Source organism: Phaseolus vulgaris, chromosome 3, assembly GCF_051622355.1.
Source record: "Phaseolus vulgaris cultivar YP4 chromosome 3, ASM5162235v1, whole genome shotgun sequence".
Taxonomy (NCBI): domain Eukaryota; kingdom Viridiplantae; phylum Streptophyta; class Magnoliopsida; order Fabales; family Fabaceae; genus Phaseolus; species Phaseolus vulgaris.
This window is the reverse complement of record NC_143500.1, coordinates 2653995-2722905: the sequence shown is the minus strand read 5'-3', so window position 1 is coordinate 2722905 and position 68911 is coordinate 2653995. Positions and strand designations below refer to the sequence as shown.

The 68911-nt window shown below is 32.3% G+C and overlaps 9 protein-coding genes and 1 non-coding gene across 17 annotated transcripts; 6 read left to right on the top strand and 4 right to left on the bottom strand.

Moving 5' to 3' along the window:
- Positions 1-827: 827 nt before the first annotated feature.
- LOC137806022 (uncharacterized) lies at positions 828-2554 on the bottom strand. The gene is made up of 2 exons (XM_068605898.1): positions 2001-2554; positions 828-1342 (listed from the first exon to the last, which is right to left on the bottom strand). Exons 1-2 carry the CDS (start codon positions 2400-2402, stop codon positions 959-961), a joined length of 786 nt encoding a protein of 261 aa, XP_068461999.1. The 5' UTR covers positions 2403-2554; the 3' UTR covers positions 828-958.
- Positions 2555-11828: 9274 nt separating this feature from the next.
- LOC137806017 (C5orf35) lies at positions 11829-16007 on the top strand. Of its 5 annotated transcripts, none has more exons than XM_068605891.2 (5): positions 11829-11924; positions 13016-13131; positions 13795-13889; positions 14063-14325; positions 14922-16007. In XM_068605891.2, exons 2-5 carry the CDS (start codon positions 13102-13104, stop codon positions 15734-15736), a joined length of 1203 nt encoding a protein of 400 aa, XP_068461992.2. In that variant the 5' UTR covers positions 11829-11924; positions 13016-13101; the 3' UTR covers positions 15737-16007. The 5 variants fall into 5 exon arrangements, with proteins under 5 accessions (XP_068461992.2, XP_068461993.2, XP_090156309.1 ...); XM_068605892.2 differs by lacking the exon at positions 11829-11924 and adding an exon at positions 12726-12825; XM_090300183.1 differs by lacking the exon at positions 11829-11924 and having other exon boundaries at positions 14077-14325; positions 14903-16007.
- A 1583-nt stretch (positions 16008-17590) lies between these two features.
- Positions 17591-28233, top strand: CYP707A2 (cytochrome P450, family 707, subfamily A, polypeptide 2). Its single transcript, XM_068605897.2, has 8 exons — positions 17591-18099; positions 18884-19202; positions 20048-20197; positions 21199-21501; positions 22072-22161; positions 22576-22761; positions 23962-24080; positions 27855-28233. Exons 1-8 carry the CDS (start codon positions 17813-17815, stop codon positions 27958-27960), a joined length of 1560 nt encoding a protein of 519 aa, XP_068461998.1. The 5' UTR covers positions 17591-17812; the 3' UTR covers positions 27961-28233.
- Positions 28234-33120: 4887 nt separating this feature from the next.
- On the bottom strand, positions 33121-34029 carry LOC137805720 (uncharacterized). The gene has a single exon (XM_068605653.2). It carries the CDS (start codon positions 33968-33970, stop codon positions 33266-33268), a length of 705 nt encoding a protein of 234 aa, XP_068461754.1. The 5' UTR covers positions 33971-34029; the 3' UTR covers positions 33121-33265.
- Positions 34030-35869: 1840 nt separating this feature from the next.
- On the bottom strand, positions 35870-35943 carry TRNAK-CUU (transfer RNA lysine (anticodon CUU)). Its single transcript has one exon. It is a non-coding gene; the product is annotated as a tRNA-Lys (tRNA).
- Positions 35944-36069: 126 nt separating this feature from the next.
- On the top strand, positions 36070-43084 carry LOC137806018 (uncharacterized). Of its 3 annotated transcripts, XM_068605894.2 has the most exons (9): positions 36070-36646; positions 37099-37604; positions 38417-38619; positions 38732-38899; positions 39835-40149; positions 41020-41169; positions 41259-41408; positions 41492-41692; positions 41859-43084. In XM_068605894.2, the coding sequence occupies exons 1-9, from the start codon at positions 36262-36264 to the stop codon at positions 42709-42711; spliced, it is 2931 nt and encodes a 976-aa protein (XP_068461995.1). In that variant the 5' UTR covers positions 36070-36261; the 3' UTR covers positions 42712-43084. The 3 variants fall into 3 exon arrangements, with proteins under 3 accessions (XP_068461995.1, XP_090156536.1, XP_090156537.1); XM_090300410.1 differs by lacking the exons at positions 36070-36646; positions 37099-37604 and having other exon boundaries at positions 38479-38619; positions 38737-38899; XM_090300411.1 differs by lacking the exons at positions 36070-36646; positions 37099-37604; positions 38417-38619 and adding an exon at positions 39587-39664 and having other exon boundaries at positions 38854-38899.
- A 1451-nt stretch (positions 43085-44535) lies between these two features.
- LOC137806019 (nicotinamidase 2) lies at positions 44536-46444 on the bottom strand. Its single transcript, XM_068605895.2, has 2 exons — positions 46050-46444; positions 44536-45039 (listed from the first exon to the last, which is right to left on the bottom strand). Exons 1-2 carry the CDS (start codon positions 46382-46384, stop codon positions 44778-44780), a joined length of 597 nt encoding a protein of 198 aa, XP_068461996.1. The 5' UTR covers positions 46385-46444; the 3' UTR covers positions 44536-44777.
- An 886-nt stretch (positions 46445-47330) lies between these two features.
- LOC137806020 (DNAJ heat shock N-terminal domain-containing protein) lies at positions 47331-51027 on the top strand. The gene is made up of 4 exons (XM_068605896.2): positions 47331-47893; positions 49012-49268; positions 49959-50130; positions 50268-51027. The coding sequence occupies exons 1-4, from the start codon at positions 47399-47401 to the stop codon at positions 50877-50879; spliced, it is 1536 nt and encodes a 511-aa protein (XP_068461997.1). The 5' UTR covers positions 47331-47398; the 3' UTR covers positions 50880-51027.
- Positions 51028-51546: 519 nt separating this feature from the next.
- On the top strand, positions 51547-55733 carry LOC137806023 (transcription elongation factor SPT4 homolog 2). Of its 2 annotated transcripts, XM_068605899.2 has the most exons (6): positions 51547-51744; positions 52937-53052; positions 53131-53222; positions 53309-53364; positions 54341-54402; positions 55489-55733. In XM_068605899.2, exons 2-6 carry the CDS (start codon positions 52963-52965, stop codon positions 55537-55539), a joined length of 351 nt encoding a protein of 116 aa, XP_068462000.1. In that variant the 5' UTR covers positions 51547-51744; positions 52937-52962; the 3' UTR covers positions 55540-55733. The 2 variants fall into 2 exon arrangements, with proteins under 2 accessions (XP_068462000.1, XP_090156345.1); XM_090300219.1 differs by having other exon boundaries at positions 51604-51744; positions 52937-53222; positions 55489-55732.
- Positions 55734-57037: 1304 nt separating this feature from the next.
- On the top strand, positions 57038-58464 carry LOC137806025 (thioredoxin-like protein YLS8). The gene is made up of 3 exons (XM_068605902.2): positions 57038-57299; positions 57457-57779; positions 58261-58464. The coding sequence occupies exons 1-2, from the start codon at positions 57180-57182 to the stop codon at positions 57763-57765; spliced, it is 429 nt and encodes a 142-aa protein (XP_068462003.1). The 5' UTR covers positions 57038-57179; the 3' UTR covers positions 57766-57779; positions 58261-58464.
- Positions 58465-68911: the final 10447 nt, after the last annotated feature.

Genomic DNA, 68911 nt, shown 5'->3' with positions numbered 1-68911 from the left:
AATTAAATACAATAATGAAAATAATTGCATTTATTCATGGATAAATCTAACAAAAAATACCATTTCAAATCTTTGACTTTATTTTTATATTTATCCCATTTGCACATATTTTCAAGAACACGTTATTCACAAACGCCGCCGTGAAACCGGCAACGAACATTCCATTTGTTACAAACAAAATTTCGAGTATTCAAAGATAAAATCAAAATCAGTGTTGAAAACAAAAAAATAATATAAACTATATTATAATTTTTTATCTTCTTACTTTATTTTTTCTAATATTTTATTCTTCATATTTTTAAAATATGTATAATTATTTCCATTTAATTAATTAAATTATTCTTTTGTTTTATTTTAATTAATATTATTTATATTACCTTAAATGTCTTCGTTTAATTAAACGCGAGAAACTTAGATCTATGTAAATATTATGTTATTTTTCAATTATATTTAAACTTTCACCTTTATCCAATAAAACATTTAATTGAATAACATAAATAATATATACATATATATATAAGTAAATTATTTCTATTAGATATTCTTAAATTACATTTACCTTCTTTTTTTAATATTATAATTACCTCCTTTTTTTATAAAAGTGCACTGTTTAATGTAAAAAATGTACTGTTTTCTATATGTAATTTTTTAAAAATTATAATATTAATTTACTTAAGAAAATATCAATATAATTTATTATCGTAAAAAAATACGAATTAAAATTAAAAATTATACTAAAAGTGTAGATAGATATTCTAAAATTAAGAACTATGATCACAGAAGAAAAATAAGAAAAAATTGTTGTAATAGATCTTGTAGAAACCAGATTTTGAATTTAAAAAGAAATTTTATTTACATGAATTTTTTACAATTGTTTTATTTTTTTTTTCTTTTGATTTTGGTACTAATTAATGATAAGAGAAAATGTGAAAACGACAGCGTTGCAAGGTCTTCTTCTTCAAAGCACAGCTCTGTGATTTCTCCCAAGAAGACCCTTCATTATCACTTTCTTCTTGTACTCCTCCGAATCCAAATCCACGTCGTTGGACGGCGTCGTTTTGGGGTTTCCGTCGTCGTTTACGCCACCGGTTTTCCGAAAATGCGGAGCGCAGTAGAGCCACACCGAAGTGCAGAGAATAGCGCACAAACGGCCACAAAATATCATAATCACCAGTGTCACCGCCACCACCAACATGCCAACCACGCCGTTGTTTCGACCCTTCTTAAATGTCGTTTTCGCCGCCGTAGACGGCGGCCGCCGCGCCTGCAGTTTCGCCTGAGCTGGAGAACCTCTGCCCTGTTGACGCGTGTCCTCTGCGTTGTGCTTCATACCGTGTCTTGTCTGGAACATAGTTTAAGATTATAAGGAGTTAAGAACATCGAATTTATCGAAATTGGTAAAAATTATTGGAAAATAATAATTATTACTCCAATTCTCAGTTTATTTTAATGGAGGGAAATTAAATTTTTTAATATTGATAATGTATAATCATCAATAATTTTCTATATACTTATATTTGATATTATTAACAATTTCAAGTAATAATAATCATTTATTATCATAAAAAAATATTATTAAAAAATATAAAAAAAACCAAAATTCTTATGTTAATAAAAATTATTTATTAGACTATATTTATTTATAAAAAATTATAAAAACATAAAAAAAAAAATTATTATATCAATAAAATAATTCTTTATAAATAAATTTTAAATTAGTTAATTTATCATCACACATTCTTCACTCTTAATAATATTATTATTATTATTATTATTTAAATTTTACTATTCAAGTTTTTTTACGTATATTTCTCATTTTTTATGCATTTTACGAATCAAAAAATGTGTAATGTAAACAAAAATGAAAGAAATCCCATTTTATTATCAAGTTGTACAAAATTAGATTTTCTTGACACTTGTTAACACATATAATAAATTGAAAAATATGTAAAACAAAGGAAAATATAATGTAACAAAAACCCAATGATTAAAAGAAATACCTGTGTGGGGGTATAAAAGGGCGTGGCGGGGAGCACCGAAGCCGGCTGAGCCGGCGGCGGAGGAGTGGTGGTTGCCGGAGGTTGAGCCTTATGAGGAAGCGTTGACTTTGACTTTGTCTTGGAATCATGAGCATGATGATGAGAAGCAATCGAAGATTCAAACGGCACCGTTTTGTGAGATGATTTCTTGTTGAATCGAATCCTTAGCCACGAAAACCAACTTGTGAAAGCACTCTTCTTCTTCCTCTTCTTCTTCTTCTTCATCTTCATGTCTAAGATATGAACATCTTTGGTGGGTGATGAATCCAAGGCATGGGAAGAAGACCCAAAGCAACATAGAAAAAGAGAGGTTTTGGGTTTTGAAGGGTGTTGATGGGTGGATGAAACTTTGGATTTGGCCATGGAAGAGAGAGTGAGAAGCTTGGGTTTAATATGAGTGGAGGAAGAACATGGTTAGAATGAAGAAGGAGGGTTTTTGAGAATAGAAATATGGTTAGTGATGGTGTTGTAATTGAAAGCATGGTAATTAAAATAATGGTGGAAATGGTGTTGTTGAATGTGTGCATTTTTTTGTTTGATATATAATGTTAGGGTTTTGGATGGAAGACTTGGACTTTTAACGAGTCAAAATCTTCTTCACACGTTTACACCTTCCTCACGTTTCATCATAAGGTGTTTTTTACTTTACGTGCATGCACACACATGTGTAGTCATCACCCACACATGGGAGCCACACTCATGGTGAAAAACCATTAGAATGAAGTTAGTTAGAGTTGGTTGGACCTTGGAAAAGAATGGTGTAGGTAAATGTTGGTAATCATCAATGGAAACTAGTCAACTTGTTTTCTTTAAGAATGGAATGTAGGGTTCATCAAATGTGGTGGTTATGTACTTGTGTAACTTTTCAATTAGTTTCTAACTTCTTCTTTACTATTTGCAAAACTTATTTGATCTCATTATTTGAAAAACTTAATTGATTGATATTTTTCTATAGTACAATTTTTAACCATTATACTAATTAACATAATCAAAATATGTGTTTTTATAGGACTTAAAATAATTTAACATTTTCGATTTTTCGAACTTTCATATCTGTCTTGAGCTTTCGGCTACTTGATCCACGGTATTGGACTTGGGTTGGTTCTTTGATTACGGGATATGGGTTTTCACTTGTTGGGTTGGTCAAGTTCAATTCTCAACTCCTAGTTTTAGGATTGCTCTCGGGTAGGCGTGTGTATCTATTTGTAAGGGGTTCCGATGAAAAAGTCAGAATTAATTTGTTCAATTATCATATGAAATCACTTTAGTACAGGCTGAGCAAATCACCTAGTTATATAGTGCTCGTTGTTGGACTTTGATTTGATTTGACTTTTACTTTTCACATACTCCAATTATTTAACATATTTTAAGTGTTTTGAGTTTATTTGTTGGGTTTTGATACAATATTTCATCATTTTAATATCTATTTATTTTATTTTATCTTCTAGCACGTTGACGACCTCTCGACCTTTCGGCCACTCGATCTAGTTAGTACAATATGATATCTACGATTATATTTTATTTTATTTTAAATTTAATATAATATATAATTACAATTACTGTTTTTAATTAGTTTTTTTCATTTTCAACACTAAACTAACTCGCTAAAAACGAAAACAAAAATTACGTAAGTGTCATCGAACAAATAATTTTTCTTTACGAAATTAAAACTGAATATAGTTAATTTTACTCACTCTTTTATTATTCGTAAGTTCCTTTCATTAGGAAGAAAAAACAAGATCTCATTTATTATATATGTAATATCTAAATTTTTCATTTGTAATTTGATGCCACATTTATACATACAATTCTCGTTTTTAACTCCAAAACTAAGCAAAAAAATGAAGTGGGTCAGTGAGAATAACAAAAATAGAGATTAGATTATAAATTTCATGCACATCACAACATAGTTTTAAAATTTTTATTAAATGTTTCTCTATTATATTAATTGCAACATTTATTTTGTGTGTATGATAATGAAAGGTGAGTGAATTAGAAGAAGAATTTGGCTTGGTTAGTTATGAATAACACAATAAATTATTATAAAAACTTCTTAGTTTCAAACTTGTGGAGCAATCAAAGGTGAATAGCCTCCTTTAATTATAACGTAAAATAGAAGGTGAAAGAGACAGAAACAAAAATATATAAGAGAATATTATAAAGAAAATGACATAAGTTTTCAGAAAATCTTATTTTCAATATAGAATACGTATTATATATAATTTTTTTTCCTTGTCTTCATGCAAATTTCTATTTTGTCAAACCTTTAAAATCAGAACATTGTTTCCACCCAAAAGCTTGTTCTAAGTTGACATTTGATAACATCACTCACTACCTATGATCTTGATGGATTGTTCATCATAAATCCACATAAATTGTTCAGGTGGGAAATTGTTTTTTCTTTCTAATATGTGTTGGGTAAAATTTTTGGACTTATTGAAATTGTAGAAAATGAAATTTTGATAGTTAACACTGCAAGAAAAACCATTAAATAACAATCAAATTTAGAAACAAAAATAATTAGTCAGAATGTGAACTAAATTAGATACTAAAAAATTATTCGTATCTAAAGTGGTTTCTATTATTAATAAAAAATTATAAAATAGTATCTAAATTGATATCTAAATTAGTTACCTAAGTTTTAGTTACTAATATTTTAATTCTAAATTGGTCTCTAAAAGAGTAATATAGACTAATTTAGAATATAAAGTAGTAAGTAACTAAAACTTTGGTAGTAAGGATTAAATATCAATTTAGAAACCATTTTATAAATTTCTATTAATAATAGAAATTACTTTAGATACCAATAATTTGTTTAGTTTATAAAACGGTATCTAATTTAATCAAATGGTAACTAATTATTTTGGTCTCTAAAAATATTTTTTATTTGATTATTTTTTTTAGTCTAATTAAATATCAATTTAGAAACTATTTATCAATAATAAAAATTAATTTAAATATTAATATCTTTTTTGTCTTTAAAATAGTATCTAATTTATTTAATATAATAATTAATTATTTTTTATTTTTAAAATTAATTTATATTTAATAATTTTCTAGTATTGATGAATTTAGAGGTTTAGTGTATTTTGACCAGTTAACTATTTTTTTTTTCATATTTACCATTTAATTTTCTTCAATTTTATTGGATCTTTAAATTTCTAGTGATGATGATATGTCATGAAAAATAATTGTGGAAAGATAAAATAAAAGTCAAAACAATGTTAATTTTGTAAAAGTTGATGATGAAACAAAACCGATTTGGTTTTTGTATTTTTTGTTTTTGTTTTGGCATGTCATCATCGTTTTATTATATCTTTGACCGATTAGCAGAATGTGTGAAAATTAAAATGTTTGATGGTAAAATGTGTATAGGGAATTTATAAAATAATAATAATAATAATTAGATAATAAAATGTAAAATTTAATTTATTTGAATTGATATTTATTGAGTATTATTTGAATTGAGATGTGTTAAGTTGTTTATATAAGTTGTGAACTTAATATAGATTCCATCAATTTGATGTAGTTAGTGACCATATAATATTATTTAAAGTATACATCAAAAGAGAAATCAATGTATAGTATTATATACTTGAAGGCCATCTTACCATTGTGAATGACTTGAATAACAAATGTAGAATGAGACAAAATAATTTCATTTTGTATAAATATGTGTTGATTTTGGCTTAATCCCAAGTCCCACATCGGTGGGTTCATTGTTTGGGAAGGAGGTTTGGGGGTTATAAGTTAAACTCTTCTCCTTCACTGTTATATATCCCAATTTTGTAATATCTTCTCTCATAATAATAAAAGTGAGTTGTTTTTGCTGTGCTCGGAGATTAGGCTAAACATGCCGAACTCCGTTAACAATTTTCGGGTGTGTTTTTTCCTCTTTATCTCTTTTATTATTCTGTTTTATTTATTCAATATTATTTGTCGGGTAGCTCTGTTAGGGTTTTGTTTTAGTGGGAAAATTACCCGTTTTTCCCAACAAGTGGTATCAAGAGCCGAAGGTTCGCCTTGGGTTGTTTGAAATTATTTGTAATATTGAATATTATATTGTGAGTCTGTAATGGCAAATTCGGATCAAGAAGGGAAGGCTCTGCAAGATGCAAATGTTGCAGAAAGCAAAAGTGATGTGTTGATTGTCTCGCTTTCAGCATCATTGCATCCAGATGAGTGGATATTGGATTCAGGTTGTACCTATCATATGTGTCCCATTCGGGAATGGTTCTTTGATTTTCAAGAACTCGATGGCGGGGTTGTTTACATGGGTAATGATAATCCATGTAAGACAGTCGGGATAGGTTCAATCAAGTTGCAGAATCACGATGGATCCACCAGAATTTTGCGGGATGTACGGTACGTGCCAAAGTTGAAGAAGAATCTCATCTCATTGGGGGCTTTAGAATCTAAAGGCCTAGTTGTGACGATGCGAGATGGAATTCTTAAAACAACTTCAGGAGCACTGGTGATGTTGAAAGGCGTGAGGAAGAACAATTTGTATTACTACCAAGGTAGTACAGTGGTGGGGACAGTAGCGACAACAACTTCTAGCACTAAGAAGGATGCTGAGGCAACGAAGTTGTGGCATATGAGGTTGGGACATGCTGGAGAGAAATCCTTGCAAATTCTTACCAAGCAGGGACTGTTGAAAGGTACGAAGGCTTGCAAACTTGAATTTTGTGAGCATTGTGTTATGGGAAAACAACGAAGAGTGAAGTTTGGCACTGCAATTCACAATACCAAGGGTATTCTGGATTATGTGCATTCAGATGTGTGGGGACCTGCCAAGACTTCATCAATCGGAGGTAGGCATTATTTTGTCACTTTTGTTGATGATTTTTCCAGGAGAGTTTGGGTGTTTACTATGAAGAACAAAAATGATGTGCTTGAAATTTTCCTTAAGTGGAAAGCTCAAGTTGAAAACCAGACAGGAAGAAAGATTAAGGTTCTCCGAACAGACAATGGAGGAGAATACAAGAGTGATCTGTTCCTGAAGGTATGCCAAGATTGTGGCATAGTTCGACACTTCACTGTTAGAAAAACACCACAGCAGAATGGGGTTTCAGAGCGTATGAACAAGACACTTGTGGAGAAAGTTCGTTGTATGTTGTCTAATGCTGAGTTAGGCAAAGAGTTTTGGGCTGAGGCTGTGACATACGCTTAACATCTTGTCAATCGTTTGCCATCATCTGCTATAGATGGCAAAACCCCGTGAGGTATGGTCTGGAAAACCTGCAACTGATTATGATTCTTTGCATGTTTTTGGTTCTATTGCATATTATCATGTGATTGAATCAAAGTTGGATCCACGAGCAAAGAAAGCTCTTTACATGGGTTTTAGTCCTGGAGTGAAGGGATACCGTTTATGGTGTCTAGAGGCAAAGAAGACGATTATCAGCAGGGATGTTACCTTTGATGAATCTGCCATGTTAAAGAAGGTAAATCCAGAAGGAGCTGATAGTATTCCACAACAGGTGGAGTGTGTTCGGAAGCAGGTGGAGTTTGAGCAGACAGTGATGATCCCAACACGAGATACTACAAGTGACTCTCCTATGGAAGAAGAAGAGTCAGATGAGGAAGAGGTTCCTACCCAAGAATCTCAACAGCAATCAGCGCCAATTGCAGTTAGAAGACAGAGACGAGATATTCAGAAGCCTGCTCGTTTCATGGATATGGTTGCCTACGCACTTCCAGTTGTTGATGACATTCCATCCACTTACCCAGAAGCCATTTTGAGTTCAGAGAGTGGTAATTGGGCAGGTGCGATGGAAGAAGAGATGCAATCTTTGAATAAGAACAAGACGTGGAAGCTGGCACAATTACCAAAAGGTAAAAAGGCAATTGGGTGCAAATGGGTATTTGCAAAGAAAGAAGGATTTCCTAATAAAGAAGATGTTCGCTACAAGGCAAGGTTGGTTGCTAAAGGCTTTGCTCAGAGGGAGGGAATTGATTATAATGAGGTATTTTCTCTAGTTGTAAAACATTCCTCCATTCGAATTTTGTTGGCCTTGGTAGCACAGTTGAATTTGGAGCTTGCTCAACTTGATGTAAAGACCGCGTTCCTACACGGTGATTTGGAGGAGGAAATCTATATGACTCAACCAGAAGGATACAAGGTTGATGGTAAAGAAGATTGGGTTTGTAAACTTAGCAAATCGTTGTACGAACTAAAACAATCTCCGAGACAGTGGTACAAACGATTTGATAAGTTCATGAAGGATCAGAAGTACAAGAGAAGCAAATATGATCACTGTGTGTATTTGCACAGACTTGAAGATGGTTCCTACATTTACTTACTCTTATATGTTGATGATATGCTGATTGCAGCAAAGAGCCAAGTTGAGATTGACAGGTTAAAGGCTCAGTTGAGTAAAGAGTTCGAGATGAAGGATTTGGGGGAAGCCAAGAAGATTCTCGGCATGGAGATAAACAGGGACAGAGAGAGGGGAAAACTTTGGCTGTCACAGAAGCAGTATTTGCAGAAGGTACTACAACGTTTTGGTATACACGAAGATACAAAACCTGTAAGTACCCCACTTGCTCCTCATTTGAAATTGAGTAGTCGTTTATCTCCGACGACTGATGAAGAACGAGAATACATGGCGAAAGTCCCATATGCAAATGCAGTTGGAAGCTTGATGTATGCAATGGTGTGTACAAGACCGGATATTTCGCAGGCTGTGAGTGTTGTTAGCAGGTACATGCATAATCCGGGCAAGGGTCATTGGCAAGCTGTGAGATGGATTCTACGGTACCTCCAAAGTACCTTAGATGTTGGATTGACATTTGAGCAAGATGAATCACTTGGTCAATGCATAGTTGGATATTGTGATTCTGATTATGCAGGTGATTTGGATAAGCGACGGTCAACAACTGGCTATTTGTTCACTTTAGCAAAAGCGCCAGTCAGTTGGAAGTCTACCTTGCAGTCTACGGTGGCTTTGTCTACGACAGAGGCAGAGTATATGGCGATTACAGAGGCTGTGAAGGAAGCAATTTGGCTTCATGGGTTGCTTAAAGACTTGGGAGTTGGTCAGAAACAACTTGAGTTATATTCTGACAGTCATAGTGCTATTCATTTAGCAAAGAATCAAGTCTTTCATGCACGGACGAAGCACATTGATGTTCGCTATCACTTTGTGCGTGAGATTCTCGAAGAAGAGGAGATTGTTCTCCAGAAGATTCACACTACGGAGAATCCTGCAGATATGCTCACCAAGGTGGTTACAAGGACCAAGTTTGAACACTGTTTAGACTTGGTTAATATCTTGCACATTTGAAGTTGGCGCCCGGAGGCGCAAATTTGAAGCACTGTAATTAAGATTTGTTTTAGGTGGGACTTGAAATTAAGCCAAGGTGGAGATTTGTTGATTTTGGCTTAATCCCAAGTCCTACATTGGTGGGTTCATTGTTTGGGAAGGAGGTTTGGGGGTTATAAATTAAACTCTTCTCCTTCACTGTTATATATCCCAATTTGTAATATCTTCTCTCATAATAATAAAAGTGAGTTGTTTTTGTTGTGCTCGGAGATTAGGCTAAACAGGCCGAACTCCGTTAACAATTTTCGGGTGTGTTTTTTCCTCTTTATCTCTTTTATTATTCCGCTTTATTTATTCAATATTATTTGTCGGGTAGCTCTGTTAGGGTTTTGTTTTAGTGGGAAAATTACCCGTTTTTCCCAACAATATGGTCACATATTTCAGTTTCTCTCACATTATGCACTATTAAATGTATAATGCTCTTAAAAATTCATTTATAAATCTATCATCCGTAACTGTTACATATGGATTTAAAATCTATATGTAATTACATACGAACATATCCGTATATAATTTTCTGATGTAATTAGATACGAAACTTATATCAGAAAGTTACATACGAAAATATCCTACATTGAAACAAGATTTAAAACCAAAAAGTTTAAGATCCTACATTGAAACAAGACTCTTAATATTTGAATAACTTCCTTGTATTACTTTGACTTTCTACATATCCATAAAAAATTTGTTATTAATTTTTTAAAAAGTATAACATGTTGGAGATAAATATGCTCATTTATCATGTGGTTGCAACGCCAACTAATATGAAGTATATCTTACAAATATTTACACTATATATCATTAATTTTTCCTATAATGTTCAACAACATGTCAATATTTAACACTTCTCAAGTTAGCAATATGGTATAGTCAAATGTACATCTAGAATATAAGATAACTTGTTAATGAAAAATAATTAATTTTAGACACAAAAAATAATTAGTTACTATATTAACTAAATTACATGTTCTTTTATAGAATAAATAAATTATTGATATCTAAAGTCATTTATATTATTAATAAATATTTTTTAAATTGGTATCTAATTAGTTATTATTTATTTTAAATTCTAAAGTTAGAGATTAAAATATTGGTAGGTAATATATTAAATGAAGAATACTTGAAATTTTTTAGATTTTGTTTAAGAAATTTGAATTGTTTCATTCTATATCATACATTGATTACATAAAATTGTGAAGGTAGAACATGCTTTTTATATAATATTCTTTAGATTTCTAATTTATAATCATAGTTGAACAATTGGCAATACATTTTTCACGTTTTTTTTTTCTAAGATAGTGAAAGTTTAAAATAGAATTTAAAAGTACTCATATAAGAAATTGATGAGTAGCAATTAACTAACATAAATGTATAAAAGAAAAGACATGATATTAACATTCGTTTTTTGTGTGCATGATATGGAAAAAAGTGAAAATATTTTTTGATGCATTAGTTTAACATATTAAATTAAATTATTATTAGTTCGTTCCACTTAAAAGATTGTTCTTATTAGAGTTGACAATAACACGACGTGACATCAATTTCATGCATTGAGCAACGTAAATTATTTTACATAAAATATATGTTATGCATTATTATTGCTAATATTCACATTTTAAACTAAGTGGGGACTCAAAATACTATAATATTAGATGATAAAATATGTTAGGTTTAGTAGATATTTTCAGTTTGTCTTAGTTCATCAATAAATTTTTATGTAACTTACCTTATGCAAAGCAAAAAATTGGTTGGTATTGTGATTATTCATTAAAAAAAATATTTTGTTTACTATAAAAAATTATTTATATTATAGTAACTAGCAAAATAATCCAATAACACTTACATATGATTTGAGAAATCACTTACATATATTCCCAAAAACATCTAATATATTTCAAAAGTTTATTTAAAAAAAAAATATTTCAAAAAATTTGTTCTATACGATTTCCAAAATAAATAATCCGGAAGTCACTATTGAAATAAAAATAAAATGGTCATTTTAAAAAATATTATGACGGTGAAGATAATAATTATGAGGGTGCATCAAGCAAAAGATTAAGAATAAAAAGTGTCTGAATGCAAGCCCAAGGGCCGAAGCTGAACTGACGAACGCAGTATTAAAAAAATTTGACGGTGAAGAAAATAATTATGAGGGTGCATCAAGCAAAAACCTAAGAATAAAAAGTGTCTGAAATGAAAGCCCAAGGGCTGAAGCCCAACTGACGAACGCAGTATTAAAAAAAAGTGATGATGAAGATAATAATTATGAGGGTGCATCAAGCAAAAGCCTAAGAATAAAAAGTGGCTGAAATGCAAGCCCAAGGGCCGAAGGCCGACTGACGAACGCAGTATTAATTTTTTTTGACGGTGTAGATAATAATTATGAGGGTGCATCAAGCAAAAGATTAAGAATAAAAAGTTGCAGAAACGCAAGCCCAAGGGCCGAAGCCCAACTGACTAACGCAGTATTGTTTCTCTGCCTCTATGATCTCGCTGTGTTGTTGGCTTCAGTTTCAAGTTCCAGTTGCGGCGTATCTCTGAGCTCTACGGTTCCAAGGTACCATTTTCGTTTCTTCTAATCACAACTCACACTGTTATTTGTGGCAGTGTTAATATGATTATGAACACTGTTAATATGATTATGAACACTGTTAATATTGTATCGCATACACGATTCAGCGGCGAAAGCTAATAATTTAGTGACAGATGATTCAAAATTCGTAGTTTTCATGGTGGAAATAATGTATACTATGCATATGATCTTGAGTTTTGTATTTTTTTTCTTATGTTGAAATACTTTGCATTCTCGTAAGAGTGGCTAGAAAAGGGTTTGATTTTGTTTTGGTAAATTTCAAATGGATGAGTAAATAGTGAGATGTGCATAGGTTAGGTTAGGGTCTTCTTCAGATAAATTTCTCCGTAAAGTATTGTAGGAAATGAAAAATAAGGTAAAATTAATTGAACTCTCTTTGTTAGCTTAAGTCAGTTTATTTATGCATCTCAGTTTTTAGAGAAGTTAAGGTTAAGGGCATAACTTGATTTATATTATGGGACTAGCTAGCTCAATTCGTTTTTAGTTTCTTATTTTCTTGTACTGCTTTTGTGGAAGTTTAGTCAAGGAGTTTCTATGAGTAAGGGTCTGTTTTGATAAACTTCTTCATAAATACTTATAAAAGAAAATAAAAAGATGAAGTGAAATAAAATTCTCTCTAATTTTATGTTATTTTATTCATAAGTTTGAAAAAAAGATTTTGGGGGAATTAATAGGAGAAAACTTTTACAAATTTTACATAAACTAGTTTTAACTTTTGGTCAAACTCATTTTATTTATTTTTCTTCTTATTTTCTTTTCATATAGATTCCTTTGGAGAAAAACTTTATTCAATCAGACTCTAAGAAAAGACTTGTTGGAAGGCCTGGTTGTAACTACAGCAAGTTGCTTATTTTCTGTTTCAAAGGTTTTGATTGACAATGATCGCTTCTCTCTCTTGAATTATTATCCAATTTGTAGTGATGAATGAATAATTTTCTCAATCTCTTCTTAGTCATTATTGTCCTCGTAACTATGTTATTTGTATAGCTTATTCAATTTGCTTCTGGCGTTACAAGTTCATTACTTGTGTTGAATAATTTTTTTTTCTTTGGCAGATTAAAACCATGTTCTGAAACTCCATGTTGCATTAAAACCACATTTTGTTCTGAATAGTTCTGTCTCTTTCATCCAGTCACAACAGATGGCTTTTTTGTTCCAGAAATTTCAAGAGGTATATTATTATCTTCGTAACACAATAATTTTGATTGTATGCGATTGATTTTCTTTTTTTGTAAGGAAATTCTTTCTCTTACTATTTACTTAGATTATTGAAGAATATGTGTAAATTATTGTTTATTTATGAAACAAAACAAGAAATGGAAAAAAGACACAAAGAAATAAATTGTCTCAATTGCCCCCATGAAGAACTACATTGTCTAGAACGAGTGACTAGAACTCATTTAGAGCATTATATTCTTTGCTTTGTGGTCAGTAGAGAATAATCCGTTGAACTAGAATACACCCAAGCTCATGACGAATTTTTCCATACCCCTAGAAAGCATGAAGTAGAACTGTAGAAGGAAAGTTCAATTCTTTATATTATTCATCTTCTATAGTTTTCCTCCTTATTTGTGTCGTTTCATATTTTTTTACTAAATTGCTATAACTTTTATGTCAAATTTCTATGGATTTTGATAAAATCAATGATCAAAAGGAGGAACTCCATAATTGAAGGAAGTGTGATATCATAATTCTCAGGGATCAGTCTTTTATGAATTCTTCAGAGATTTGGGCTATGCAAAGCTCTAGCTAGCCGTTACCTGTCGTGAATCATCAATCATATGAAACTTATGACAATAATGAATTACCAATCTCGTTCTGAATTTGTTTTCAGGCTGTGAAAACCCTGGTAAAGCGCCCTGCTTTTGCTAGGGATCCCAGACAACTACAATTTGAAGCCGACATTAACCGGTTGTTCCTTTATTTATGGTCAGTGCACAATTCCTTGATATTAGATTGTTGATGTTATGACAGATAAGTTGTTGTCATGCTTTTGTGAGTTCATATTATTTTAATGGGAGTGATTTCAATTTCGTTGTGTATGTGATACTTTTCCTTAACATCTAGACATATTTTGCTCATGCAAAGACTTAAATATCCAGCTATAATCGTCTAGGAAAGAATGCTGATGAATCACATGCCGAAGAGATTATTGAAATTTCTAGTAAAGCCTCGTTTGCTGATCAACAAATGCAAGTACAAGAAAATGTTCATTCACAAATTAAAACATTTTGCACATTCATGGATGAAATTCTTCTTCCAAATGAAAAGATGGTAAATGAACATCAACCAGAAAGCACAGTACCTCACCGAAGTGGCCTTAGTTTTGCTGTGGGAAGGAGTGATTCAGCCCAAAATAATCTTGGTGAGTTTGACCCGCTCCTCATTTCCTTTCTGTTTCCTCATGCAATCTTGGTGAGCGTTAGGAATAGAAATTAACAGCCAGGTTCAACGTGTCTGTTTAAAACAGATATATTTAACACTTCTGCACTAAAATGTCATCCAATTTCCATATGTTTTACTGATCAGAATATCCTCATCCTTGATGTGATATGTTTTTAATCTCCATACATAACATGACAGCCTACCGTTTACTCTCTTTTTTGTGGGTCACAATTTCTTATAGGTTCTAAGAATACAAAGCAATGGATGTGAACTGTGAAGCTGACATTTTTTTCTACCTAAAATTAAATGTATGTAAATGTAAATATCATGGGTCTGTATTGCCCATTTTTTTTGTTTCATGAATTTGACATGTCAAGTAATCTAAAGTTTCAACACTAACCTCTTAATTGTTGCTAACCGTTTTATGCTGTTTGTCTTCCTTCAGACAAACAAGGGTACATAAAATATCCTATTTTAGTAACAATTTACCTTTAGTTATTCATTTATAATTTCGTATATTACTGGGATATTTTCTCCTTTTTGCTTGTTCACTGTAGCCACTTGCTTTTGGAGCAGCTGCGCCCAAGACAATACCACTAAGCCAAGCTGAAGTTTCTCAAAATTTAAAAAATCAACTTGGCTACACAGTTAATGTCAAACCTTCCCAAATACCTCACAAGGATGCTGGCCGTGGTCTTTTCTTAGATGGCACAGCACATGTTGGTTCTGTGGTGGCATTTTATCCAGGCATAGTCTACTCTCCAGCTTATTACCGATACATTCCGGGGTACCCGAAGGTTAATGCTCTGAACCCTTATTTGATTACAAGATATGATGGGAATGTCATTAATGCTCAACCTTGGGGTTGTGGAGGTGAGAACCGAGAACCGTGGAATGGTTGGAAAACAGGAGAAATCAAGCCTGATGTGAAAGGAGCTGAGCCTGAGAGAGGTTCAGAAAGGTTTTGGAAACTGCTTAGTAAGCCTTTGGAAGGCTACAAAGGAGATAACAATGAAGTGATTGAGCGTAGAAACCCATTAGCCTTAGCTCATTTTGCCAATCACCCTCCAAAAGGGGTGCAACCAAATGTCATGATTTGCCCTTATGACTTTCCATTGACTGAAAGGAACATGAGAGTCTACGTTCCAAATTTGTTGTTTGGAAATGCAGAGGTAAACATGAGGAGATTTGGCAGCTTTTGGTTCAAGTCTGGTGGAGGGTCAAAAATTAGTGGATCACATGTTCCAATACTGAAAACTCTTGTTCTGGTTGCTACTAGGCCTCTTCAAGATGAGGAACTCCTCCTTAACTACAGGCTGAGCAACACCAAGCGGAGACCTGAATGGTATACTCCGGTGGATGAAGAAGAGGACAGGAGAAGATGGAGTTAGTTAATCAATCCAGAATTCCCTTGTTTCTGTCTCATACAAAGTTGTTCTTGTAATCCTTATTTAGATGTTATTTGTGTTGACACAGCAAGGATGGTGAAATTTTTGGGAGATTGGTTTTGTTGCTATGTTTTTAGAAGACAAAATTGAATTCAAGGTGATGTCAAAATTCCAGATTCAGTTAAACTGAATCACTGACACATTACACCTAAAAGTCTAGCATGTTGCTATTATGGCTTCTGATTATGATGAACCTTGACATAGTTTTTTTGAATATCTTTCTCTCTTACACTTGAACACCTTTTTGTTTGTATTGAGGGGTGGTTGTTTATTTCAAGAACCATCATACATGTGTAGTTCCTTCGTCATTTATGACTAATTTTAGCAAAACTGTTTAGAGTTACTTGAATTTTAGCTTGAAAACTATGAAGTTAGTTTATTAAATTATAAGTGTTTCATAAAATTATTTGCTGAATACGTAATAAATATACAATGACGAAAAATAAAAATGTTAGTAGAATGTCTTATACAAACTTTAATTTTATTTTAATGATAAACATATACTTTTATAGTATTGTACAATTAAAAAATATTTTTACTATTTTTTTTTCTTTTCCTAATTATTATTTTCATGTTTTTCCCTAAAATAAAGAAAATTGAAGGTATGGAATGGATTTGATAAAGCATTGGGATAAAGGGCATCCTAGTCCTAATGTAGGACCAGTGGTTACCAGAATGGGTTCTCATTCTTGGTCCAATTTGATTACGATATAAACCTAAATTACTTTATTATACATTTTTTATATGTTTTAAACATGTTATAATTTTTTTACTTATCTATAATAATGTATAATGAGATTATTCCATTTAGTGTATATAAATTGTTTTTTCTATTTTATTTTAATAATATTTTAAAATCATAATGTAAATTTTATAATGAAGGACAAAAATAAACAAATTAAAACAATAAAAAAGGAAAGCAGAAAATAAGCTATTAGATAGCGAAAAAAAATTACTCGCAAAATATATATATATATATATATATAATCATAATATATTTATTTATTTCATTATTATATAATAAATAAATCACATAAAATAAAGATAATTAATACATGGATACTTATCTTTCTACTAGTACTAAAAATAAATTCACTTAAAACTAAATTTATTTTAACATTATTATATTGAAATAGGGATAATTAGTTGACCTAACCGACTTGCAAGTAGGTTGACTTGTAAATTTGTAGTTATACAAGATAGTACTATATGTTAAGTCACATGTCTTATGCATATGAAACAAATTCAAATAAAATAATCCATAATTATTATCAAATGAAATTATTTTTTAAAATATTTATATATTTTTGATTGATCAAGATATGTCGGATATACATAGATTTAAGATGTTACTTTCACAATATATCTCGACCCCATTAAAAAAAACATACTTAATTACCAAAATTAACACGCTTAATTAACCAACATATTAGATTAATATAAAAATTTAACAATATTATCCATACTAATTACTCAATACTTCAAAGGCTCAACTTGACTCTATAAATAGGTTGATTATATTCAAATTAAGGTATACATTTAATAATATTTATTAACTAAAATCACCGAATACCGACTAATGACTTAAGTATCAAAAAAATCTTTTACGTCTATTCCATTATATATAGACTATCAAAACTTATCCAAAACAAAAACTGAAAGTTAAACAAAAATTTGTGTGACGACACCTTTTCTACCTATTGAATAACTATAAAAATAAAAAGTAATGGATATAAAGGGATTATTGACGAGTTCCTAGCTAAAGATACTATATATGTTGGGCTTTAATGGGTTTACATGCATAGATGGAAGAAGAGAAAAGATGAGGAAATTCTAGATTTTTGTTGGTGCATTTGTTTATAATAGTTAGTTATTTGTGGCACTTGTGAAGGGTGATTGAAGTTGAAGTGTGACGCATGTCCCAACCCACTCTATAAAACCTTTTCCTCCCAACCGACACCTCTTCACAACTCTTTTCAGTTTCAAAACTATACATATCACTATCCTTTCTCTCTCTATATGTCTTCAAACTCTTTCTCTTTCTCTTTCTCTTCTTCTCTCTTTCTCTCCAAATTCACTTCCTCCACCATGCACCCTCTTACCAACCCCTTTCAAGATTCCCTTCTCTTCATCATCACCTCCTTCTTCTTCACCTCTTTCTTTCTCCTCCTAACCCTCCTCCAATGGTGCCACCACCACAACCACAAAAAGCTTCCCCCTGGCTCCATGGGTTGGCCCTACCTTGGTGAAACCCTCAAACTCTACACTCAAAACCCAAATTCCTTCTTTTCTAACCGCCAAAATAGGTATATATACATGTATAAAATGTTTGTGTTGACCATGTCAATGTTTTTCCTAAATATATGTATCACTTTATTACTATATGATGTTTGTTTGAGTTGGGTGGTGCATGTCATCTCATACATGTGTATACTATTGAAACACATGAAATAAAGGTTCATGGGCTTGGCTAAACAAGTTGAGGGATTGGTATGTGAAAAGGGACTTGTGTATGAAAGTGCATTTGAATGTGTGTTTACTACACCTTTTTATATTAGACTAACAACTAAAAAAAAGTTGCTTAATCTACTATTCCATGTCAATATTCCACGTCAATATGGTCTAAAGTGAAAAATGGTATTTCAGTATGATTTAAACTGAAAAATATATCTAAAGTGAAAAATGGTGAAAAACAACTAAAAAAGGTAGCTTTTAGAAATATTTTTTTATTTTTGTTTTACTTCATTGACATATTAATATGGTCTAAAGTGAAAAATGGTGAAAAACAGTATGGTCTAAAGTGAAAAATACTAAAAAATGTTGTTTATATTTTTTTCATAAAATATTTTTTATTCTTGAGATATTAATATGGTCTAAAGTGAAAATGATGAAAAATAGTGTGGTCTAAAATGAAAAATGGTAAAAATAACTAAAAAATATTGTTTATATCTTTCTTAAGACAACACTTCTTTACTTTTTTTTTTTATTTGGTTGACATATGAGTATGACCTAAAGTGAAAAAGGTTGAAAAATGATGTAGTGTGTGTTTGGAATTTGGTGTTTATGGTGAGTGATGATTGTGTGGTGAAGGTATGGAGATATATTCAAGACAAACATATTGGGATGTCCATGTGTGATGATATCAAGCCCTGAGGCAGCAAGGACAGTGCTTGTGACTCAAGCACATCTATTTAAGCCAACATACCCTCCAAGCAAAGAGAGGTTGATAGGACCAGAGGCTGTGTTCTTTCAGCAAGGTGCCTATCACTCCATGCTCAAGAGGCTGGTTCAGGCCTCCTTCATGCCCTCCACCATCAAACACTCTGTCTCTCAGGTTGAGCAAATTGTCATCAAAATGGTCCCCTCTTGGACTAACAAAACCATCAACACCTTGCAAGAGATGAAAAAGGTATTCAACAAACCTATCAATCTTCTTAACTTCTTACTTTCAATATAACTATAGCTTTATTCCCTTTAAAATTGGTCACATTTTCAATTAATTCTAATATACAAGTTTCTTTTATGGTATCATAAGAATTCCATCTGGTATGCATGCTCTCGATTAGAAAAGGTTTTTAGGGTGGCAAGATGGTGACAGGTGTTTTTGAGTCAGTTGAAAACGGTAGGGTTTTTTCAATTGGGGTATGCTAGTAATGACCGCTGGACGGGTTTTTAATACGAGTTAGTCTTGAAAGTGTACGGGCTGTATGAGTTTTTAGTGGTAGATTTGCTTGTCTCTCTCTATTTGTTGGTTTGGGAGACCAGAGAAATTGTCTCATATTTTTTAGGTATGTATAAGGGCTGAACCACCCCTTAATGGTTACTGTTATTCAATCCTTTTTGCTGATAAAAAAAAGAAAGAAAGTAATGACAGTTGGAGGTATTTTGTGAAATATGTTATGGTCAGATAGAGAAGTGTTTGTTTGTATATTTTGTGTAAGAGTTGAATCACCCCTTAATTGAGTTACATTCATTTATTTATTTTGACTGATAAAAAAATAAAAATAATAATTCCTAGAGCACATAAATTATTGTTATTTATGGATGCAAACACATAGTTAAAAATATCTTGGTTAACTACTTTTATGTTTTTTTCTTCAATATAAGTGGTTCAGCAATACTTTTTATGTTTTTTTTTTCAAAATAAGTGGTCCTGCATGGTTTTAATTATATTCTCAAAAAATAGTTTCTGAAAAAAATAGTTTGTGAAGAAGAAGGTAAATGATTTATTTTTGTTGTTTTGTGTTGAATTAGTATGCTTTTGAAGTAGCAGCAATCTCAGCCTTTGGTGAAATAAAGGAACTGGAAATGGAAGAAATCAGAGAGTTGTATCGTTGCTTGGAGAAAGGCTACAACTCTTATCCTTTACATCTTCCTGGAACTTCCTATTGGAAAGCAATGAAGGTTCATTATAAATCATTTATTATTATTATTATTATTATTTTTTCTGATAATTTTTTTAATTATTATTATTATTATTATTTTTTTCTGATAAATTTATTATTATTATTACTATTATTATTGAGAATAATTGTTAGATAGTACGTATAATTTTGATACGAATTGATTACGAGAGATACTTTCCGTACGAATCATTATGATACAACGTGGGAGTATTTTACGTAGTTAAGGAATAAGTCAAAGGAATCAAAAGTAAAGTTAGAAGTGGAAAAAAACAAAACCGTGTTATATGTAGATATGTTGAAAACTATGTAACATACTATAACTGAAAACATAAATATTTTAATATGCATTAACTAATACAGTTATAAACTATTATCTTTCAATACAATTTATCAAAATAATATTATCACTATTACAAAATTATTAAAAAATAATTAATTTTTATGTTGATTAAATTAAATAATATTTTAGAAATTAAAAAAATTATTGATATCTAAATTAATTTTTATTATTGATAAATAATTTCTAAAGTGGTATCTAATTAGTTACTTAAGTTTTAGTTACCAATTATTTAGATTCTAAATTAGATACTAATTTAAAAATTATTTAATAGAAACTAATTTAGATACTAATAATTTTTTAGTCTTTAAAGTAATATTTAATTTTATTAATATAACAACTAATTATTTTTTTTCTCTAAAATTTATTTTTATTTAATAATTTTTTTTTGTAATGTATACTCTTTTATATTGAATGTTACATTGATCAAAACATAGTTGAAAACTGAAATTTTTGTCAAAGTAATATTTTACTATCTATATATTAAATGTTACATTGAAAAAAAAATATAATTATAAACTGATGTTTTTAATATGTAGTTGTCAAATAACAATTTATTTATTTTTCTCTTTCATATTTAAAAATATTTCAAAAGTATTCTACTCTGAAATTGAAGGATTTATTGATGATGTTAAGAAGAGGAAATGTGTTTGTGTGTGAAGGCAAGGAAGCATTTGAATAAAAGCATAAGGAAGATAATAGAGAGAAGAAAAGTGGAGAGTCCAAAGCAAGGAGGAGGATTATTGGAGGTTCTATTGCAAGCAAGATCAACATCTTCGTCTTTTTCATCATCACCATCAAATGATGGTGGTGAAAAGAAGAAGGTGTTGATCGAACTGAGTGATTCTCAGGTAGCTGATAATCTGATAGGTGTGATATTTGCTGCACATGACACCACAGCAAGTGCTCTAACATGGGTCCTCAAGTACCTTCATGACAACTCCAATCTATTGGAAGCTGTGACGGTCACACTACTATTCTATTCTTTTTCTTTTCTCTTTTTTTATACCCTTTTAGAATGTCTTTATGATAATTGCCAAAATTAGGTTAAATAAGTTTTTTTTATACATTGTAAAATAATAGCTATTAAAATATTCATGTCTTTAGAATAAATATTTTGTGCTTTCATTCTTCATAGGATGTTAATTACACAGTCAAAATGATCGGATTTTAAAGTAACAGAATGATTTTCAAGTTACCCTTATGTTAATTAACAATATGAATCACTTTTTTATTTATTTAGATATCAAGTTTAATTAAAAAAACAATCTTAGGATAATTATTTTCATCTTGGTACACAAAAAACACTGCCTTTTGCAGTAAATAACGAGAATAAAATATGTGTGTCAAGTTGGAAAATAGAGTTTTGGAAAATTTAATTGAAGATTATTTGATAAAATAAGATTATAAAAATCAAGAAATTTATTTAATAATTACTTATGATGGAAGGATTATTTGCATTGTTATTGGATACACTTTTTACTGATAACTATGGCTGATTTTGATTATTTTTTCTGTAAATTTTAACTTTGCAGAAAGAACAAGAAGGAATAAAAAGCAAACTAGCTATGGAAAATCGAGGACTTTCATGGGATGATACTAGGCAAATGCCATTCACAAGTCGGGTATATATATTATTACTTTTTTTTTTATTAATTCCTTTCTTTTCTATAAAAAAATAATTGGTTTGGTCAACATCAAATTGTTTTTCAATTGAAAAATAATTGATTTTGTCCACTAAAATTCACTTGGAAGACATTAATTGACATTGACAAAGTTGACGTTACTGTTTTTTTAATAAATTTTTATTAGTAATTTTGATGTTACTATAAGTAGGAAAAAATAGACATGACCCCTTTCCATTTTTTTACTTCACTAGTTTTGAAAGATCTTTTGCAATAATTTATATATTTTCTATAAACAAAAGGAAAAGAACATATATTATATTAGAAAATGAAAGATAATTTGAAATAAATATGCATGGTTAATTTAGAAATGAAAAAAAAATAGTTATGAGATTAAAGTGAATGAAAATTCAGGTGATCCAAGAAACACTGAGAAGTGCAAGCATTTTGTCATTCACATTCAGAGAAGCAGTGAGAGATGTTGAATTGGAAGGTTACAGGATTCCAAAAGGTTGGAAGGTTCTTCCACTCTTCAGAAGCATTCATCATTCTGCTCACTTCTTCCCTCACCCAGAGAAGTTCGACCCTTCAAGATTCGAGGTAACAAACAATTTTCTTAATCATTTTCTTTAAAAATTATATATATATATATATATATATATAAAAGTTTGATTCAGATAAACTAGATATAAAGATGTTTCATTACTATTTCAGATCGACTAGATATACAAATGTTTCATAAAATATTAATATTTCACGTTGATTAGATATAAAAATATTTAACAAGATATTAATATTTCACATCGACTATATATAAAGATCTTTTATAAGATATTGATTTAAGTCATTTTATAAGATTAAATTAAACATCCATTTTGTTTATACATTGGTCGGGGTTGATTCTTTGTGTTTTTGAGAGATACTAGCATTTGTGATGATTTTGAATGATAGGTGTTTAAGTTGTTTTCAGAATAACTCATGCGGTACGCTAGATGACTTGGCTGGTGTTGTTTTTAGTAAATAGTTTGTGACAATTTTATTAGGTTTTGTTTCGCTTTGGAGAGAGACGTGCTTGTCTATTTTATTCTGTATTGTTTCATCCTTTAAAAATGATATCAGAGTTATTTAAAATATATTATAACAAGAATTTGTCGATTTATTAAATCGTTATCGAACCATCCATAAATATGTAATCATATGCATGAGTTGATAAATTCAACATGAAAAAATACGTTAGAATGTTAGAAATCCCACATATTAAATGTAAAATCATGAAAATATATAAAAACAAGTAGAAATCACTTCTTATAAATCGATTTTAGAACGTTAGTAACTGTGTACTTTTGTATATTTTTTGGTGAATGCATCCAAGAAGTAGAACAAAATATCTATGTCTAAGAAACCATACGTGTGCAGAAAATGAATAAAATAATAAGAGGAAGTGATGAAAGCAATGATTTGAGGAGCAGGGGTTATCTTTTATGTGAGGAACATAAGGTTATGAATGGTGTGAAGTCACTTTCATTCCCTATTTGAATCTTTCTCCTCTTCTAAGCTCAATCATTCTGTGTTTTCACAATCTCCTCAGTATCAGAGGCACGTGATATCCCTTTGTACCATAGCACGACAATTAATTCCATTGTTTCTTATCCTTTTTGCCAAACACCAGACAATTGCTGCATGCATGCATGCAGTCATTAATGGTACTAGGACAGAGAGTTGATGTATGTACATGTATGTATGCATGCATGCACATGCATATGTCATGAGATTGAGTTTGGTGTTTATGTGATGATGCAGGTGCCACCGAGACCAAACACATACATGCCTTTTGGAAATGGTGTCCACTCTTGTCCAGGGAGTGAGCTGGCCAAGCTTGAACTTCTTGTGCTTCTCCATCATCTCACACTTTCTTACAGGTTTCTCCTAAATATAAATATCATGCATGCACATTCATCATTATATCATCACCATTTAACTTTTAACTTTTCTTATTAATGAATGAATAAATGGAATATAGTATTTTTGAGATGTTTCAACCTCTAACCACTAATATTATAGATTATGTTTGTGTATCCTAAAAAGATTAATCATTAAAAATGATATGTAACATTTAAATTATTATTTTTTATCAATAAAAAATAATTAAATTAAAAATAGACACTTCAAGAATGTTCTAACTCTTATATAAGTATCACATTACGTATCTTACAAACCACTAATACTACAAAACTACACCTAGACTTCATTAGGCTCTTTTCATTACAGATTAGACCGTAAGTCTGCAAAAATTATAGCGTAAAAAATTCTTGCAAATCTTATACATGCAATCTTAATCCCTAAACCCTAAATTATTATATATTGAGATTATACTTCTTACTTCGACACAATAGTTGTATTTAGGATTTAGGATTATACAAACAATCTCAATCCCTAAACCCTAAATTATTATATATTAAGATTATACTTTTTACTTTGACACAGTAGTAGTGTTTATGATTTAGGATTTAGAATTTAGTAGTTGTGTTTACAAAAAGTTGTGTTTATAATTTTTTTTATCAGTTATAGAGTTGTGGCTGATACCCTTACATAAGTTTATTATATCCTTACATAACATCAATCTTAGTATCATGTAAAATTTCATGCATTTTCTTCCATAAACACCTTAAGATGTGTACACTATATATTACTAGTGGTTAACCCTTCCATAACAAACACTAAACTTGATTTTAAACATACATGGTGATTTCTCCTTTTGAAATCTCGAAAACCATGTGCATTAGAAGCAAGTATAAGTATATGTATCTTGAATGAAGTTTGTGCAAAATAAGTTTGTCAGCTACGATAGGGATCTTTCAATTGATCATTACAAGGAAGATTGATTTATGAGGGTGGTCCTAGTTTTGTAGGGCTTCAGCATGTTCCTTAAGATGTGGAAGTGGTCCTCTTTCAAGCATTAAAAAAAGGGGTTTCTTTTTAGGATTTGAATATTTCAAATATTATAGCTAGTGAACAAGTGAATAGGGATCTCATCATTAGCCATGTATTTCATACGTATACGTGTCACACATGCATGGTATTGTTGCCAAACGTATTCATAACACCCTTGCACATGTAACTCACAAACTCATCTTTCTAAATGGAGAATATTAAAGAAACTTCTTTCTAACTATAACTTACTTTAAAGTTATTATAAACTATACTCTTTTTTTTTATTGTAAGTTATATTTTCTTCTTTTATGTATGTATTAATTTTACATGATCGTCACATCTCTAACTTTTATGTACATATAATATTATTAAAAAAATTCTAATTAAATAAAATATTTTAAGAATATCTCAAACTTTATACAAAATAAAACCTACTTTTCAAACTTATAATTAAAAAATCCCAATCCATTTTAATATAAAATTGTTAAGATATCTATCAAACAACATCTTCCTTCAAACAAAAATAATAATAACAAAAAATTAGTGTTTTTAGAGAGATGAGAAAAAGTATTAATTTATTCGAAATAGTTGTAATATATGCAATAGTTAAATGGAAAGAGGGTATGTTATATATCCAACGTATAGCATTATATATATATATATAATTAATGATGATGATTTATCATAATATATAAAGTCCCTTAATTAGAATATGTGATATTAATTTACAATTTCTTTTATGCATGTTTGGCTGTGATTATTTTCAGTAAAAAAAATCATGAAATAGAAACTAATTTCTAGAAATCAAAATAATTAGTTGCAATAGTAACTAAATTAGAGACTATTTTAGAAATTAAAAAAAAAATTGGTTTCTAAATTAGTTTCTATTATTTTTTATTATTGTTAAATAGTTTCTAAATTGGTATCTAATTAGCAATTAAGGTTTTAGATACCAATTATTTAGTTTCTAAATTTAGTCTCTAAAACCTTGGTTGCTAATTAGATACCAATTTAGAAACTATTTAACAATAATAGAAAATAATAGAAACAAATTTAGAAACCAAATTTTTTTTAGTTTCTAAAATGGTCTCTAATTTAGTTACTATTGCAACTAATTATTTTGGTTTCTATTTCATGATTTTCTTGTAATGTTTAGGAGAAATAATTTTATTTTTCAAAATAAATTCTAAACAAATCAAAATAAGTGATTATTAAATCTTTCAAACAAGTTGAACTAGGAACATAAAAATGAAATTAATTTAGTCTTGCAAAATTAGTAGAGAAAAATATCATTTTTATGTTATTTTCTATACTGAAAAAAAAAACTAGATTTTCAAATTTTTTTAAAGAAGGAAAAGAACTACTATAATATGAAAGGAATAACAAAGATTTATTCAAAATGAAAAACCCCTTCTCTTTTTTTATAACCACTTAATCAATGAATGTGACTTCACATTGATCTTTATTTATCTGGACCAATCAGGATAACTTGTCCTTTAGTTTCTCAAGCAAGCTTGGTCCATAATTACTCATATATATATATATATATATATATATATATAAAAAACTTCACAGTCATAGGAAACACTCAATCATAGAAGTAAAGTACCTTCTTTTTCAGAAAGATCCTAAAAGAATATAAAAACTGAGTTAGAAATATTATTAATTATGTGCATGAATGGCAATGAAATTAGGGTTGATGAAATGACAAGAAGAGATAATGGTGGGAGGTGTGAGAAAGGAAGACAAAGTCCATAATGTTGATGCAGTCAAATTTGAATAGAACAAGTTTTAGTTGATACCACACATTCCTCTGCACAATTACACACCACATCATATATAATATTTCACCAACACCAACCTTGTCTTCATCACCCACATTAATTCATTTGAATGTGACCCTCACCCATTTTTCTCTTTCATTCCAAACAATCTTTGTCTAAATGCTAACTATTAAGAGAATGTTGTATAGAGTGTGCCATATATATGCTGCACATTAATTTGTGACAAGATATGGATTTTTCAATTTGATTGAAGGTATTTTTTTTTTCTTTACTGACAAATAATGAATAAACTAAATGAAACATTCATGGATGCTCTAACCTCTGTATAAAAATTATTACAGATATTTGTCTCACTCAAATAAAAAAAAACATCTTCAACTAACATATAATATATATAAAAAAATTTAACAATTATATATATGATGAAAATAGAGAACTGTGAAAGCTTTTACAATGTATATGGCTCTTCTTATACAGAAGGAGATCTTACACTGTTAATACGTTAACTCAATCTTTACGTTGGAGATCCCACATCAACTAAAGATTAAAGCATTTCATAGTATATTAAAGCATTTCATAGTATATTAGTGAGGACATATCTCATATTTCAAGCTAGTTTTATGAGATTGAGTTTTAGACTTAAAATCAACTTTTTAATATGGTAGTCATTTAAAGTTTATTCTAACGAGTGTTTGTTAGATCTATTGTGTCATCGGATCACCCATAAATATATAATCTCATTCAAGGTTGAGTCAGGCTTGTTGCAACTACCACTGTGATATAATATATTTGTTGCAACTACCCTATTAGTGAAATGTATATGATTTTCATGAATAATATATTGTGAATGGTCTTGGACAAAATGCAGCTGTTAACATGTTTGAAAAATAGTATTAACTATATATATGAGTATAGATTGAAATTAAAGATGAAATTTTGAAAGAGATTTTGTGTTGATTTGTTGTTATTTTGATTTAGGTGGGAAGTGGTGGGAAATGAGGATGGAATACAATATGGTCCTTTTCCTGTGCCCAAACATGGATTACCAGTGAAGATAACCCCAAGAACCAAGATATTTACGTGAACTTCCAAACTTAATTAAGACTCATCAATTCACAACATGTTAAGAAAGTGGGACCAAACCAATTTGTCCCCAGTCAAAAAAAATAATGAATATTTATTTTTTATTCATCTTTCATTTTGTTGTAGAGATATATATAAAGATTCTCACTTGAATCTACCCATAATACACTCTGCATGATCAATTTGTTTGTGCAGGAAAAAAAAAAATATGTACAAGTTAATCAAAATATTCAAAATTGAAAATATATGTGAATGCTGATTATTTATAATTCAATTCATGTTTACATTAAGATAAATTTGCAGATTATATACATACATGTCAGATTTAGATTTTTAAGTACTGAAGTTTTTCGCAAATTAAGATTTTTTTTAAAAAAAATAGGTAAGTAGTACATGTTGATAACTTTAAGGTGATACAATTTTCAATTAAAAAAAAAACTCTAGGTAAAAGTTGTATCCTACTAATATCACTTTACCTATTTCGTTAAAAATAAGTCATTTTAACAAATTCTTAATACCAATTTCGTTAAATAAAAGTCGTATCACACTCTAACGACTCTTTAAAATTAACTTTAAGTGAAGTTATACATAACACATACTACTTTTATCTTTTATCTAAAATCGTAAATTATATTACTTTTGTGAAAAATCGTTTCACATTATCTAAATTATCTAAAGTATTGTTTCACATTATCTAAAGTATTTTTCTATATGGAGTTGAGAAAAATCGTTTCACATTATCTAAATTATCTAAAGTATTGTTTCACATTATCTAAACAATTTTTTCTATATGGAGTTGAGAATAGTGAACAATATTGAATCACATCAATTAATGTTGTCTATGGATAAGGTAGTGTGGTGTTAAGATATGAAAAGGTTGTAGAAATTTTTGAAAGAATGTTTTAACAATTGAAGATACCCTAAAAGATGGAAAATGAAGAGATGTGGTATGAGATGATTGGTGATGATATGAGCATATACGTGGGCAGTGTTTGAGCAACAAGAAAAAGGATTCTTTGCAAGTGGAAATAATGGGAGACAAAAATAAGCCTAACATGTTAAAATCTGAGTTGTGATTTTGCATGGGGGAGATAAAAAGAGAAAAGAGAAAGAAAAAAAAGAAAAGGTTGAAGTGAGTTGAACAAGAAATCAACACTCCACAAACACATTGTATGGACACAAATGGTCTTCCAATTGCATTGTGAGATAAGATACATAATAATGGTGTGTCTCATGTTACCATTCATGATAAGTTATGAAAGATCCTTGATTTTCAAACAACCTCTATCCTTGCATTTTCTATTATTTTGTGGATCTTCACACAACTTACTATCAAATCAAACTCTTCTTCTTCTTGCATTAACCCTCTTATCACCATACCACCTTTAATCTTTTTTTTTATTGATTTTTAAGTCGATTTTTAGTTAACTGAACAAGGTAGGTAATCGAGATTTTCTTGATATGTATATTATTAAGGAAATAATAATTATCAAATTATATGTAATTATTGTATGCAATATTTGACGATATTGTACCTAATTATATGCAATTAATTTAATAATTATAGAATCTCATGATTAGTATCCTACCTAATTAGATTGTAATTTGGGGAGAGGAACTTCCTATATATTTCCTATACATGGAGTGATGTAATATACACGTAAGAGAATAAGAAACATCTCTTCTTCTTACCATTTTTTATCATTTTCTTATATGGTATCAAAGTCATTTTCGAGCCTATCTTAGCGAGTATTTGTTGGGTTTATCAGGTCACCCGCCATCGGGTCGTTATCAGACCACCCATAACATATATCTCCACGCACGAGTTGGTAGCCTCGACGTGAGGAGTGTGTTGGAAATCTCACATCGACTAGATATTAGAGCCTTTCATAGTATATAAGTGGGTGCAAACTTCACCTCATTAAGCCGGTTTTATGAGATTGAGTTAGGCTTAAAATCCACTTCTTAACATATATCTCTTTTATTCTTTATAATAAGAGGGTTAGACCACTCTTAAAGTAGGCTACATTTATTATATATTTTCTTGTTGATAAAAAAAACCATGTCACCTTGTAATACATAAAACTACAATAAATATAATTCATCAATTTTTCTTTTTTTAAACAAAGATATTCACTTTAAAAAAATTAATAGATAAATATAACCTATCATATATTTGTTAATATGAAAATGTGATAGTAAATATAGTTGATATCTTTTTTTCCATTACTTAGTAAAATAAGAGGCAAATTTAATGTAGTTAATTTTAACTATAAAAACTATCACTACAATTACAATTTCAAAATAATATTGATGGCTGAGAAATTGATGTAAAAATTAAACCCATGCAAATTTATAAACAAGTTGCCACATACTATATTAGTTGGTTATAATATTATATGTATATATTACAATAATTGATGTGATATTTAATGTAATACTGGAGGTTGTTTATGTAATATGTGTCAATTATTAAGATTAGGATTTAGTTTGTCTTATTACTTACTAGTTTTTATTATTTTTCTTATCAATATTTGTTGTTATTTTGGTTGTAGTCATCCTTTCTAAATATTAAAATATTATTATTATTTATTATATTTGTTTATTTTGATTTTATAAAACTCATGCTAGAGAGTACATGTTATCATATGATATGATGATTGATAATCTATTATTATATGATGATTGATAATTATATCATATATAACTTTTTTTTAATAGTTTCTATGGTAATTGTTAATTGTTTTAACTAAGAGATGCGCAAATACCTTTTAACTAAAATATTTAAAATGTGTGATTCTCTTTTTCTTAGACCTAGAACTTCTATTTTAATTTACTATTATTTTTTAAATTAGGTTCAAATTGGTCCATAATCTCTAATTTTCCTCTATTATTTGATGGTGTTGATTTAACTATTATAATAATAATAATAATAATAATAATAATAATTTTTTTAAATAAAATTCTTTTAATAATCATGATTTATCTTGTAATTAACATTTAATGATAAATAAGTTTTGCGTGATTGTAGGAATATTTGTAAGAATTTTTGGATTATGTTTATTTATTTTGTGAGGGAACCTATATTTCCTTTAATGAATGTAGACAATCAAAGAAGTCGAGATTATTCCTATTAGACCATGTAAAAAATTGTTTAAGGTGTCAATATGATACTTACTAGCACACAATCCTTTGATCTTAAACATAAACAAAAAGATTGTTCAAGGCATTAGCATTATCAACACATAGCCAGAGTTTTAAGCGTAAGCAAAAAGACTATTTAAGATATCGACATTATCTTATCATCACACAAGCCTCTAGTCTTAAGTGTAAGCGAAAAAGCTTGTTAAGATATTTTAGCTCTAGTGGTGGACGAAGACAAGGTGCTTTACACTTTATGGACATGTAAAACTTGTAAATATAATGTCCATTGCTGGGTACGAGTTAATATATTTTGATATTCACTATGCTTTTCTTTCCTTGTTTGTGTTAGGGTAGTGAACTATGGACTCGAATGTTGGTGAATTAATCATAGTATTCTAGTAAGATGTCATATCTACTTTTATGCATTTTATTTTTATTTTCTTAGAATTTTTGTATGTAATTGATATATGTCATTCTGGATCCACCAATCCATACTTCAAAATATGCATTTTAGATTAAAAAATTCATAAGTCAAAATAACTTCCAGATTCATCAATCTATAACAGAAATTAGGCTTTTGGATTCAGTAATCCCTAAGTCAACAATTTATTAAAAAATTGCTTTCAGAACACCCTCTTATCTAGAAAACAAAATGATTTACTTACGGAATGACAAATCCAGAAATCACATTTTCACTTATGGATTGATCAATCCGTACCACAATCTCAAATCTCGATTTTCAGTAATCACAAAAACTCCATAATCACCCATGCTCTTAAAAAAAACTTAATTCTTACCTCTAAAAGCCAAGTAACACTTCGGCAACGCAGCCCACTCCTCCACCTTGCTCTGCACAACTAACATGACCCTCCACCAACGCCTCAAATGAATGAAGAGGAATAAAAGTGCCAAACCAACTCATCCGCGGTGTCCTTTTTCAAATAAAAGGTCAAGGTCAATTTTAGAAATTTTCAAAATTGTGGGGTACAAGAAGAAAAACATAGGGGTGAGGTAAGAAAACATAGGGGTGCAGAAAAAAAATGTAAGGGTGAAGGAAGAAAAATGTAGGACTGCAGAAAGAAACTCCCCTAATATAAATACTACCTTCCAAAAAAACTTTTGAATCATTAATAGAATTGTGAAATTTATTTCTCTTTGAGAAAATGAATTACTTTCTCTTGAAACTTATCTTGATTTATTATCTTGAGAAATTGAACGTTTTTACGTTGCCAAAGTTTGTATGAAAAATGTTCTCGATCTTCAGTATTCTCATGATAAAAGTAAGTATAATATCGAATAAAGGTTAATATATGATGATGAGTTCAAGTCAATAGATAATAATGAAAAATTTAAATACAAGATTTATTTTTTATTTTTATCATATTATATAATATTAAACTATTGTAATTAAAATAATATACATATTAAGCTTTATTTAATGATCATGTAAGAGATAAATATATATTAGAAAATATTTTTAAAGTTTTATGCATAACAAAGTATTATAAATGATCTTAAGAGATGAAGTAGAATTTCCAATTTCTCGTTCAAATAAACTATGATATCATATCAATAAATAAATTTAAATTTAATTTACTTTTACAAAATCAATTTATATAAGATAAAAATTGTCTCTATTTATATCATATAAATTGATATAATATTTAGTAGATGTGGGACTTTTAACCATGATATTTCTTTCTTGCATTCAATTATATGTTTTTCTTTTTTGAGGTCTTGAAGTTCTGTTTTAATTTTTTTTTTAAGAATATGATCTCTGATTTTTCTAATTTGGAAATGTAACTTTTTTTCAAGTGATTTATAAAAGAATAGTTCAAATCTTTTATTGGTGTTAAATCTTTCCCTTATCTTCAAATAAGATCAAGAGTTTTATGGCACAATAAAACATAAACAAGGAATTGAATCAATTGCTTTCATTCTTAGTACAAACTGCACATGAATTGCTGCTAGTCTTCAACCATGTTGCAGATTCAGAATTTGATGATTATTTGAAAGAATCAAAGAATAATAAATGAAGAAATGGTTAAGAATGTATTATAAAACTAAACTTTAAACCTATATGAGGTTTGCACCAATGAGATCTTCATTCAAAGAATGTGTGTAGTTAAAGGGTTTGAGTTTGAGTTTGAAAATGAAGGTTCCTATTTGGTAAGAATGTTAAGAAGCAAGACCCTTGTGTGGATCAAACGTCTGAACATGCACTCCAACTCCACCTCAAGATCTTCTATAGCCATTCTCACACCTGCTAATCTTTTGTTTGCACTTTGAAGCACCATGGCATCAAAACTCATATCAGCATCTGAAAAACTATGCAGATTCACACGCACAAGCCTTGATGTGAAGGACCTTTTCCCTGATTTGGAATCCAACCAGGGTGAAGAAACAAGGGACAAGAGTGATTCCACAATGGAAATGATGATCACCCTCACTTCTCTTAGCACATCAACCACCAGAACTAGTTTTTGTTCATTCATTGTTGGAGGGTGCAGAGTCACTGATGTCTCACTCTTCATGCCCTTCTTCAACCACTTCAAACACTTCAATGTTTCTTTCTTCAGCTTCTTCCTGTAGCTGTTGTGTGCTGTGATTTTTTCCTCAGTTCCTTCATCTCCAATGCTAGCTCTGCGCAAGGTGAACTGAAGTTCTTGAAGGTGCTCCTTCACCACCATGAGAAGATCTTTTGAGATGCCACACACCTCCAACATCCTCAGAGATGACTCTGACACATCATCAACCCATTTTTCTTCTCTTTCATGCACCAAGCCTTGTCTCACCAATGGAGAATGCAGAAGCCTATTTGCTGAATTGTGCAAGTCTTTAAGGGCAACAAAATCAAGGGGTGCCATAACTAGAGAGGAAGAAATATAAGGGTATTCAGTTTTCACTCTAAGCAAAGCTACAGAAAACTTCTTTCTTTCTTTCTTTATATGGTCAAGGTTAGAAAGCTACTACTATGGTATAGGCTCTCATGGGTGCTTCAACGGGTATATATATATATATATATATATATATATTTGTTTTTTTTATTGTATTGGTAAGATCTGCGCGACCGAGACTCTCACTTGACACCCGATTCAAACCGGTCTATATGACAAACAACGAAACTGTTAATGATTTTGCGATTGTTAATTTATTTTTTATTAGGTCTATTAACGAAAAATAGTCCAGAATAATCATATAAATATATCTCAAAAGATCAGTTACGTAAAATCATCTAATACTAAGCATTGATTCTCGAATTCTGATTTGAGTGTCGGATTCGAGTTCGGAATTAGCAAGGAGGAGGGGTGGGGGAGCGGGAGCCGATAAGGAGTGAGGTGCAGACTGATCGACCGAGAAGTGGTTCAAATCGTTCTCTTAGTTCCAACTCTGTTGAAGAATATATATATATATATATATATAATTGTAAACCATAAAAATTTGACTCTAACTAGATCTAAGATTGAGATGAGGAAGCAAAAATGAAGGTACGGAATTGGGATAGTGATAACAGCTAAGGTAGTAGTGTGTTCAAAGGAAGGTTCCATCTGTGTGGATATGTCAGAGGTTATAGAACAGTGTTGTTGCACTCGTGCATGCCAACCTGTGATGTTGTTGTTGGAAGAAGAGGATGAAACATAGTGCATAAGGAATGTGAAAAATACTAAGATGTTAGATTAGAAAATGGTTTGGTATGTGTTCAACATGGGATTCTGACAACTGTGCTTTGTCTTTGTTTTGAAAATGCACGACATAGGATCTGAATGCTATCATCCACCTTTGTTCTTAGATTCTAAGAAACTTCCTTAGTCTTAGAAAGGACAAAAAAGTTGCCTTATATTCAAACCAGACCTCATTATATATATTCATACACAGCCAAAATGTTTGTTATTCATTATTTGTTGTTCTTTCTTTTTTTTCTTTCTTAGGATCACATACTTGTCTCATTCACAGTGTTTGAAGGATTAAAATCTTATATATTGGAACTTTGAATGTAGAGGTAGGTATGTAAAAGTTGTCACATAAAAATATCATTGTTGTGAAAAAGATAGCAACCATTTCTCTTTCTTTACCAAAGTGAGTTTTGAATTCATGTTTGGAGTTTTCACAATAAAGGGCATAATCTTTCTTAACCATTTTTTCCTGCGTTCAATGACCAAAAAATTAATTATTGAAATGGTTTTATTGGGTAAAAAACAAAATTAAGCAAGGCAATTAGGATTAATATATATGAAAAAAATAAACACAGCTATCATGTGGTTTTAATATGATTAAGGGGTGTTTCTTCCTTACCTCAACAAATTTCTTCACGCAACCCATTTTTTTTTGGAAAAGACTATTTTATCCCTTTTAAAAATGATATCTTATTTTTTTTGAAATGTTTTTAGAACATACTTTTTGGGTACATATTTTTTTGACTTCCGGTAAATTTGGAAGTGAAAAAATGTGTTATGATTATGTGTAATATATGTTATGCTTATCCGTAATGATTTTTTTATCTTCTTCCAAAAACAAAATTGTGCTTACAAAACACTATCTATTTCAGAATCATCCAAAACTAAGGGTAATTTAAGTATTTCTTTGGGTACTAGAAGAAAAATATAAGGGTGCAGAAAGAAACACCATTAAATTAAAATTTAATTGGATCAAACAGTGAGAAGTTGGACTATTAGAGTGAGCCCAAACAATAGCCGACTGAGACGTACGTGAATAAAAAAGAAAAAAAGCCCTATTTCGGAATGATTAAAAAATGAAAAAAAATAAATCGCCCACCCGTGGGGCTCGAACCCACGACCACAAGGTTAAGAGCCTTGCGCTCTACCAACTGAGCTAGACGAGCTTTATATTTTATTTACGTTAGTTAATTATATGACTATATACATAAAATTTAATTTAATTATAATTAAAATAAAAGATAAAAGATAAAATTATAAATAGTAAAAGATAAAAAAAAAGAAACAAAAGTAAAGAGAAGTCACTTAGACAGTGGTATTCAATAAGGTAGCTCTTTGGTCTGACTCGGCGCGTGAAATTCATAAGAACCCTTGCGTGAAATCCAAAAAATTCAGAGTTAAATTCAAATTCAGAGTGAAATTCAGAAGAAGCTTTGGTGAAATTCGGAAGAAGCTTTGGTGAAATTCAGAAAAATCCCAATCTAATGACTCCTCGCGTCGACGATTTCGACAATCTCTCCTCCACCGATGATGATGATGACGACGACGGCTTCAAGGAGGATATGGCAGCGCTCTCCCGAGCCTGCAGGATTGTTGTCCCAGGCGCCGACGATTATTCCGCCGCCGAAGACGGTGTTCCGTCGGAGGACCCGAACATTGACGCTAGCACCGCCATTGTTTCGGTTGCCACCGACTCGGACTCTGACGACCAGGACGACCTGGAATGTCTCAAAAGAGTGCAGAGCCTCTACCAGCCTCTGTCCGTTCTTCCGCCGCTTGCGCCGGCGGCCTTGTCTGAGGATGACGATGACGTGGATGACCTCGAGACGGTGCGCGCCATCATGAAAAGGTTTGGCGACTACAACGAAGGTATTTGAGCTTTCTCTGTGCGTTCTTGCTGTTGAGTTTTGATTCCGAACTTGGGTAGTAGTTTTTGTGGGATTCCAATGAGAGAAAGATTCCAAATTAATGCAATATTTATAATAACTAATTCTCCATACAGAATCTCTCATCATTGAATTCGGTTTTGTTACATAGTTTAGCTGGATTCATGTTTCTTGGATTATGGGCCTAACTTAACTCATTGTACAAAACCCTTGTATTAAGCTTTATAAGCTCTTATCAGACACTATTTCTAGTTTCTAGGCAATGCTGGACCTCAGTTTTCCCTAATAGTGATATAATATTTCTAGTCAATTTGGGAGTGGGACTTGGGGTTTTAATAATGTTTATATATTCTCCTGGTTGTCTTGTTGCCAGTTCTGCTTTAGCTTTTGTTGTTTAATTTTTGTAACAAAAACTTGGCATGGTAACAATATCAGGTTTGCGTGAAGGTGGAAGGAAAGTGTTGGTTGAGGGGGATCATGCCTCCAGCATGGACTGTGAGGGTGACATTGCTAATGGCTCAATCCATAACGAATCAGGTGGTAGTGAATTATGTCCTGTTTCTCAAGACCCTAATGAGGCTGCCACAGAGGAGTTGATTGAAAACATAGAAAAGCAGCTTAGTGATTTTGTTGAGAGTTCTGAACCCGATGCCTGGGAGTCATCCAGATTACCTCAGAAAAGATTGAGCTGTCCTCCTGTTGTTCAGTGTTTTATTGATGCCATTAAGAAAAATAGGGATTTGCAGAGATTTCTTAGAGGTAAGTTGATTGAGCTTGAGGCTAAAATTGAGGAAAACAAAAAGATAAGGAATAGAATTAAAATTCTTAAGGACTTCCAGGCTTCATGCTCTAGAAGAACAGGGAATGTGTTATCACTGAAAAAAGATCCACGTGTTCAATTAATCTCTGCAAAAAAGTCTTCCGCTCCAAAGAAATCTAAGGTTAGTTGTGTGCTGAAGTCTGAATTATTTGTACTATTTCATTGTGAAATAATGGTACATCATATATATATATGTGTGTGTGTATCCCTGGATGGATACTGTTTAAGATTCTCTTTCACTTGAAACTTAATTTTTTAATTATGAGTACTATAGATGCTATCTGTTTGATACAGTTTAATGAGTTTGAGTGGTAATATGAAATAGGTATGGAGAGAAAAGGTTCTCTCCTATGAAAGTCTAGATACTATAGCTCTTTAAGCTAAAGCTAATAGACATTAAGTGAAGTTGCCCAACAGGTATAGGGACTACATCCTAGTAAGTATAGGCACAATGCAGAGCTTTTTCAATACATCTCCACAGATGCTTGTTGAACCATGTGATCCATGGCAGTTGACGTGGGACTTTCCAAAATATTGGAGCCATTTCTCAAATTTAATTAAATTTAAAAAATATAAAAGATTTCAAAGGATACTCCTTGTATACACATATTGGAGTAAAATATGTGCATTGGTATCGGATATGGGTACAGCATTGGTGCTTTATTATTTTTCAAGAGATCTATAGTTTTTCTCTTTACATCCTTTGAATAGAAGTCTGAAATTTACAATGTTATTTCATTCTGGTATTATGCCTGATTTGGGGAAATGATTGAGGGGTTTGAATCTATTGCTTGGCAGTCTTGCACAGTAATTTAGTTGTTATCTATTTAGTGATTGGTAGCATATCATTCGTCACCTTATTATTGTCAGTGTCTTGATTGTCACTGATTAATTTTAATATCAGTAATCCTTTATTTAACTTTTTCCTGGCAGAAACGAAAAAAGGTACCTGCAATGTGTTATGGCCCAGAAGAAAATTCTCATGTTGCTAATTATAGGAGGGTATTGGAAAGATTTCCACTTTCATTGGATCGGAAAAAATGGTCCAAGGTAGAAAGGGAAAATCTTTTGAAGGGAATTAAGCAACAGTTCCAAGAAATGGTGCTCCAACTCTCACTTTCAATTGATAGAACTAGGTAATATCAATTCTGTTTTGTCCTATATAACTGAATCACTAACTGCTACTGGACCAATGTGACCCTTCCCCTGTTGTGTTTTGAATTTCCCCTTGATGTACCTCCTTTACAGTTCAGAGGGCTTGCTTGGAGAGGCAGATGACATGGATAGTATAATTTCATCTGTTAAAGATCTTGAAGTCACACCAGAGAGGATTAGAAAATTTTTACCTAAAGTTAATTGGGATCTGTTAGCTTCCATGTATGTTGGTGGCCATACTGGTGCTGAATGTGAATCAAGGTATATAGTTTGTAATCAGACAATTTTTTGTTTGTGTTTTGTGTGCATGAAAAAATGATCTTTGATATGATAGTATTTTTTATTTGTGATATTGGTTAACTGCTGCTGAATTTTAATCAAAATACATATTAACTAAGTGGTGAAGTTTTCTTTTGTGTGTTTGTATGCATGAAAAGATGGTTCTTGCTTATGATAAAGTGTTTGTTACTATTATTGCTCTATGCTCATGCTTCATATTTGTTTATGGAAGCTACATTGATACTGCTTTTTATTTTAATGCACATAATGATATAAGAGGTGCTAACATTGATCTTGAATGAAGTAGATGAAAGAATAGATTACGGTAGTATTATAGATGTAGTAGAGTAATGTTTTGGTGGATTTCATGTGAGGTTCAGATTGACAATAAATTGACAAATCACAATCTCTTTAAATAGGGTCAACTTGTGATGAAATAACGTAGTTCCTGTATAGAATTTGTTTCTTTAGGTTGGGTATTAAAATGCTCTATCAATAATAGTCTATCATTGGGGGGATGATCAACTTCTCTCTTAATTGCATGGTAGATTTGATCAGCTGCTTAATTATAACCTGTTCTGTATTCTTAGTCTTGTCCATACAGTTCTTTTGACTATTCTTTCATGTTTATTGCCTTTCCATAAAGAACATTTTTCCACTACATTGCAGACATCTATGACTATCACCACCATCAGAGACAGTTTACCTTTTTTGGATTTCAGTAGGAGTTCAAGATCAACACATCATGTAGGTGGGGTTGTACATGAAATGATTTTAATATGGTGGTGCTTAATATGTCTGTGGTGGTTGTCATCACAGATGTCTGTTATGTAGACCATAGAATAATTTCTGTATATATGAATGGTTGGATTCCATACTTTTGATTCACTATATTTTTTAATGGTTTGCAACCACAGGTGGTTGAATTATGAAGATCCTTTGATCAACCAAGGTGCATGGACTAAGGAAGAGGACAAGTCCCTTTTACTTATTGTCCAAGATACAGGAATCAGGAACTGGTTCGAAATAGCTGCATCATTGGGCACAAGCAGGACTCCATTTCAATGCTTGTCACGATTCCAAAGGAGCTTAAATCCTTCCATGCTAAATAGTGAATGGACTGAGGAAGAAGACGGTCAACTCTGTTCTGCCGTGACATATTTTGGTGATGGCAATTGGCAGTACGTGGCTTCTGTTTTAGAACGGCGAACAGGAACCCAGTGCTCAAATAGGTTTGTTAGCTATTTAAATTTTGTTCTATATTTGTAATTTAATTTTGCATGCAAGCCCATTATCTGAAATCTAATAATGTTTGACAGTACCCTTTCACCCTACATTAGATAACAAGGTACATTTTATGCGTAGTTCACAGTTTGCTGATACTGATGCTTTGGAATCATCTTCTTTTAAGCTGTTATTATGTGGCCTTGATGACTTGTGGTGTTTGTCAAATTCTATAATTTTATTTCAGCTCAGTATAGTTTGAAACCATTATAGCTTTTTTGTTTACATAGTATTGTTGAAAAGCAGAAGGTTGAAAAAGGAGTATTTATTCTTCTATAGGGTGAGGTTATCGGCCATTTGTTTAGTGACACAAAACAATAATACCCTACCTTGTTTTAGTCAGTGCTTGGTTGCAACAACCCTGTTTCAACTGGGAGGGAGAGAAAACCCGGTTATATATTTAGAATGGTGATATTTTATGTATTTCTGGAATTTGAATTATATAGAAATGCAAATAATGGCATCCTCCTATATTTAACCTTTGAAGAAGTGTGTTAGTTTTGGACCTTGTTTCTCACAAACCCTGTCGAAATTTGCAAAGTGATTTGCTTTGATATCTTCTTGACAGGAAAACAAGAATATATGCTTTCAGAATAGTTCAAGACTCTGTTTCTTTATTTCCTTTCTTTCTCTTACTAGGTTGCTTTATGTTAAAACAAAGAAACATATTATTGAAAATGAAATGACACTGTTTCAAGAAAATATGGTCATTGATATTAAAAGGTTAAGTATATGCAATTAAGTCTGCTTTAATGCATTAACATTGAGTATTGGAGAACCAGAATTTATTGGTGGCTGCATTTTGTCTGCTGGTGCAGATGGAAAAAATCCCTTTGTCCTGAGAAGAAAGGGAGCTTTACAGAAGAGGAGGATATACGCTTAACAGTAGCAGTCATGCTTTTTGGACGGAAATGGAATCAAATAGCTAAATATGTTCCTGGCCGGATCCAATCTCAGTGTAGGGACAGGTAATATGCATTTTGTTTAAAAAATTTGGTGACGTAATTTTCTTATGGTCTTAGGTTCTTGCTAAAGTTCTTGAACATTCTTATGATAGATACCTCAATAGTCTGGATCCTTCTTTGAAATGGGGTGGATGGACTGAGGAAGAGGATTTAAGATTAGAAGCTGCAATTGCCAAGCATGGATATTGTTGGTCTAAGATTGCTGAAGAAGTGCCTCCCCGTACTGATTCTCAGTGCCGAAAGTATGAGTTCAGATTAACTTCAATGATGAAAATCTAAAATCTTCAATTTCTACAATCTTAGATGTATTCTTTTCATTGAACAGGAGATGGAAGGTGTTATGTCCTGAACAAGTTCCTTTGCTTCAAGAAGCAAGAAAGAAGCAAAGGTCTATTATTGGAAGTAACTTCGTTGATCGAGAATCTGAACGGCCAACCATTACACTTAATGACTTTATTCCTTTACCTGCGTTAGCTTCGAAATCTGATATTGGTGCTTCAAATCTTCCCAAGAAGCGCAAGTCAAGGTACTCCCCTTTACCCTTTTATTTTCTCCTTGTTTCTTAACATTTTACACTTGTGATGCCAGCATTGTTAGGATTATTATTTCAGTATAATATGCTGGCCATATAACGTTTGAAATTGAATATTGGTTTGGGTATACCTTTGTTTTCTAATTCTCATTCGTTGCAGCAATGTTCCCAAGAAAACAAGCTCTAAGAAACGTGCAAAAAGAATTCGACGTTGTACCAAAGAAGTACAAGATACAGAAGTATATAGTGATGATGATTTCTACCCAGTCTCTTCATGCAGCAATCTTCCCAAGAAGAACAGGTCCAAAATACATGCAAAAAGCAGTCGAAATTGTACCCAGGAACTAGTGGATATATCTTGTAGTGACAAGGTCAAGACTTGCATTGAGGGTCCAGAAAACCAGTCTACCTGTATTGTGAATTCTGAAAATCAATATTCAGACAACATAACCCTTTCATGTTTTATACGCAACAAATCAAATGAGATATTATCTAGATTTACCAAAAATTTGAGTCAGACTTCCTTCTCCTCTAGGATTACTGATGTGCCTGAGCAGGTTGAAAGTCAAAACCCATCCGATTATCAAAGCGGCTTGTCTCAGTCATATGATACTGTTGGAAGTCTAAATTTGTTTGTACAGCCGAATAGTGCTTTTGATAGAAACCCAGAGGATACCAATACTTTGACTAATGACGATGACGATGATATGACCCTTGCATCCTTTATAAAGAAAGAGTGTCAACCTGCTAAAGGACCCGACGTATGCTCTTCCAAATTGAAAACCGGATCTGTATTACTAAATGAAGAACATTGTGCAAGCAAGCCAACCATCATATCTGATAACAGTGAACTGTCAATGTCAAAGCATGTTGAAGAGATGGAGACTGTTTTACGTGGTTGTGTTGCTAAACCAATGGATACCATCGTGGAAGAAAAGGATGATGAGCTTTCTACTTCCCCCGTGCAAAACAGGCCAAGGAGGGAGCGAAAACGTCCCAGTAGATTTTTGTAGGCAGGTAAACTTTCTTGTTTCCCAATTCTAGATATGAATAGAAGACTTTTGACTAAAAGTTGTGCCAAATGAAATTAGGTAGTGGCTAATCTATATACAAAAGTGTTTGAGTAACTTAAAGCCCACTCTATCATGATCATGAATTTAAGTAGTGAGTTTCGTGTTCGCTTAGTTTTGGGCCTGTGTACAGATTTTCTGCCTGGCGTATTTTGTAAATTGACTTACTGCCAGAGTCTCTTCTCTTATTTTATATTTTGTTCTATTCTCTCTAGCATCAACTGTAAAATGTTCAAATTTTGGATTGATTTTGATCTGTTGTAAAAGTGAATAGTATTGGAAAGACAGTGAATTAGATTAGTTGATTTGCTGACTAGTTTGTTTAAAAACCGATACTGGTATGAACTTTTACTTTTCCAATTTTTAAATTTATATATCTAACTTTCTCTTTCTTTTTTTAGGTTTATGCTGTTAATTGTTTGTGTATTCATGGTTCTATAATTGTTTTGTTTTATCAATAAAAGAACATGTAGTAGAGTTGGTATTATAAAGTCAATTAAGGGATTATTAATATTGAAGATTCTTATTGGAGAAAAGTTTGGAACAAAATATTTCCTCTCAGGTGTCTATATATTGGAATTGCTTCCTGAACTCAATGATTTTGAACCTGCACTCTATCCCTGATGCGATTTGGTATTCTGGAATATATTTCTATATTTAGGTTTTCATAACACTTTTCTGGATTAGGCTTTCCAGAAAAACTTTCTGCAATAGCCTTTTGAAGATATGTTTCCAGATTTTTGTCTTCTTGAATCCCTTTTCCATAAGGATTTTGTTTTCTGAAACATATTAATTGTATTATGGAATGTGATTTTAGTTTTTCAATTCTACTCTGGAGTTTTACTTTTGGAAAGCAAAAGATCTATTACAGATTTCTTTTTTAAGAATGTGTTTTTCAATAACAAATTTGGAATTTTAGAAATTCATTGGTGGAGGTTCAAGCAATTCCTTGTATGGAACTGAAAGCAGTTCCTATTAAAGAAAGCTCTGAAAATTTTGCAAGTATTGATAAAAAAAAATGTAAAATAAACTTCAGAATTTACAAACACGTTCACAATTTTTATTAATTGAAACATGTTTTTCCTTAATTTGAAAAAGTGATTTTAACATTAGTAGAACACATTTAGATAGAAACGTGTGTTTAGGTTGGAATTGGAAAAGTAATTTTAACGTAATGTTTGAATTTAAACAGTGTTTATTGGCATCAACGCAATTAGAAAATATTTGTAAAATGTTACAATATATGTTTAATGAAAAAAAAAATCACAAAAACCAAAATAGTAGTGTTACAAAATTACTATTTAAAGTTAAAAGTTGTGTTATATAGTAGCCAATTAAGTTTTTCTCTTAGCATAAAACTTTTTTACATTATGATTATTATACTGTAATTTTTTGCTGTAAAATAATATAAAATAAGCTAAACATGAATCATCAAATAGACTAAGAAAAATTTAAGAAAGTTGAGATAAATCCTAAAAAAATAGTTATTAGGTTGTTGAAAAATACTTAGTAAAAAAAGATTTTTTTGACGCTAAGTTAGTAAAATATATTAATATATAAGTAAAGAATGAGAAAATTAACTCATGAATTAATTTAAAATTATAAACTTCTGGATTAGATTAAAATATTTAAAGATAAGTTTATATTTTTAATTTATTACCTATTCCGTATTATTTACATTATAAATAGTTTTCTCCAAATATTTTACATCCGAATCTCTGAATATCTCGAAGTTAGGTAACATAATTTGATGATAGAACTTCAAAGTGAACTATAATGTTACATTCATTAAACTTTATCAAATTTCTGAGATTATATCCAAATCCAAACACAATCATGTTACATTATCACAATTCATTATTGCTGCAAATTATTTAATTTAAATTATAGTTATATATGAAAGTCCAATATTCGACACATGTACATTATTTAAGAGACACATTATTATTTATTATTTAAGATGTACATTATTCAAGAGGTGAGTACGAAATTCTGTAAACTAAACTAATTTAATTGACAGAAAGAGCTTGTTTAAGTCTGTCACAATCAAGTAAGTAAGCAAAGCCATAAGCCAAGTTGTTAAGAGTAGCATCATGCAAGTCCACGCTTGAGGTAGCAGTAGCATCTGCAGAGAAGAAAACCCTAAATCCTCTAACAAACGCCTCACGCGCCGTCGTCTCACAGCACAGGTTGGTCATAACCCCCGCCACTATCACCTCCTCCACCCCCATCTCCACCAGCCTTTCCTCCAATCTTGTCTTCCTAAAACCACTGTAGTGCGTGTTTCAATAAATAATTTATCTAAACCATAACCTATGTAACAAATACATGTAAATTATAATAAAAATTTACATAATAAATTTAAGTTTTTAAAAAATTATGTATTTTTAATTTTTAAAATTATATTTTAACAAATATTTTTTTAACAGTACTACAATTATCAGAAATTGTATTAGTGTAGGTGGTCAATAAATTTAAGTTTTTAATAAATATTATGTATTTTTAAATTTTTAAATTATATTTTAATAAATAATTTTTTAACAGTACTATAATTATTAGAAATTGTATTAGTGTCGGTGGTCAGTCCTACAATTATCAGAAATTGTATCCGTGTCGATTATCTGTGTCGATGATCAATACGTGTGTCCAATACTGGCAATGAATCAACAATTCAAAATGCTTTTCTTGCGTATTCTTGATAAATCAGTGTTTATATATAGATGTAGGAAGATCTGTTTGGGAAGTAAGAAGTTCCCTTGACATCTCTTCATCTGTAAAGAATTGTCGATGTGAAAACACAGAGACAAAAGGCTGATATTTGAATAGGAAAAAGAGTGGATCCGCGGGGTCCCAAATGAATTGGCTTATTCGAAAAAAGCCCGGTTCTTTGGAAGATCTATCTCGTGATACCACAGATATCATTTAAGCCATGTTCTTTGAAAGATCTATCTCGTGATACCACGGATATCATTTAAGCCTGTTCTTTGGAAGATCTATCTTGTGACACCACGGATATCATTTAAGAAACATGTCCAAACCTTATTTTCACTTAAACAAATTAAATAAAGATAATCTTTTTAAAATACTTACTAAAACAAAAAAAAAAGCTTATTATTCATTATTTACTTAAAATATAATTAGACATTAAACTTATTTATAAGAGAATAAAGTTAAAAGGAAAAAAAAATTAAAAAAAGTAATTAACTTTTTTATTAGATATTTAATGGATTAATTAGAATAAACTAATAAAAATTATAAGATAAATTGAGATGGATGGGTACCTGTAGGTGTTCTTTTCCACCACCACATCCCCTTCCTCTCTCTCCAAACCCTCCATGAGATGGGACTCCCACGCGCCGTCCATTATGAGGTCGCCGGGCCACCACTCCTCCAGCATGTTGCGGTGCTCGCCGGGCTTGTGGCAGTGGCGCGTGAAGATGACGGGGATGGAGGCGCGTCGGCAGAGGCTAATGGTGGTGTTGAGGTTAGAAATAATTGGGGTGGCGATGGAGGAAAAGTGGTTTTGCACGTCGATGACTAAGAGAACACATGATTTTGGATTTGGGTTTCGCCTTCTCGTCTCGTATTTCGTGTAGGGTTTCTCAGAAGATGTCATTTTTTCCTCTTTCGAGAGACAATGAACAAAGTTCCAATCTCTTCTTAGTTTGAAAATGGTTTTTTAAAATTCACATTTTTATATTAAATTTCTCTAAGTTTCAACTTTTTTTTTAAATAAAATTCATCCTTCTTCTATGATTGAACTAATAAATATTAAATTAAAAATAAAACACTACTTTTTTATTTCTAAAAACCGCAAAAGTATTAGGCGACAATGATTGCTACAGACAGACACCGATACTGATATAACATACGGACACGTAAAATTTTTAAAATGTAAGACACAAAGATACAAATTTATATATTATATAATTATGAATTATATAAATTGATAATAAAGATTTATGTTAACAAGTATGTTTTAGATTATTTTTTAGAGTAAAAATATGTTTTTCATGACTGATTCACGATGATTTGTTTCTTATTTTTATAATCATAATAACAATTTATAAAATAAAATTTGAATTTTTAGAAAATACATATTTTTAAAATTGTGTTAGAACTGTATTAAAATTGTCATAAATCTAACCAATACTGTTTGAATTGAACATTTTTCTACATTTAAGAGAAGTGTCTGAAGTTCGTTACTGCAATATGAGTGGGAGTCAATTTGCAAGTTCAAATAATAATAAAAATATTTGTTTTTTTTATATTAATAACAAAATATTATATTTTCTAACACATTCAAGTTAAAAATATATAAAAGTAGTCAATAAGTTTTTTTTTTTTGATAAAAATACAATTAAAAATATTTAAATTTATATGAGACTTGAAAATATCCAAACCCTAATCCATTAATCATATACTATAATAACAAGAATCACTTTTAACTCTTGATATTTTAAAACAATATTAAAATTAATTTAAAAATAAAGTATGTTAAGTGAGATAATGGTAAGAGAATTTTAGAAAATGAAATCTTAAAATATCTAACTCATGTTCAAACATATCTTGCATCCTTTTCAAGAAAAAGTTACTTGAGAAGGCAAAATATCTTGCATGGTTGGTTGTGATGGGCCATGTTGTTATATGGCAGAAGCAAAGGTTTGAAACTGTACCATATGATACGATGATGTCTTATCCTCTTTCCTTACCTTGTTCTTCTTATACTCATTCTTCCATCAACACCAACATCAACATGAACATGAACATGGCCACTGCTTCATCTGCATCTCTATGTCTTCCTTCCCACATCATCAAAAAGCCACTGGGATTTCAACCTTCAAGCCTCCAGAACAAGTCTTTCTCCAAGTCTAATGCATCCACCTCCACCCTCACATGCAAGGCATCATCATCATCATCATCTTCTGTGATAGACTTTGACTTGTATGAGCTTCTGGGCATAGACAGCTCGTGTGATCAGTCAGAGGTGAAAGGGGCATATCGGTCTCTGCAGAAGCGTTGCCACCCTGATATTGCTGGCCCTGCTGGTCATGACATGGCCATCATACTTAATGAAGCTTATGCCATTCTCTCTGACCCAAATGCACGCTTTGCCTATGATAAGGTTTTTTCTCTTCTACATCTCCTAAGACTTGCTTTTTGCTATATCTTGCTTATCTATACAAATTTAGCTATATCGTTTTTTTTTATAAAAATATTATACATCACTATAACTTGACATCTTATCTCAGCTAGACTATACCTCAAATAACAACAATTTTGTTGAGATTAATATATTGTGTCAATAAATCAAGTTGATCCATCTTGTACAATTGAGTCCAGGTTTGGATTCACAAATTGTCATGTCGAAATTTCAAACTAGCTTCAATTCCCTCAAATTCTAGGCCCTCTTCTTGAGGACATTCAACAGAACCAAACCTTTCTTTATTAATCTCATGTTGTGATGTGCCTTTCAACTCATCACTTGTGGTGCTTTGACTAATTGCTTTTTTCTTCTATCCAATTCAAGTTTTTGTTATAGTATAAATAAGTTTGTTCAGCTGTCAGTCTTTTATAACAGTCAGCTAGTTCTGTCTGTACATCAGCTTATATTAGCTAAATAATGTCAAGTGGTGGCAGTGCCTATGAATACATTTGTTGTACTCTTATTTTGTGTGTGTGAAATTAATAAAATCTCAGTTCATTTTCATTTCAGTTTGTCTAAGAAAGTTTTAGGAGCAGTTCTTCTGATGAGAGCCTTTAACTTGTAAAAGTTTCAGAATGTCAGCTTCTCTTAAGTTTGTAGTGTTTATAGACAATATAGAGGTGATCTTTTGAAAAAGCTAAGGTGCTTGTTGATTTTTACAACAATTATCATAGAAGTCGTAATTTTGATTGATTAATAGTTTAAGTCCAAAGAAATTAAACTCTTAAGGTTGTTGGTTGATCTTAACTTACACCAGAAATTTGACTCATTTTGTCTGGTGTTTTTTCCTTTGAAGTGTTTGATTAGTCTTTAAGCACCACAAATTTGGGCTCAGTGCATTTTCTAGTCTTTGATTACAAAATAGCCTTTGGGTCATGAGATGGATTCACTGCTTGCTTAATGGGACAAAGAAAAACAGATAATCATGAAATTTTGCTTCTGAACTGGGAGAATGTTTCAGTGGATCCATGTTTTTGGATAGTGTTTCAATTTGTTTGAGTTGGTTGTTTATGCAAGAAAGTGTTCATGTGGTGCAGGAGCAAGCAAAGAGTTCAGAATTCAAAGGGTTCACTGGCAGACCCATATACTCAGTTTGGCGTGGGTCAGAAAGTGAGCAGAGGGCAATATTTGTTGATGAGATCAAATGTGTTGGCTGCCTAAAATGTGCACTGTTAGCTGAAAAGACTTTTGCTGTTGAATCAGTTTATGGAAGAGCAAGGGTTGTTGCTCAGTGGGCTGATTCCCCACAAAAAATTGATGCGGCAATAGAATCTTGTCCTGTCAATTGCATTTCGTAAGTCTGCATATAACATTCTATATTTGGCTTCATATTTTGGGAATCACTGGAAATCAGAGGACCAAGATGAGAATCATGAGTTTTTCTTAATTGTTTCTTGTCAAATACCTTACTTGTTGTGATTTACATTGTACAATGTTCTTGATACTTAGAATAGGGTGGTAGAGCCATATTTTGTGGTAAATTGTTGCACACTTTCAGGCACACTATCTTAATAGTAATCTTCTCCTCATTTAATGTTGTGACTGTGTGATGAAACTAGCATCATCACTGTGGTGAATTCATGTAGTCAATATCAGTTAGTAGGAAAAGACTTTTGTTGTTTTGTTTTGTTGTTAATGTCATCACTTCTACTCTGGCAATGGAAGGCCCCTTTTCAGTTCTCTCCTGCAATTTTGATACTTCTAAACTAATTAGTAGAAGCACTAAAGTGTTTCTAGTGACTTTGTTTGTTGAGTTGCAAAGAACATCATAGGATTGAGAGACAATCCTTGTTCCAAAATGAGTGATTAGAAGAGGGGTTAGCAAATTAGTTGATGGTTTGTACTAGAATTTGGGCTTATGTTACTGATGTCTAGAATTTTAAACTTAAACACTAATATGAAAAGTATTTTGGTCAGGAGTTTTTAAATCATGATTCTCCCTTTTCCATTTTACTTATGATTCTTCTGCTTTTGAACAAACTAGGGTTGTTGAGAGGTCCAACCTTGCAGCTTTGGAGTTCTTGATGTCCAAGCAACCACGAGGCAACGTAAGAGTAGGAGCAGCTCACACAGCAGGTGCTCGTGTTGCTAACATATTTGTAGATGTGGAGAAGTTTCAGAGTAGATTTCAGGAAAAAGCTTCTAAGTCTTCTAAGGTTAGCTTGAAATGCAATGGGGAAGCAAGAATGAACATAACAAAATTGTCTTCATTGTGCTAAAACTTCCATGCTTGCATTCCTTACTCAATATTCATTCTCCACTTCATGCATTAACTAGACTGCATTTCTCACAGGAAACAAACCTCCAAAAAGAATCAAGAATGTCAGCAATTCAAGCAATAAGATCAATTTCCAATTGGTTATACTGGCAATCCCCTGGTAGCAGCTCATCAAAATCTGAAAAAAGCATGACAAGAGTTGTATATAAATTGCCTGAACCTGATATGGGGAAGCTCAGAGATGCAGCTGCAAGGAAGAAAGTCAGAGAAAGCACAAGAACCAAACATCAAGCCCCATTAAATTGCATTCATCCAGAGGATTATTGGACTCCTTCAACTCATGTTCTTCCTTCATCAACCACAACTACTCCAACACCTGAGAAGCCTTCAATTACTACAAAAGGACAGAAAAACACAAAGGAAAGTGATCATGAACTATATGAGAATCAAAATAGCCCTATTAGATGGGGACTACCAATGGTTACTGCATTGACTGCACTGGTTACAGTTCAAGTACAACACACAGTTGGGTCAACACATGAGTTGCAAGAACATGTGGGTGGTTCTCTTGCTCTGGATATTGTTAATAGCTCTTGGTTGCAGTGCATGCTGGCAGCAGCTACATGGTATATAATTGGAATGGCAATTACAGAACTTCTGGCCTTAATTGGAAATAAAAATAGATAGAACTAGTACAAATTAGGTGCTTTAAAGTTTGAAGTTTAGTAGCAAAGATATAGATACAAGTAATAAAGTGTAAGGTATATAAAATTACTCATGAATCACAGTAGATTATGTATAACAACTTCTCCATTAAGAATTTCATATTTTATCATTTCCACTCTCAGTTTCTTCTTCTTCTAAACCTAAACCCTAAACTCTCAGACTTGTTGGGATTCAATATTAATCACTTTCGTGCAGCTTTGCCTCCACAGTGACTTTGTTCACTTTCCTTAAGTATGGACAACCCAATATTTTGGTGAACGTTTATAAACCATATTTTTTTCTTATATTTTGGATATCACAAGTTCAAACAAATATGTTATGTCGGACATACGTATCAGACACTATATTTATATAACATTAGTAGGACACCTGACAATTTTAACATGAATTTAACACAAAGAGAAATATATTAATTTTTTAAAATTTAAATTTATTGTATAACCTTTTTTAAAATGATGTTTTGATTATTCTTGAAATTGTATATAAATTTTGACATAATAGTTTTAAAAATAAATAAATATAATAACAAGTAAATTTATAATTAAATAATATAAAAAATATTAAAAATTGTAATAGTTATATAAAATTGTGGAATTACCTAAAAAAATAAAAGAATGATGTTTCTGAGTTGAGGAAAAGTTTCTCTTTGACACTAAAAACAAAATCACATGCATTTGACAATCACTCCTCAGTTAGTTACGCCCCAACCTACACACTTTGTCGTCGACTGCGCCTCGCCGTGTCGCTGCAGCCACCTGCGAGTTGTGCCACCGCCGCCGTCGCCTGGTTCGTCCTTTTGCGGCTGTCCCGTCGTCCACCCATCGTGGTTCGTCCTCTTTATTTTATTTTATTTTTCTGTTTGCCCTTGGAGTTTTGCTTTGATATTTTTTTTTAATTTTTATTTGAATTTGAATTTGTATGTTTGTCTTTTATTTATTTTTTTCATTGCAATTGATTTTTATTGGTGATGCTTCCGCCATAACGGCTTGCAGTATCTGTTGATTACTTTCACCTTCTACTGTATTTGAATTGGTGATTGCCACATAATGATTTTGTATATCATGAGATTAGAATTGGACGCTTAACCTAGATTTTCATAGCTCGAGCCTTAGTGTTCTGAAGAGAAATCATATATTAGATTTCTCATAAAATTTGTTTGTAGTAGAGAGGTTGGGTGCATGGGATTTCACCTCGGGAAATCATTAGCTAGGCTCAAGGGCACTGTACATTGCCAGCAGTTTACACTCTTAGCTTTTTTCCTATTGTATAGAACCATTATTGAGTTTGAAATTTCTTGAGCAGCAACCTCACTAACAGTATTCCCTTGACCATCTTTATAAGAAGAGGGATGCATCCACATTCACAAGAGAAGAAATCCAAATTATCAACATCATGCTGACTAGGATCATATTATTTGTACCTTCTGAACTGCTTCACATGCAAAGTTTAGATGTCAGTGTTATTCGATCCATGAGTTTTGCATATATTATTAGGGAAATTATCAATTTGGTTTGTTATCTTTTGGGTTAAATCTGGTGTAGTCCCTTATCTTTTTAAAAGTTTCATTTAGTCTTTTATTTTTCTAAAAGGAGCCAAAATGGTCCTTCTCCCAGTTTAACATACCCGTAAAATAACCCACTCACTCACAGAATGTTTATTCAACTGCTAATGCTTGTTAGTACGTGAGCTAGAAATTGCAAAAAATAGGATTCTGAGATGTAGGTATTTAATTCCATCAAACAGTCATCCCAGTGGTTGAACTTCCCAATACTTGTAGCTTTCCTCCACTCTCACCTTGAGGACTGCCAGGTAATGATAGTGAGCCTAATGAAACAGCCCAAGATGAACACAAAACAGCAGGAAAATAGGCCTAAAAAAAGCCCACTTGGCTAGAGAGTTGCATATAATGGATCTGTGGTGTTGTTGTAAGCACTATCTGTTATATTTTGAGATGTGAATGAAATTCATTTAGCCTAATCCTAACTCTTTCTATTTAGCTTACCCTTGTTTTCTATTAGTCTGTCTATTAGTGAGCATACAGAAAATGGCAATTGCGCCCGCACAAATTCCTACTAGCTTTGGCCATGAGTTGAGGGCTTGTCTTCGTTGCCGCCTTGTCAAAACCTACGATCAGGTTTATTACCATTTTAACATTTTTTGTTGCTTTTTTGTTTTGCTTTTATTTGTTTACACTTTCTGCTTTGTTTCTCAGTTCCGAGAGTCAGGCTGTGAGAACTGCCAATTCTTTAAGATGGAAGAAGATCATGAGCGTGTTGTTGAATGCACTACTCCTAATTTTAATGGGTTAGTTGGTGTCAATTGTTCTTGGTTACAATTTTTTTCTATCAGTACTCATTTTGATTTTCTTCTTCCATTTAATTATACAACAGGATCATTTCAGTTATGGATCCCTCTCGCAGCTGGGCTGCCCGATGGTTGCGCATTGGTATGTTCATTCATCTCTTGTTGCGATGATCATAATTTTTCCTTGCCCTTATCTTCCAGTTTTCTTTTTCTTTAGAATAAAATATATTTTTGGCCCTCTATCTTTTTACTAAGATTGTTTTGATCCTTTGACTTTTTAAAAGATTCATTTTGCTCCTTGTATATCTTAATTTTGGGTTGATGTCTTCTGGAAACAGTAATCACTTTTGATTTTGGGGACCAATTTTGAACTATTATTTTTACCGATTCATAAAAATATTTTACTTGAGATTCAATTACATGGAATCTTTGGAAACCAATTAAGGTTTGAATCCGAAGGGTAATAAACAAGGTGAAAACCGGGTGAAAAAATGTAATTTTCATATTCTTTTAAAAGAAAAAAATGGATCTTTTAAAAGATAAATAACCAAAACCAATTTTAATGAAAAGATAAGGGATGAAAAAACATTTTGGCCCTTCCTTAGCAGCATTCTGATGAGATGGGAGTAGTAATTTAATATGCATCATTACATTTTTCCTTTTGATTAAGTTTTTCACCCTTTTCACATTCTTTAACTTTATAATCAAATTTTCAAGATCTAAGACATAATTTCAGAACTCATGATGCTGTGTGAACTTGAATTTGAATAAGATGAAATATAATGATGGATGGTGTTCTGTACTTTGTTTGCTTGCTTGCTACTACTACTTTTGTTGTTTGTTAATGTGTTTATATACGTTAGATTGGATTATGATAAGCAGCACAAAGATTAAAGGTAAAAGAAAAAACACCGTAGAGATCTGATAATGTGTTTATTTGGTTATTTTGTTAAATTTCATTCCAAGGAATCAGCTAAATTATATGCCAAGAAAAGTGACAATAACTTGTAAAGAGAAAAACAGAATGAATGTTTTTTTGTAGACTAAATTTTTATCTACATTGAAAACTTGTGTTGCTGTAAAGTTATAAAATTTGGTTCTCCTTGAATATGTTGCAGCCAAATTCGCTCCTGGTGTTTATACTCTAGCTGTCTCTGAGGCACTTCCAGAAGAGATGCAGGTTGGTATATTTCTATTTGTATGATGCAGAATTAGATTGCATAATACATTTGTAGTTCCAACTAAAATGAATGCTCATGGATAAAAGATAACAAATAAAAAAATGAATCAATTGCAAACCCATAATTAAACTTAAATTGTAGACTTGCAACCTATAAGTCTTAATGAAACTTGCAAATCACCGTGTTATGCATAAGGTTGAGTGTGAAACTTCAAAAATAAGCTCTAAAGAGCTTATTTTTTTGAAACTCTTCTCCATGATGTTTATAGGCTCAAGTAACTTCTATAGAAGCCATTACAAAAACTTCATGTGTCATATTTTCATTCCAATGGGGAATAATCATACACAACTTCAAAATTTACTTACAATGGTTGTTAGCTGCAAAAGCATCAATTTATAGACTATTTGTCTGTGGTAGCACTCCCAAAATTGAAATGCAATACCACTCCTGTCAGGGCCAGGATGCACAACGCAATCTGTTAGCATTTTATCGTGCTTTTGGCTAATCAATAGTCACACACAATCATGCTAAAGCAATGATTCATTACTGAAAATGATGAACTAAGTTGCTTACTCAAACTTGCTCTCCAACCAGCAAGAATCACTATATAGACTTCATCATTTGAACTGGTTGGAAATAGTTTGTTACGTCTCCACCATGCATTTCTTGCTAGGGGTTTCATCTCAACCATATTTTAACTCTACCTTTATTGTGCCTTCTACCTCTAGTGTACATTGTGGCGATTTATACCAACTTTGTTGGTGTACCAGTTAAAAGTTTCATGTGTACTTACTTATAGGACCTGTATTCGATTCATAAGGAACAAAAATATTAATAATATAATATATGCGATTGAATGCTTTGTTTGTTGAAAATCTCTTTTTTTAAGCCAAAAATATTGGAAAAGAAGCTCTGAATTTGTGGGTTGGGTTATGTACAACACAGTTTCCTGGGAAGTTGGGGTTTTGATCAAGTTCTTATAATGTCTAGTTTCTAGATTGAGGCCATTTAAGTAATGAATTGCTTGTTACATTATTATGGAATGATAAGTTTATTTATATATTTATCTATTTATTTAATTGCAGGCTATTTGCGAGGACGAGCGTGTGCAATATATCCCCCCAAAACGTTTGTGAAACATGTTAACTTTGGTATGACATCCCTTAACACAGATAGAGACCATGTTTGAATTTTCTTAGTGAGTTGTATGAATTCTGAGCACAATGACTTGATTTTCTTTTAATGATACTGAAAAAAGTGGAGATATATATTGGAATTGAAAGGGTATTAAATAGAAAAAAAAATCCAAGTAATTAAAAAATCCAAGCAATTTTTCTTCCAAATTACCAAAATAAACATTTTTTATTAAAAAAAATAGGTAAGTTTGTTTTGAAATAAAAATATGATTTAAAAAGATTGTATAGTAGGTGCTGAATGTTTACACAAGTGTTATGTATGAACTAATTTTTTTGTAATTTTTAAAAAAAAATTATGTTTTTATTTTATAATTTATCTATTTTCGAAATAAATAAAAAAAATTCTACCTCATAATTTGGGGGAAGAATCGCAACATTTTGGTGCTTTTGCCTTAGAATCTCTGTATAAATACTATTAGCACTATCGATGAATCATACTAAATTTAACCATTTAAAGAAATCATAATTCTCTATATTTATTATTATTGGTAATAACGAGTCTTTTGGTATAAAAAAAAGTTGTTCTCAAACTATGTGTTATAACTATCTAAATAATTTTTTTATTATTTGTTCTGTTATATTCAATCTAGTAGAGAGCCTCGTGCTGTGCATGGATTCAATTGTTTTGAAACTTTATATTTTTTTTCTAAATTTTCAACAATTAATATTAATATTCCCACATATTGATAATACATGAAAACATAAAATATCAGTGTAGTGTGTCTAGAATAATCCTCCTCTTACTCTTTGTGATTATCCTTTAGAGTTCTTCATCAAAATAATATTTAAAAAATAACAATAATATCTTTTATTTTTAAAAAGCATTACAACAGATTTAAATAATAATAATAATAATATCTTTCATCATCCTCAATTTATTAGTCTATAAGAAATAAAAATCACTTGAATAAAAAAATACTTATCAGTTTTTTTTCTTCGTATAATAAAAAATAAATGTGTAAGATTAAGGGTAGGAGTTGATTTGCGATTGTTTATTATAATAGAAAATCATTTTTAATAAGTAATAAGTTTTATAAAAAATTAAGGTTATGATTCTCTTCGGATTTTAATTATTTTGAAAGTGTATAACAAGCATATAAAGAAAAAAGTTATTATTTAATAAAATAAAACATAGATGATTGGGCTTTCTACACCTAACAGTTCAAGGACTGTTTCTTCCTGTAACTTCATACTTTCTTCTCTCACTTCTATAAATTTTCGAATTCCTTTTATAATATTTCAGATTACGTAATATTCGAAAATTATTTTTTAAATTTGTAATTAGTTTTTGGATTACATAATCCAGAAGTCTTATTTAGATTATATAATCTAGAAGTCTGTTTTCAAATGAGTTTCTTAATTACATAGTCCGAAAATAATCCGAAAACTACTGGTGACACAAGAAGGATAAAAATATATTTTCATGGATAGAGGTGACAGAAGTAGATATGGAGGTGCAAGAAGAAACAATCCAGTTCAAGCCCAATGCACCCACCTGATGCAATGTAAAACTCTTGCGTTGCTTCCGAACGCTGAAAGCGAATTTCAGTTAGGGTTTGAAGAAAGAGAAGGAGAAGAAGATGTCGTATCTGTTGCCTCACTTGCACTCAGGCTGGGCTGTTGATCAAGCAATCCTCGCCGAAGAAGAGCGTCTTGTGATTATCCGATTCGGCCATGATTGGGACGAAACTTGTATGCAGGTAATTTCAATTTCATATCGTGAATTTTGAGTTTCATGCTGTAAATAATGAATTCCTTATTGTGAATGGTGAATTTCAAATCGATTAAACTGCATATCGTGAACCGTGCTGGTTTTGATTTGAATTGCAATTTTTTGTGATGAAATTGGGAGAATAGATGGACGAAGTGTTGGCGTCAGTAGCAGAGACTCTGAAGAACTTCGCAGTGATATATCTGGTGGACATAACGGAGGTGCCGGATTTCAACACGATGTACGAGCTCTACGATCCTTCAACTGTTATGTTCTTTTTCAGGAACAAACACATCATGATCGATCTCGGCACTGGCAACAACAACAAGATCAATTGGGCTCTCAAGGACAAGCAGGAGTTCATCGACATTGTCGAGACTGTTTACCGCGGCGCGAGGAAGGGTCGTGGTCTTGTCATCGCTCCCAAAGATTACTCCACCAAATACCGCTACTAAGCTCATCTTATTATGTATGTCGTTTTCAAGCAATGATAGTTCATTGCCCTCTTCAACCTAGCCTACTTTTAAACACTTTCTTTCCATTATATTTATTATTATGCTGGTTATTATAAACATTATTTGTGTTTTATAGTGTTTTTCAATAATGATTCAGTTTAGAAGTGAAGTCAAGTGGTATTTGGTTTACATCTTTGGCTTTTGAAAACCAATCGAAACACAATCCAATTATAAGCTAAACTACTTTTAGTAAGGGTACACTGTTTAGTTATGCACACGCCTTTGAGTCTTTTGGTGAAAACCTGCTTTATTTTTAGTCTTGGGGCCTGTGAATAATACAACAGCAATTGCAGTTTTGTCTTAGTTTTCTTACCACACAGTTTAGTGAGGAGTTGGGGTTTTGATAAAGTTCTTTAAAGTAGTTATAATTTTTGGTTACTATAAATGAATTGCTTGTTACATTATGGAATGATGAGTTTATTTATCTTTTTGCAGGCTTTATGCAAGGACGAGCATGTGCAATTTATCCCCAAAAACATGTTAACTTTACTCACCACATTGAGTACATATTTATCAGAGCTGATAGCACATGTGTGCTATTCTGAAAATTTGTTTTACTTATCATTTGATGAATTTGTTGTCCCTGTAAGACCTGCTAAATCACCACAAAAGTTCCAGTGTTGGGTTTGAACCCATCAGCAGCCAGCATTTTGTTAAATACCTTCTCTGCTTCTTCACTTAGTCCAAGTAATGACATTCTTCACACGCATTTCATAAAACAGCTTCTGTGCATGATTTAACTCCCCATTCTGAATGAAACCACATTCCCAACAGGCATCTGATCAAAGAGTCCATGAAACCACACCCCTTTCCTTCATCTGACCAAAAAGCCTCTGTGCACCATCAAAACTTTCGCACACTGCACCAAAGTTGTAATGATTGTATTCCCAGAAACCACATTCTTCTCCGGCATTCTCCTGAACAAGTCCAAAGCCTGCTGTGTGAGGCCATTCCTTGCATACCCATCAATCATTGTGTCCCAAGACACAACATTCCTCAGCGGCATCTCATAAAACAACCTCTCAGCTTCCTTAACTTGGTCAAGCCTGATGTACCCTTTAATCATGGCTGTTCAAGTACCTACTTATCATTGTGGTCCACCAACCAATGCCCCTTTCAAGCATTTTATCGAACACTTTGCGTGCATCGTCGATTTTGCCATTCTCACAGACCATGAAGATTAAGAGATTGCAGCGCTTCATTTCCGAGTGAATAGCAACTGTGGATGTTAACCTGATAATAGTAACAACACCTTCACTGTGTGTAAACACATTAACAAAATCCCGTTAATGAAGCATGGATTTGGGCTTCGATTGCGGAGGTGAAGGAGAAAGACAACTTTTTCGTGATTAAGCTCGATGAGAAAAAATGAACAAAATTATTTTCTAGTTCTACACAGATATTGCTACCGAGATTTTCTTCAAATAAATTACTGTGAAAATTTCTCTTCTACTTTTTATATCAATTCTTACCCTTTTAAGAAAAGTAATATCAAATATATATATATATATATATATATATAATATTTTTTTGTTCTATTTTGCATTACAGAATTACCTATTTTGCTTTTTATATGTTTTTTATTTAAAATTTCAAAATTTATATCATAATTCTTCTGTTATATTTTTCACGCTAAACTCATTTATTTCAAAGTTCAAACTGCTTTTATTATTTACAACTTTGAAAAAAAAAGGTGTCTAATCCCTTTTAAATTAAAAACATAATTGAACTACATGGAAATTATTATATAATTTTTAAAACATTATACAAAAGGCTTACTAAAGCTGGAACGAGTAATTTTCATTTGAAAAAAGATTCTTATTTTATCTTTGAAGTTGAGGTGTTTAATTAGGATATTTTAGATTAAAAAAAATTGAAGTGTTGCTGCCAAAATTAGGATACAAATGCTAAATAGGGAAATTTTACTATAAAAATGAATCAACTGAACATTCAAAACCAAATAACAAAAAATATTAGTTTTAAAAAAAGCAACAAAATATTCAAAATTGATAAATGTATGTTCATATGTAATTAGGATAGTTGTGATCTAAAATAAATGTTCATAAATAAATGTTCTATAAGCAAGTTTTTGAATTTGGGACAAAACGTGAGAAATTTAAGGTTAAATGGATGAGTATTTATCTAGGAAAAAATTTTAAACAGTTTCACACAAAAACGACCATTCCCTGACAGTGATGAATAAAATATTATTACAAATTTTGTGGAACGAATTTTAGGCTCAAATTTCACCCAAAACTCAATACGCACAATAACGAATGTTTGGTAAAATTTTAGACCGAAAGACCCAAGGAATAAGGCGTAATAAGTTCCAGACCGAGAGTGCACAAAAATGGTTTCTGAAAAAAAAAACGTCAATGCTTTCCTTCCCTAATCTCCTTTTGTGATTTGTTTATGGATGTGCCTACTTAGTTGGGAGCAAACAACATATGAAAGTACTTGTGTGATTTTTATTCAAATTTTTTTAATGCAATATGGACCCAGAATAAAATTGCAGAAAGTAGGGCGAAATTTCACAAATTTTGAAAGAAGATAGCATTGGTTTTGCACAAAATTTCTGAACAATTTTCCCGAAATATTTTGTTGTTGAAATTCTATGTAGGAATCTCAATTGAATTTGGGACAAAACGCGACAAATTTTAGGTCAAAGAGATGAATATTCACCTAGGAAAAAAATCCAATAGTTTCACACATAAACGACTCTTCCTTTCAATCCTGGCAATGATGAATAAAATATTTATTGCAAATCTTGTGGGACAAATTTGAGGTTAAAATCTTAGCTAAAACTCAATAAACAATAACGAATGTCAGGTAAAAATTTCAGACCAAAAGACCAAAGGAATAAGGAGTAAAAAATCCCAGACCGAGAGTGAATGAAACTGGTTTTCCGAAAACTAAACGTCCTGTTTTTCTTACCTGTATCTTCTTTTTGTGATTTGTTTATGGAAGTGCCTCCTTACATGGGTGCAAACAACATATGAAAGTACTTGTGTCAATTTTTTCGAAATTTTTCAACACAATACGGACCCAGAATAAAATTGCAAAAAGTAGGGGGAAATTTCACAAGTTTTGGTAAAGGGATAGCCTTGGTTTGCAAAAAATTCTGAAAATTCTCTGAATTTTTTTTTTCTTGAAATTTCACGTAAGAATGTCGACTGAATTTGGGACAAAAGGCAACAAATTACAGGTCAAACGGATGACTATTCACCCACGAAAAAAATGACACAGTTTCACACACAAACGAACCTTCCATTCAGACCTAGCAGTGATGAATAAAAAATTTATTGTGAATGTTGTGGGACAGGTTTGAAACTCAGATCTCAGCCAAAACTCAATAGATACAATGGCAAATATCTGGTAAAAATTTCAGACCAAAATACCCAAGGAGAAAGGCGTAGTAAGTCCCAGACCGAGAGTGAACAAAATTGGTTTTCCGAAAACAAAACGTCCTGATTTTTCTTCCATGTATCTTCTTTTTGTGATTTGTTTATGGATATGTCACCTTACCTGGCTGCAAACAACATATGAAAGTACTTGTGTTAATTTTTTTGGAATTTTTAAACGTAATACAAAGAGAATAAAATTTCAAAAAGTAGGGTGAAATTTCACAAGTTTTGGTAGTATTGGTTTGCACAAAATTTCTGAAAAATTCTCCCAAAATATTTTTGTCCTGAAATTCCACGTAAGAATGTCAACTGAGTTTGGGACAAAACGTGACAAATTTCAGGTCAAACGGATGAGTATTCACCCACGAAAAAAATCAACAATTTCACACACAACGAACCTTCCTTTCGGCTGTGATAGTGATGAATAAAAAATTTATCGCGAATCTTGTGGTACGAATTTGGGGCTCAAATCTCAGCAAAAACTTAATAGACACAATGGCGAATGTCTGGTAAAATTTTCAAACCAAAATACCCAAGGAGTAGGGCGTAGTAAGTCCTAGACCGAGAGTGAACAAAACTGGTTTTCCGAAAACAAAATGTCTTGGCTTTTCTTCCCTTTATCTTCTTTTTGTGATTTGTTTATGGACGTGGGTTCTTACCTGGGTGCAAACAACATATGAAAGTAATTGTGTTAATTTTTTGGAAATTTTTAAACGCAATACGGACCAAGAATAAAATTGCAAAATGTAGGGCGAAATTTCACAAGTTTTGGTAGAGGATAGTCATGGTTTGCACAAAATTTCTGAAAAATTCTCCTGAAATAGTTTTTTCCTTAAATTCCACGTAAGCATGTCAACTGAATTTGGGACAAAACGTGACAAATTTAAGGTCAAACGGATGAGTATTCACCCACGAAAAAAATCAAATGTTTCACACACAAACAAACTTTTCTTTCAGCTCTAACAATGATGAATAAAATATTTATTGCGAATCTCTGGGGACCAATTTGGGCCTTAGATCTTAGCCAAAACTCAATAGATACAATGATGAATGTCTGGTAAAAATTTCAGACTAAAATACCCAATGAGTAAAGCGTAGTAAGTCCTAGACCGAGAGTGAACAAAACTGCTTTTCCGAAAATTAAATGTCCTGACTTTTCTTCCCTGTATCTTCTTTTTGTGATTTTTTTATGGACGTGTCTCCTTACCTGGGTACAAATATCATATGAAAGTAGTTGAGTCAATTTTTTTCAGAATTTTTCAACGCAATTTGGACCTAGAATAAAATTGCAAAAAGTATGAAAAAATTTCACAAGTTTTGGTAGAAAATAACCTTGGTTTCCGCAAAATTTCGGAAAAATTCTCCCAAAATAGTTTTTTCCTAATATTCCACGTTGGAATGTCAACTGAATTTGCGACAAAACGCGATAAATTTTAGGTCAAACGGATGAGTATTCACCCACACAAAAAATCAAACAGTTTCACACACAAACGAACCTTCCTTTCAACTCTAACAGTGATGAATAAAATATTTATTGCGAATCTTGTGGGACGGATTTGGGGCTCAGATCTCAGCCAAAACTCAATAGACACATTGACGACTTACTCCTTGGGTATTTTGGTCTGAAATTTTTACCAGACATCCGTCACTGTGTCTATTGAGTTTTCGCTGAGGTTTGAGCCCCAGATTCGTCCCACAAGATTGACAATAAATTTTTTATTCGTCACTGTCAGGGCTGATAGAAAAGTTCGTTTGTGTGCGAAACTGTTTGATTTTTTTCGTGGGTGAATACTCATCCGTTTGACCTGAAATTTGTCGCGTTTTGTCCCAAATTCAGTGGAGATTCTTGGGTGGAATTTCAAGAAAAAACAATTCCGGGAAATTTTTTCAGAAATTTTGTGACAACCAAGGTATCCTCTACCGAAACTTGTGAAATTCCGGCCTAATTTATACAATTTCATTCTAGGTCTGTATTGCGCTGAAAAAAAATTCACACAAGCACTTTCGTGTGTAGTTTGCACCCAGACAAGGAGGCACGTTAATAAACGAATCACAAAAAGAAGATGCGGGGAAGAAAGGCCAGGACGTTTTGTTTCCGGAAAACCGATTTTGTTCACTCTCGGTCTGGGATATACTACGCCTTACTCCTTGAGTATTTTGGTCTGAAATTTTTACCAGACATCCGTCACTGTGTCTACTGAGGTTTGGCTGAGGTTTGATTCCCAGATTCATCCCACAAGATTGGCAATAAATTTTTTATTCGTCACTACCAGGGCTGAAAGGAAGGTTCGTTTGTGTGCGAAACTGTTTGATTTTTTTCGTGGGTGAATACTCATTCGTTTGACCTGAAATTTGTCGCGTTTTGTCCCAAATTCAGTGGGGATTCTTGGGTAGAATTTCAGGAAAAAACTATTCTGGGAGAATTTTTCAGAAATTTTGTGAAAACCAAGGCTATCCTCTACCGAAACTTGTAAAATTCTGGCTTAATTTATGCAATTTCATTCTGGGTCTGTAATGCGTTGAAAAAAAATTCACAGAAGCACTTTCTTGTGTTGTTTGCACCCAGGAAAGGAGGCACGTCCATAAACGAATCACAAAAAGAAGATGCGGGGAAGAAAAGCAAGGACGTTTTGTTTTCGGAAAACCGGTTTTGTTCACTCTCGGTCTGGGACTTACTACGCTTTACTCCTTGGGTGTTTTGGTTTGAAATTTTTACCAGACATTTGTCACTGTGTCTATTGAGTTTTCGCAGAGGTTTGAGCCCCAGATTCGTCCCAAAAGATTGGCAATAAATTTTTTATTCGTCACTGTCAGGGCTGATAGGAAGGTTCGTTTGTTTGCGAAACTGTTTGATTTTTTTCGTGGGTGAATACTCATCCGTTTGACCTGAAATTTGTCGCGTTTTGTCCCAAATTTAGTGGAAATTCTTGGGTGGAATTTCAAGAAAAAACTATTCTAGGAGAATTTTTCAGAAATTTTGTGAAAACCAAGGCTATCCTCTACCGAAACTTGTGAAATTCCGGCCTAATTTATGCAATTTCATTCTGGGTCCGTATTGCGCTGAAAAAAAATTCACTCAAGCACTTTCGTGTGTTGTTTGCACCCAGGCAAGGAGGCACGTTCATAAACGAATCACAAAAAGAAGATGCGGGGAAGAAAGGCCAGGACGTTTTGTTTTCGGAAAACCGGTTTTGTTCACTCTCTGTCTGGGATTTACTACGCCTTACTCCTTGGGTATTTTGGTCTGAAATTTTTACCAGACATCCGTCACTGTGTCTACTGAGGTTTGGCTGAGGTTTGAGCCCGAGATTCGTCCCACAAGATTGGCAATAAATTTTTAATTCGTCACTGTCAGGGCTAAAAGGAAGGTTCGTTTGTGTGCGAAACTGTTTGATTGTTTTCGTGGGTGAATACCTATCCGTTTGACCTGAAATTTGTCGCGTTTTGTCCCAAATTCAGTGGAGATTCTTGGGTTGAATTTCAGGAAAAAACTATTCCGGGAGAATTTTTCAGAAATTTTGTGAAAACCAAGGTTATCCTCTACCGAAACTTATGAAATTCCGGCTTCATTTATGCAATTTCATTCTGGGTCCGTATTGCGCTGAAAAAAAATTGACACAAGCACTTTCGTGTGATGTTTGCACCCAGGAAAGGAGGCATGTCCATAAACGAATCACAAAAAGATGATGCGGGGAAGAAAGGCCAGGACGTTTTGTTTTTGGAAAACCGGTTTTGTTCACTCTCGGTCTGCGACTTACTACGCTTTACTCCTTGGGTATTTTGGTTTGAAATTTTTACCAGACATTCGTTACTGTGTCTATTGAGTTTTCGCTGAGGCTTGAGCCCCAGATTCGTCCCACAAGATGGGCAATAAATTTTTTATTCGTCACTTTCAGGGCTGATAGGAAGGTTCGTTTGTGTGCGAAACTGTTTGATTTTTTCGTGGGAGAATACTCATCCGTTTGAAATGAAATTTTTCGCGTTTTGTCCCAAATTCAGTGGAGATTCTTGGGTGGAATTTAAGGAAAAAACTATTCCGGGAAAATTTTTCATAAATTTTGTGAAAACCAAGGCTATCCTCTACAGAAACTTGTGAAATTCCGATCTAATTTATGCAATTTCATTCTGGGTCCGTATTGCGCTGAAAAAAAATTCACACAAGCACTTTCGTGTGTTGTTTGCACCCAGGCAAGGAGGCACGTCCATAAAAGAATCACAAAAAGAAGATGCGGGGAAGAAAGGCCAGGACGTTTTTTTTTTGGAAAACTGGTTTTCTTCACTCTCGGTCTGGGACTTACTACGCCTTACTCCTTGGGTATTTTGGTCTGAAATTTTTACTAGACATCCGTCACTGTGTCTATTGAGTTTTGGCTGAGGTTTGAGCCCCAGATTCGTCCCACAAGATTGGCAATAAATTTTTTATTCGTCACTGCCAAGGCTGAAAGGAAGGTTTGTCTGTGTGCGAAACTGTTTGATTTTTTTCGTGGGTGAATACTCATCTGTTTGACCTGCTATTTGTCGCGTTTTGTCCCAAATTCAATGGAGATTCTTGGGTGGAATTTAAGGAAAAAACTATTCCGGGAGAATTTTTCAGAAATTTTGTGAAAACCAAGGCTATCCTCTACCGAAACTTGTGAAATTCCGGCCTAATTTATGCAATTTCATTCTGGGTCCGTATTGTGCTGAAAAAAAATTCAAAGAAGCACTTTCGTGTGTTGTTTGCACCCAGGCAAGGAGGCACGTCCATAAACGAATCACAAAAAGAAGATGCGGGGAAGAAATGCCAGGACGTTTTGTTTTCGGAAAACAGGTTTTATTCACTCTCGGTTTGGGACTTACTACGCCTTACTCCTTGGGTATTATGGTCTGAAATTTTTACCAAACATCCATCACTGTGTCTATTCAGTTTTGGATAAGGTTTGAGCCCCAGATTCGTCCCAAAAGATTGGCAATAAATTTTTTATTCGTCACTGCCAGGGCTGAAAGGTTCGTTTGTGTACGTAACTGTTTGATGTTTTTTCGTGGGTGAATACTCATCCGGTTGACCTGAAATTTGTCGCGTTTTGTCCCAAATTCAGTGGAGATTCTTCGGTGGAATTTCAGGAAAAAACTATTTCGGGAGAATTTTTCATAAATTTTGTGAAAACCAAGACTATCCTCTACCGAAACTTGTGAAATTCCGGCCTAATTTATGCAATTTCATTCTGGGTCCGTATTGCGCTGAAAAAAAATTCACACAAGCACTTTCGTGTGTTGTTTGCACCCAGGCAAGGAGGCACGTCCATAAAAGAAGGTTTGAGTCCTGGCTAAGGTTTGAGTCCCAGATTCGTCCCACAAGATTGGCAATAAATTTTTTATTCGTCACTGCCAGGGCTGAAAGGAAGGTTCGTTTGTTTGCGAAACTGTTTGATTTTTTTCGTGGGTGAATACTCATCCGTTTGACCTGAAATTTGTCGCGTTTTGTCCCAAATTCAGTGGAGATTCTAGGGTGGAATTTCAGGAAAAAACTATTCCGGAAGAATTTTTCATAAATTTTGTGAAAACCAAGGCGAACCGAAACTTGTGAAATTCCGGCCTAATTTATGCAATTTCATTCTGGGTCCTTATCGCGCCGAAAAAAATTTACACACGCACTTTCGTGTGTTGTTTGCACCCAGGCAAGGAGGCAAGTCCATAAACGAATCACAAAAAGAAGATACGGGGAAGAAAGGCCAGGACGTTTTGTTTTCGGAAAACCGGTTTTTTTCACTTTCGGTCTGAGACTTACCACGTCTTACTCCTTGGGTATTTTGGTCTGAAATTTTTACCAAACATCCGTAACTGTGTCTATTGAGTTTTGGCTGAGGTTTGAGCCCCAGATTCGTCCCACAAGATTGGCAATAAAGTTTTTATTTGTCACTGCCAGGGCTGAAAGGAAGGTTCGTCTGTGTGCGAAACTGTTTGATTTTTTTCGTGGGTGAATACTCATCCATTTCAACTGAAATTTGTTGCGTTTTGTCCCAAATTCAATGGAGATTCTTGGGTGGATTGCAGGAAAAAACTATTCTGGGAGAATTTTTCAGAAATTTTTTGAAAACCAAGGCTATCCTCTACCGAAACTTGTTAAATTCCGGCCTAATTTACGCAATTTCATTCTGGGTCCGTATCGCCCCGAAAAAAATTCACACGAGCACTTTCGTGTGTTGTTTGGACCCAGGCAAGGAGGTACGTCCATAAACGAATCACAAAAAGAAGATGTGGGGAAGAAAGGCCACGACGTTTTGTTTTCGGAAAACCGGTTTTGTTCACTCTCGGTCTGGGACGTACTACGCCTTACTCCTTGGGTATTTTGGACTGAAATTTTTACCAGACATCCGTCACTGTGTCTATAGAGTTTTGGCTAAGGTTTGAGCCCCAGATTTGTCCCACAAGATTGGCAATAAATTTTTTATTCGTCAATGCCAGGGCTGAAAGGAAGGTTCGTTTGTGTGAGAAACCGTTTGATTTTTTTCGTGGGTGAATACTCATCCGTTTGACCTGAAATTTGTCGCGTTTTGTCCCAAATTCAGTGGAGATTCTAGGGTGGAATTTCAGAAAAAAACTATTCCGGGAAAATTTTTCATAAATTTTGTGAAAACCAAGGCTATCCTCTACAGAAACTTGTGAAATTCCGATCTAATTTATGCAATTTCATTCTGGGTCCGTATCGCGCCGAAAAAAATTCACACGAGCACTTTCGTGTGTTATTTGCACCCAGGCAAGGAGGCACGTCCATAAACGAATCACAAAAAGAAGATGCGAGGAAGATAGGCCAGGACGTTTTGTTTTCGAAAAACCGGTTTTGTTCACTCTCGGTCTGGGACTTACTACGCCTTACTCCTTGGGTATTTTGATCTGAAATTTTTACTAGATATCCGTCACTGTGTCTATTGAGTTTTGGCTGAGGTTTGAGCCCCAGATTCGTCCCACAAGATTGGCAATAAATTTTTTATTCGTCACTGCCAGGGCTGAAAGGAAGGTTCGTTTGTGTGCGAAACTGTTTGATTTTTTTCGTGGGTGAATACTCATCCGTTTGACCTGAAATTTGTCGCGTTTTGTCCCAAATTCAGTGGAGATTCTTGGGTGAAATTTCAAGAAAAAACTATTCCGGGAGAATTTTTCAGAAATTTTGTGAAAACCAAGGCTATCCTCTACCGAAACTTGTGAAATTCCGGCCTAATTTATGCAATTTCATTCTGGGTCCGTATTGTGCTGAAAAGTCGTAGTAAGTCCCAGACCGAGACTGAACAAAAATGGTTTTCCGAAAACAAAATGTCCTGACTTTTCTTCCCTGTATCTACTTTTTGTGATTTTTTCATGGACATGTCTCCTTACTTGGGTACAAACAACATCTAAAAGAACTTGTGTCAATTTTTTTGGTATTTTTTAACACAATACGTATCCAAAATAAAATTGCAAAAATTAGGGTGAAAATTCACAAGTTTTGGTAGAGGATAGCCTTGGTTTGCACAAAATTTCTGAAAAATTCTCCCAAAATAGTTTTTTCCCAAAATTTCACGTAAGAATGTCGACTGAATTTGGTACATAAAGCGTCAAATTTCAGGTCAAATGGATGAGTATTCAGACACGAAAAAAAAAGCAAACACTTTCACACACAAACGAACATTCCTTTCAACACCGACAGTGATGAATAAAAAATTTAT

What these genes read in the sequence shown, in the direction of transcription:
- LOC137805720 (XM_068605653.2), bottom strand. Translation starts at nt 33,970, where the DNA reads ATGGCACCCCTTGATTTTGTTGCCCTTAAAGACTTGCACAATTCAGCA.
- LOC137806017 (XM_068605891.2), top strand. Translation starts at nt 13,102, where the DNA reads ATGGCTTTTTTGTTCCAGAAATTTCAAGAG. An exon ending in TGTTCCAGAAATTTCAAGAG is followed by an intron (nt 13,132 to 13,794) that starts GTATATTATTAT and finishes ATTTGTTTTCAG; the next exon opens with GCTGTGAAAACCCTGGTAAA. An exon ending in TTCAGCCCAAAATAATCTTG is followed by an intron (nt 14,326 to 14,921) that starts GTGAGTTTGACC and finishes CTTTTGGAGCAG; the next exon opens with CTGCGCCCAAGACAATACCA.
- LOC137806023 (XM_090300219.1), top strand. Translation starts at nt 52,963, where the DNA reads ATGGCAATTGCGCCCGCACAAATTCCTACTAGCTTTGGCCATGAGTTG. An exon ending in ACTACTCCTAATTTTAATGG is followed by an intron (nt 53,223 to 53,308) that starts GTTAGTTGGTGT and finishes ATTATACAACAG; the next exon opens with GATCATTTCAGTTATGGATC. An exon ending in CACTTCCAGAAGAGATGCAG is followed by an intron (nt 54,403 to 55,488) that starts GTTGGTATATTT and finishes ATTTAATTGCAG; the next exon opens with GCTATTTGCGAGGACGAGCG.
- CYP707A2 (XM_068605897.2), top strand. Translation starts at nt 17,813, where the DNA reads ATGTCTTCAAACTCTTTCTCTTTCTCTTTCTCTTCTTCTCTCTTTCTC. An exon ending in CCTTGCAAGAGATGAAAAAG is followed by an intron (nt 19,203 to 20,047) that starts GTATTCAACAAA and finishes GTGTTGAATTAG; the next exon opens with TATGCTTTTGAAGTAGCAGC. An exon ending in CATCTCACACTTTCTTACAG is followed by an intron (nt 24,081 to 27,854) that starts GTTTCTCCTAAA and finishes ATTTTGATTTAG; the next exon opens with GTGGGAAGTGGTGGGAAATG.
- LOC137806025 (XM_068605902.2), top strand. Translation starts at nt 57,180, where the DNA reads ATGTCGTATCTGTTGCCTCACTTGCACTCAGGCTGGGCTGTTGATCAA. An exon ending in GGGACGAAACTTGTATGCAG is followed by an intron (nt 57,300 to 57,456) that starts GTAATTTCAATT and finishes TTGGGAGAATAG; the next exon opens with ATGGACGAAGTGTTGGCGTC.
- LOC137806022 (XM_068605898.1), bottom strand. Translation starts at nt 2,402, where the DNA reads ATGGCCAAATCCAAAGTTTCATCCACCCATCAACACCCTTCAAAACCC. An exon ending in CCTTTTATACCCCCACACAG is followed by an intron (nt 1,343 to 2,000) that starts GTATTTCTTTTA and finishes ACTATGTTCCAG; the next exon opens with ACAAGACACGGTATGAAGCA.
- LOC137806018 (XM_068605894.2), top strand. Translation starts at nt 36,262, where the DNA reads ATGACTCCTCGCGTCGACGATTTCGACAATCTCTCCTCCACCGATGAT. An exon ending in GGAACCCAGTGCTCAAATAG is followed by an intron (nt 40,150 to 41,019) that starts GTTTGTTAGCTA and finishes CTGCTGGTGCAG; the next exon opens with ATGGAAAAAATCCCTTTGTC. An exon ending in CCCAAGAAGCGCAAGTCAAG is followed by an intron (nt 41,693 to 41,858) that starts GTACTCCCCTTT and finishes CATTCGTTGCAG; the next exon opens with CAATGTTCCCAAGAAAACAA.
- LOC137806019 (XM_068605895.2), bottom strand. Translation starts at nt 46,384, where the DNA reads ATGACATCTTCTGAGAAACCCTACACGAAATACGAGACGAGAAGGCGA. An exon ending in GTGGAAAAGAACACCTACAG is followed by an intron (nt 45,040 to 46,049) that starts GTACCCATCCAT and finishes CACGCACTACAG; the next exon opens with TGGTTTTAGGAAGACAAGAT.
- LOC137806020 (XM_068605896.2), top strand. Translation starts at nt 47,399, where the DNA reads ATGGGCCATGTTGTTATATGGCAGAAGCAAAGGTTTGAAACTGTACCA. An exon ending in CACGCTTTGCCTATGATAAG is followed by an intron (nt 47,894 to 49,011) that starts GTTTTTTCTCTT and finishes CATGTGGTGCAG; the next exon opens with GAGCAAGCAAAGAGTTCAGA. An exon ending in TGTCCTGTCAATTGCATTTC is followed by an intron (nt 49,269 to 49,958) that starts GTAAGTCTGCAT and finishes TGAACAAACTAG; the next exon opens with GGTTGTTGAGAGGTCCAACC.